General features: G+C 43.3%; 3 protein-coding genes and 1 long non-coding RNA gene across 5 annotated transcripts; 1 reads left to right on the top strand and 3 right to left on the bottom strand.

Annotated features, from left to right (window-relative positions):
• Positions 1-3716: 3716 nt before the first annotated feature.
• On the bottom strand, positions 3717-5363 carry LOC128501457 (uncharacterized). The gene is made up of 2 exons (XR_008355041.1): positions 5048-5363; positions 3717-4689 (listed from the first exon to the last, which is right to left on the bottom strand). It is a non-coding gene; the product is annotated as an uncharacterized LOC128501457 (long non-coding RNA).
• Positions 5364-5672: 309 nt separating this feature from the next.
• Positions 5673-24216, bottom strand: MBD5 (methyl-CpG binding domain protein 5). Its single transcript, XM_053471564.1, has 12 exons — positions 23859-24216; positions 18835-18930; positions 15432-16049; positions 14162-14264; positions 13877-14057; positions 11242-13323; positions 10038-10355; positions 9297-9523; positions 7800-8990; positions 7234-7307; positions 6694-6769; positions 5673-6225 (listed from the first exon to the last, which is right to left on the bottom strand). Exons 3-12 carry the CDS (start codon positions 15542-15544, stop codon positions 6154-6156), a joined length of 4437 nt encoding a protein of 1478 aa, XP_053327539.1. The 5' UTR covers positions 15545-16049; positions 18835-18930; positions 23859-24216; the 3' UTR covers positions 5673-6153.
• Positions 24217-24302: 86 nt separating this feature from the next.
• On the top strand, positions 24303-33964 carry ORC4 (origin recognition complex subunit 4). The gene is made up of 14 exons (XM_053470992.1): positions 24303-24441; positions 26909-26985; positions 27665-27741; positions 28087-28177; positions 29032-29107; positions 29490-29575; positions 29854-29902; positions 30446-30597; positions 30854-31027; positions 31119-31205; positions 31614-31722; positions 31922-32017; positions 32456-32523; positions 33669-33964. The coding sequence occupies exons 2-14, from the start codon at positions 26929-26931 to the stop codon at positions 33849-33851; spliced, it is 1305 nt and encodes a 434-aa protein (XP_053326967.1). The 5' UTR covers positions 24303-24441; positions 26909-26928; the 3' UTR covers positions 33852-33964.
• A 10002-nt stretch (positions 33965-43966) lies between these two features.
• Positions 43967-67476, bottom strand: ACVR2A (activin A receptor type 2A). Of its 2 annotated transcripts, XM_053471081.1 has the most exons (12): positions 67360-67476; positions 52201-52408; positions 51571-51680; positions 50689-50843; positions 48098-48121; positions 47253-47396; positions 46520-46663; positions 46201-46346; positions 45847-45961; positions 45424-45562; positions 44931-45061; positions 43967-44850 (listed from the first exon to the last, which is right to left on the bottom strand). In XM_053471081.1, exons 1-12 carry the CDS (start codon positions 67412-67414, stop codon positions 44659-44661), a joined length of 1563 nt encoding a protein of 520 aa, XP_053327056.1. In that variant the 5' UTR covers positions 67415-67476; the 3' UTR covers positions 43967-44658. The 2 variants fall into 2 exon arrangements, with proteins under 2 accessions (XP_053327056.1, XP_053327057.1); XM_053471082.1 differs by lacking the exon at positions 48098-48121.
• Between the last annotated feature and the right edge of the window lie 4613 nt (positions 67477-72089).

Genomic DNA, 72089 nt, shown 5'->3' with positions numbered 1-72089 from the left:
GTATATTATTAGTAAAAAAATGTTTTTAAGAAGGTGGTAGATAAGTGGAACAGCTTCCTGGCAGAAGTGGTAGAGGGTAATACAGTGAGGGTATTAAACATGCATGGGATAGACATACGGCTCCTGAATCTACGGCGAGACCGACGACTGATTGAGGTTTTAGTCATTACAGCTGGACTAGACGGGCTGAATTTTCTATGTAGTTTTTGACTTCATTTCCGAGTATTTAATACTTTCAGCAAACTGGCATTTCGTGAGTTAACGCGGCATTTTTACTATGCGGTCACGGTTTTTTCTTTAGTAATAATGCGTGATATGATTGTGTTTTGGCAGCGGACGGCGGGTGAACGAGGAGCTGGGCGAACCGGTTTTCCCGTGTAAAGGTTTTATCGGCAGATCGCTCTGTCCCTTTCCTGACGCGATCGTTTCATTCTCCGGATTCCAAACTATTTACATACCGCAGAAACGGACAAATATTCCGGGGTTTATTCGCCCAGCGGGCGTTTTGCCGAATTTATCCGTTACGTGAGGTTCTAACAATGGGAATTATCGATACATCATACAGAAGCAGCTCGGAGAGGGTAACGCCGAATAATCTTACCCCATATGGTAGATCGCAAATACATACCTCCCAGCCGTCTCAGTTTTCACAGGACAGTCCTGATTTTCCAGCACTGTGCTACGTAGCTGGCCCACTTCGTGGGATCACGGACCGGTAAGGTGAATGTCTGATGTCTAAGTGAACTCTGTTACAACACAAGCCTCTATCACAGCTCGCGCATGGCCACCATGCCACACATTGACGCTGAAGACAGCCAGGTGGCCAGATAGGTGGTCCTGCCCATCCTTATTGCCCCCTCAACAAAGGTGGCCCAGAAATAATGATTTATTAATATAAAAATGTGCCTCCTTTATCATTTTTTCCTGGGAATGCTTAATCGCCATGCAACGCAAAAGCAAGCACCAAAAAAAGTTTTTTTAAAACTCCTTTCTGCACAATTGTTTTTTCTGTTCGACTGTTTTTCTTGTTCCTTTTTTTTGTTCTTAATTCTTCCTCTTTATGTCCATCTCAATCTATGGCAAAGATGAGGATGACTAAAACATTCTAACGTGGAATTTTTTTTTGCCGTATGTCTAATGTAGATCTGTATTTATGTAAAATTTAAATGGAGAAAAAATTGAGTTTTTTCTTAAGTGGTCTATGTTGTTTTTTTGTGTGTTATCTATGCTTCAGAGGAAATAAAAAATAAAATGATGGATCTGTTAAAGTTTATTTGCTTAGAGTACTAGTGAGTGTAATCACTGCAGAGAGCAGCAGAGTTCCTCCTGATTGCATCTCCTTACACCAGTAGAAAAAAAAAGCTTTGAAAGCGAAAGAATGAGGAAATACAATTAAAACTACGAAAACTCCCCAACAGATTGTGATTTACATAAAACGAGGATGCTCTTTAGTGCATGTAAGTTTAAAAAGGCACTGCTGTCATTTTTTATGCCTGTAACAAAATGATCCAGAATTTATTCCACGTTAAATAAAAGGTCTCGGAATCATTCATGCACTTATGTTTTGTGAGTCCTTTCTGTCCTGTATTGTAGTCAGGGGTGTCATTCGGTTGGGCGCTGTCCCTGACCTTACCCAGGGCAGTGCCCCAGCCTCCCCTCTGACTTACCCCTGCGGCCCCCATCATCTACACAGAGCCCTAGTATACGACATCATATCCCGGCAAGGTGCATTTTAAGGAACCTCGGTAAATTTGGTATGGAGCACTACCATAGACACAGTCCTCCATGGTGTACGTTGGTCAGTAACAGAGGAGATCCAATTGGCCCATAGAGCTTGACGGCCCAATTGGCTAAATTCCCTAAGTTATGGGACGGAGGGGCTACATCCCCTAGAAATGAATGGTTTATATCAATCCCACAACACGATAGTAAATATAGTTTTTTCCTAATGTACTATGTCAGCTAAAAACCATGTGAGGACTCCATACGATGGCTTTGGATACGGCATGCGTTCCTTATATATGCTTCACGCTAGGTCCATAAACATCGCAATCTTGGGTTCATCTTTCATGAGTCTCCACTCATTTCAGTAGACGCTCTCATTAGACGCCATGTTCACTCTTGCAATCTCCAACTTCATATCATAAACATGTTGCTCCTGTGCGACTTACAATATCTCAGAAAACGGGCTAGAGGCACCAGAATAACAAAATGAAGAGAGAGAGACCTCACTCCTTGGCACACAAGGTTCTTGGTTCTATAATCACGGGAGGTTATTGGGAAGAATTCATGAGATGCACTTGAAAATATTACCTTAATGAGGCATTCAAGGCACGGGGACCGAAGACACCGAAAAGGGAACAGAAAATCGCAAAGCAGATCTTCCATATTATTATTTTGTGACTTGAAATGAGGAGTGGTGTTAACGTGTGCGGGTGCTCGTGCTGGTGTGCGGGTGTTTAGTATTATTCACATAACACTTTATATTTAGGGAAGACACTTTATAAACTGTTCTGTATACAGAACGTATCGATCATCCCTGAATTTAAGATGGATTGGTTCTTGAAATCAATAAATTTGTCAAAGACAGGACCCTATAGAAGATTACAAATAAATACAAAATGAACCAAAATCGTTAACATTTTAGACAAACGTAGGAATTGAAATGCATTCAGCACGCTAAGCGTTTCATAACACCGGTCTTCTTACGAGGCATGGACAGTGATTAGTAGTCATATGTTAATCACCCCCCACTCAGCTTGTGTGAAGGGGGGGGGTTGGGGTGAAAAAAAAACAAAAAACCACTGATGTGAATAGAAGCTTACTAAGGCCTGAAGGTTTCATTCAATCATCCGATGAGCCAAGGAAGGAGGCACTTTTAAATGATAAGAGGTTGCCATCTATGAAAGTTAGAAATAATCACACATGTAAGGGGAAAGCCCATTAACTAAAAATACTAAATAAATAAAAAAAAATTGGGGGCCAACCTCTGGGCCCCTGCCTCCTCCGACTTATCAAAGCGCTGTTTTTATATTTGTCTTCACATATACTATAATAAAAAAAAATTTAAAAAAAAAGACCAGCTCCGACTCAATTGAATAAAATAGATAATAAAACAGAAAATTAGAGAATTAGTTTGTTTTGATTTTTTTTTGTTCATATTGTATGTCAGATGTATAAGAAATGTAGTTTTTTTTAGCAATTCTAATAGAAAAGATAAACATTAATTTATTGAAGAAAAATACTTCCGTACTACTCGCCCGATAAAAACTTCCTTTTAAACACAGAAATAAATAGTTCTGCAGGTAGAATTTCATGTATGTGACCATTTTTTTGTTTTTTTTTTTAATCACAAAGTAGGTGCAACATTTTTTTTTTTTAAATGTCACAACACGGCATGACCTGTAATTCTCACAATATTTACATTAACCACGTACATAAATCCAAAAACTCTGAAAATTAAAGGAAAAAAACAAAAAAAAACCCCGAAAATGATACGACGTGAAAAACAAAACTACTCCTAGAGCACACGATATTATAATCCAAGGGAGCGCACATATACTTTACATAAGAGACTAATGTAAAGTATCAAGGGGGGGACAAATGCGGTTACTTTAAGGAAAAATGGCTGATCGGTACAAATTAAAACCAGAAATTATGAATAAAGAAAAGAAATGGAAAATATGAGAAAAAAATGAAAACAAACCAAAATGAAATCAAGTTCACATACATATCTTTATGGATAACATCGCTGTGGACAAAAACAGCATAAAAAGCAGGCTAGTACGAAATATGGGTAACATTAATAACGAGTTTAAAAGTAACACACGCACACACACACGGAAAAAAAGTGTATGCTGAACACGGGAATCGCTTGACAAAAAGGTTTTATGGGGAGACCGTGTTGAGATGTCCACATGCTTGATTTGGAAATGAACCGAAACAAAGACAACGGGTTTGTCGACTCCAGGCCACCGTAGCTCCGTGCCGCTTGACGCCATCCACCGGGTTTGGAAAGTCAGGATAGAACTACATCACGTCCGTGTATATACATATATATATATATACCCTCCTCTTATCAAATACATATATATATATACATACAGATCGGGAGATTTAATATTTTGCTGCAATTACAATGTTGTAGGCTCAATATTTATTTTTTAGTGTTTTTGTGGTTTTTTTTTTGTTTCACATTTTCACTTTACGTAACATAAATAATTTGGTTAATAAAATAACTAGCATGTTTCAGCCACATTAATATATAATCTGTTAACAGTATAAATATTTTTTTTTTTTCTTAAATAAAATAAATCTGTGATATGTTACATAATACTGATAAAAAAAAAAAAAGAAGAATTAAGCTTCTGGTAGTGAGTCCAGCCACCTCCGGGTTCTGATGGGTTAATACTGCGTGACGGCTCTTGTATTGGACATACATGCGCATTAGGCGAGTTATATTACGAGTACAGAGCTTTAGGTTTTTTTTTTTCCTTGTATGATAACACAAGTAGTGTAGAAATACAACAAAATATAAATTAGCAACAGAAACGACAGTCAGTCGATTGAAAGGGTGGGTTTTTTGGCCCTAACACAAGGAAAGAAGAGCACTTCTCCATTACAGGCGGTTTGTGGGTTCAAACGCAAAGCAGGGAGAAAGATTTAAAACGGGAAGCGTTTAATTCAGGGCTGGGGGTACTTTGGGTTCTACCGGACTAATATACCCCGTCTATTCTCCTGCCAAACTGCGGCAAAGCTGCGGTAATCAAAGTGCAGCCAGAACGCTCTACATTGGCTGGGGGAGAGCGGTATTTTAAGCCCCCAAAAACCAATTTATAGGAACCAGCTGGCTCCTTAAAAAAAACTAAATAAATATTTTTAAATTTAACGCTGTCCCTGTGCAATAGATTTTTAACGGGAATCTCCATGAAGGCCGACCATCCTACCGTGCAGAAGACTAGTGATTATTAGCATGGGTACACGCGGATACAATGAGAAGTGGTCTTATCACCATAGCAACCAGTGGACTGGTTCAAAAAGCAGCAACGTTCCCCCCTTTTTTTTTTTCTTTTTCTTTCTAAGGATTATTTCTGCTTCTCTTCTGTAATGAAAGTTTTTATTATCTCCTGTTTTGGGAACACGCTAAGCCCGCAAAGCCTGGAACTGAGAAACCTCACACGCCGTGGATACAATAAACTTCAAACTCAACTTCCTTAACGTTATCCGAGTCAATCGGGGGGTTTCCCTGCATTCAAATTGGCTTAGAATCAGTAAAATTGGCTACATTTTGGGCATACTTTTAAATCCAGGCTCTCACCTGCTGGGTCCGAAGGCTTACAGGAACTAAAGGGGAGGGGGGGCAACCCCCAAATTATTGCAATAATGAATTATCAATCAAAAATAAGTAAGTGACATGCAGACACATTTTCCTTTCGGATCCGGCAACGTCTCGCTCTCCCGCAGGGACCTGAATGAACATACAAACTTCCCAAGCAAGGCTCATTTTAAACGGAGAACGAAACGGGAAGGAGAATGACGTGAAACGCCGTAATTACGGTTCGACATAATCATGCCTGTCTTTTTGCTGTTAATTACAAAAACAGCTTTCTTTTACACTATCATAGAAAAAAAAGCAGTTAGGCTGTATCGTTATTTACGACTATACACTGGAAGGTGTACTCGATAGAAACCCAAATAAATGTGGTTTTTTTTTGTACACTATTATTGTACAGTAAAAGATAAAGTGTGCAGTCAGTAAGCTCGTACGCGACCGTATTGTACAATATTTACAATTCACTTATCAGCAAGAAACTCTGGATTTTCTATATACACATCGAAAACGTAAAATCGGAAACATTTGGACTATTCTCTCTTTTTTTATAATCACAACTGTAGCATCATAGAAAGAAAAGAAAAAAAAGAAAAAAACAATTGTCATTCAGTCACATGATAATTATTTGTTTTTTTTTCTCCAAAGACTTCGATGGGTTTAAACCCACCGGCCTAATGCAAAAATATTTACCACTGTTTCACTATACACCAGGTGGTGATATCTATCAGTCGTCATAGAAATATTGATATACATATATTAATATCAATGCCTATATACAGATAAATGTGCATGTTCTTAACCATTAGTGAAGACATTCAATGTTATCTAGATATCTTTCGCCTCTTGGGCTTTGGAGGCTTCAGTTGCCGGTCTCTCTGTGGGATCTGGTGCACCTAGAACAACAAATACAGTTCGTAGTTAGGAAGGAAACATGGACTGGTGTCCCAGCGTCTCCATGAACCCACGCAGGACCCACGGCCAGCTGCCCACCCAAGGAGTCACGGCTACTCGATATGGTGGACCAGGCTAAGACTGACCATGTATGATAGAATCGGTGAGACATGGCTTTCAGCAGCTAAGCCACCCCCGTTACTCAAAAAGCCCCTAAAAATGGGAATAAGGCAGTTGGCTTTATGAGGCTTCTGGTTGAGTGGCCACCATGATACTACGCCAAACACAGCTAGACTTCTATTACGATGAAATGTTGATAGACAACTTCTCAGCTGCATTTGTGTGTGTGATATCTATTACAAAAAAGCACAACAAAATTCTAGAACAAAAAAAACTAAAAACCCCATGGGACTATAACTAGACGTTGCAGTTACCGGTTACCCATGAAGAATGATGATTGCCGGACTTACATTGCCAGACATCTTGTCCAGCTCACTCATCGCTTCGTGTATAGCAGCTTCTAAATGGTTGTTTAGTGTTCCGCTTCTACCAAGAAACAAAGGAGACAATGAGAATCGACTAAAAAAACATACAAACAATATTTGTCAGTTCCCACCGTAAAGTCTTTACAATTCTTTCCGCTGTATTTTATGACAATTGGCCGGGACAGCACCGCACTCCCCAAAAGAAAAAGGTATACACAAAATGTGAATTAAAAAAGAACCCCAAGGAACTAGAAGTCCAACTCTTCCATTTGGCCGGGAAGAGAAACCATAAACCCATTTATATTCAAGTAAAAATACAAAAACAAATCATGTGACGCGTTAGCATGCGGGCAATGAATTAAAGGGATTGTAAATACACGGCTCTCTAGAGAGCGGAAGCTGATCGGACACAGATCTCCCGACGGTTACAGTCAAAAGATCAGAAATTTGAACGTAAAGCAAGAGCCGTCGAAACTAAAAACTTAAAAATAAAGGATATTTTATGGTCTGAATGGGTAGTCTTACTTCCTAATTCTCTTCTGCGCTCGACTGTAAGCCTCCAAACCTTCGGTTAGTGTCTTTAGCTTCTCAGACTCCACCTGAATGAAAGCACAACGAGAGTGACGTTACACAAATGAGATCTGAACGCACGGCTTCCCCCCCAACGTGTAACACATCCTGCACTAGGATACGTTTCGAGTTGACATACTGATTGGATAATTACAAGCTTTCTTCACTTGTGTATCTTAATGTGATCCGACAGGCTGACACAGAGTCCATAAAAGAGAGAAAAATTTGAATATGACATCATAAAGATGCTTTATATTCAATGTCAAAAATTTAAATTTCAGATAACCTCAACCATGTTTAATTTCATAGGAAAAAGATCAACAAGGCACCGTGTGGTACTGCTGCTGACCTTCAGGACACTTGTGAGGTCCACCTAGGTTCTTTCATGCAGTTTCTTACCGTCTACCCTAATCACGGTTAACTAAATACTCAACCTTAGCCTCAATGATCAGTTTCAGAGACAGAAAATTATGTCTAAAAATGTTTTAAAGTATTTATAATACAAGTAAAGCACATCATACCTTTCCTTCCTCTGAACTTTGTTGATATGAGTTGTGTAGATCTTCCCTTACTAACTTTCCAGGCCATGACGCTAGTCCTTTGATTTGGCCCCAGACCAAGTCCCCCATATTAAACGTCCTTGGTCTATAATGCATTAACTCGTTTGAAGAAGGCGAGTCCGGTATCCGAAGATCATCCTCACTACTGATACTTTTAGTGTCCGAAGGACTTGGGGCACAGCCATTCATGCCTTTGGCATGGAAGTCTCCGTTGTAGTGGACATAGTCTCTTGCTAAAGAGCTTTCCAAACTATTTGAAGAGCTCGGAGATTGCTCCTCTATAGGTAGTTCTTGTTTAGGAATGCTTAGCAGATCTCCAAACCCTCTTGGATGCGGAGTTCGATTCCCATTAATGTGAGCACATCTCTCTACAGTGTTCTCCAACCTTTCCTTAAAACTAATCATAGTTCTTTTGTAATGGTTAAATCTGAAATTATCATCTAGCGTTTTATCGTTCTGACAATGTCTCGGTGGCATCAAAATCTGGCACTGCTCGTCTTCGTAGGGGTGTAATACGGACATGTTGCCAGGTCTCGGTTGACAAGGATTATGGTGGATCTGCCCAGTGTGGTCCATAAACTCCTCGCATTTCCACCGGTTGGCTTCCCCAGGGCTTTGACCTCCGTTCCACTGCTTTTTAGGCGTATTGCATCCAGATGACTTAAAATACTCAAATCCTTCTCCTTCGTTCATGTTCTTGTGATCAAAGTTCTTCCTCATACGATTCCCTCTAGGGTTCCTGGCTCTGACTTCATGGTCAGAGTTTCCAATGTTCCTCCCATGAATTACTGCACTGACGGCGCTAGAGAGATATAACGGGTCACCAATCGATGCAGTGAAGGCACTCATGGCGCTTAGAGCTGGAATAGGACTCATCCGCGTTGTACTTGAAACAGCCGTGGTGATCACAACTTGCATGCCTTTGCTTGCAGCGTCCACCACAGCTTTATAAATTGCATCAACCGAGTTGTCGCCATCTCGTAAATTACCTTTCAACTGTTGCCCGAGCAATGGGTCAGTCCTTTGTTGGATGTTACAGGGTTTATCTGGAAATGGAGGAAGAGTTGTGTTTGGATTCTCCGGTAATGAAGACATTCCCATCTGAGCATTTATCTCCTTGTTTGACAACATTGAATTCTCTTGCATTCTCATCTACAACAGATACAGATTACATTTACAGAGCTAATTCCAGACACGATACACCCTAGAGCGGTATCACACCGGCATTACAGATATGACTGCGCGAGTCTACGTCTAAGATTTCCAGTAAAACCTTCCATCGCAAGTTATCTAATAAGGTCTTATCTGCTAAACTACCGAAGAAGAATCACAGGATGCAATTGGGTATAATTTAAGACAACAAAAAATAACCATTATTCTTTTAGAAAATGAGAGAAAAAAAAAAATTAAAAATCTACCAAAAAGAATAAATACAGTTGCAACATTTTATAGAATTACCTGGAAGTTTTGGAACAAACAGGCCATCGGGTTGAGATTGTTAGATGGCTGAGGAAGAGGGGTTTGCCCTTTCATTGCCTGTATATTTTGGTACCCCTGAATAAGCTGCTGCTGCTGCTGTTGTTGTTGTTGTTGATTTGATGGGAACATCTGAGTGTTATTTAGTAACGACTGAAGATGAGATAGCTGATGGTTGTTGAGGGTGCTGTTCATTGAAGACACGTCGCCTGAAACGCACAAAGAGCGATACGTCAATAAACCGTTTTATAAACTCTATTGTCTTCTGTTACTCTTATAGACGGGAACCAGCTGCATGGGTTGTTGTGTACAATAATCACTAGACATATCTTATTGCATATAAAACCTGATGCACAGAATGTATCTTCTTAACAGCTTATTACACATAAACATCTGGTTTTGGGGATGTTAATTGCAAAGCCTTTAAATAGTTCAAACTGTCTAAAACCCCCCCCCCCCCATTTGCCAAACTACCTAAAAATAAAACAAACAAAAGAAAAACAAAACTAGGGTGAGTAACGACTTAATGTAGGTAGGATAAAAGGTATTCACTGTAACCAAACAAATCATGGAAGGGGCGATTGAAAAATAATAAAATATATCGGGACCGAAATTTAGAAAATATTCACGTTAAATACCTTAAAGGACACCGGGTGTTATTAAAGAATTTGAAATATTCTAAAGTACAAAAAAAGGGATAATTGAGGTTGACCTCAGACTTGCCTTCTGCTGTCGAAGGCTGTAGCATATGCAATATGTTCTGATTTAGGAGATGTTGTTGGTTCATCTGTAAAGGCATGGGCATGCAACCGAGAAGGTTCGAGTTCATGGAGCGGGGCAGATTCGTAGTGTTCTGTGTAAAATGCGATGGGTGCTCGGGGCCGGCGAACGGGTAAGCCCCGGCCATAGGGACTTGGTTTTGCGGCGGGTTTCCAGAAGCAGTAGTGACTATTACACCGTCCTGAAGAACGGATGTGGTCTTCGTCATTGCCGGATGACCCGCGCCAGCGATTGCGACAGATGACAAAGGGACTGGAATCCCTACAACGTCAACAAAATTACCACAGCGTTAATTTTGACTTTAATTATGCTTAAACGAAAAATACAATTCATATAAAAGAACATTCAATGTAAACCTAAGCAGCCAAACATGCAGTCTGCGTGTAATGTTAAAGAACGGGCCAATCTATGGCTAGAACGTAACCGATCCAAAAATACGCTCTTCAATCCAAGGCTATTGTGCCTTTAAAAACCGGGAAAAGATTTTTTTTGAGACTAAAAAGGAAAATTTAACAAAGTTGGAATCGGGACAAAAATACACAGAAACGCACTGATGTTGGATGTTATCCATCCTGTGTAGTTTTTTTGTGTAACCGGACAACAAAGGGGGCCTTTAAACCACTGTTTGTTTTACAGGAACAAAAATAAGTATAGAAATAAAAAAAGTAATTAAAGATACACAGAATTGTGCATAAATACCAGTTGGAAACCTAGTAAAATAGGGCAGATCACAGTAGCTGCTGAAAGCTGCTATTTCATTTCGTAAAATATATAAAAAAAAACTATATACGGAATAAAGAAAGACGCGAACAGGGTGATGCTGAGAGGAGGATTAGTTAGAAAATAAGCGATGATAACATATTTCATTAACTGTACATTATAAAAAGGACCGACCCAGGCGAGTGTCTACTGTGAGAACGGCACAGATCTTGCATAACCTGAACTTAAATTGGTAGATGAAATAGGTCACCTGATCACGATTTACCATCAGGTTAAACACCGCTAACAAAAGAAAAGATAGGAAAAATACAGTCGGGTAAAATGGGATCAATGCCATGTTGACATTGCGTGACTTTTGGGGTTTAGCGGAGGATCTCGGTCTCCACCGCCCTCTAGCACAAACCCTTTATGCCGAATAAAATCCTACCTGCATCGGAACTCATTTGACTGCAGCTGTTAATGCTGTTGGCGATCATTGGCATGGATGACGTCTGCATTCGCGGCTGGGGTGGGTTCAGGTGTAAAGAGCCCCCTACGGCAACACCCGTGTGATTTGCCATCCCGTAGGCGCCGCCGCTGGGCACCGGATTCATTGGGCCAGGGAGGTGGTTGTTGGGAACGGGAGCGCCCCCGTGGACAAAGTTCGGATTCTGGCAGGGAACGCCATCACCTCGAAGAGGTAAATTGTGCGCCAGCGAACTATGAAGTGCAGAGGAGTTTATATTGTTTTCCGGAAAATTAAGCTGATTGGGAGGACAAGGCATGACTAAACTGGGGTTCTCGGAACCCGGGGTACTATTGCTGTTCATATGAGTGTTTTGACAACTCATGTTTTGGAGAAGCTGTGACATGGAGTTCACGGGGAATGAGTTTTGCCCTTGCTTTCTCATTAGATCTGGCCCAGACTTTTGGATTCCAGCATTGTCCGCTTGCGATTGTTTCAATAAATTCAACACCGCAGCAGCCGGCTGTTTCCGTTTCCTTAAGGGGTCTTTTTGCTGAGACATCAACTTATCTCTCAGGGCGGCTCGACCGCTTTGCCCGTCTCCCGTCGGCAGAAGCATATTGGTAGCAGGCGGAAACATGGGGTTTAAAGTGCTAGTCCCATCACCGTTGCCACAACCGACAACAGGTCCGGAGTTACCGCTATTGTTACCAGCGAGTTTATTTTGATTTGCTAGCTGTGCTTTGGCTGCTGCTGAAAGTAAACTACTCGCTGGAAAAGAGGCAGCATTGTGCTGGTTCAATATCTGGTTTAATGGCATTCCCAGCAGACCTGTCTGACTCTTCAATGGGGCATTGCCAACGGAGGAAGGGGCAAATACAGCACTGTTTGGGGGATTTAACACATTGTTCATTCCAGCTACCAATGGGTTGTGGATGTCTTTGAACTGATGATGTGCGTCGGGCTTAGTAGATGGACTCGATGGCATTGATGGCCTCGGAGAGCCCAGATTGGACCTTGGTGATTTTGCCGGAACTTTGATCCCACCACACGCAGGCTGCGCTCCTAGAGGAGGCATCATAAAGTTCCCATGATCCGAAGACGTGGAAGATGAGCGTGATCTTTGGGGGGACGCCTCGATCCTTCCCATAGCCGGTCCCATCATATTAACCGGGGAGGTCACCGGTGACGGTGAGAGGGAAGTCGAAGCCGGATGTTGAATTCTTTGAACATGATTACTATGGTTCACATGACCAGGTTTGATAGTTGGCAAAGGAAGATTGCTTGGCAAAGGAACGACGGCAGGTGGCATGTTTACATTCATCACAGGTACCTGAGCGTGAACATTTGAATGAAATGAGTTTGCGTTGATGACAGGATTCTGGATTACCGGCTTACTGGGAATGGGGTCGAGGATACCAAGGGGGTCTTTTTCTGAAGACGTCAATGGCTTTTTCTGAAGAGCACAAGGCGGTGGAGGCGGTGGCAATGGCGGAGGGTGAGCTTGTGTCGGTTTATGATGAAACATCGGCCGTGGCATATCCATGTTAGCTGAATAGTTACACATGGTCTTCTTTAATACTGGGCTAGTGAAAGTGGGGGACAAAGGGATATTAGTCCTTCCAGCCATCGCGCAAGACGACTGCATTGGTGAACCATGCAACATTAGGGACTGCGGAGATATTGGAGTCCGGTTAGCATGAATCGGACTAGAATTAGGCGGTAGATGAAAGTTGTTCCTTGCAAATGCATCAGGGCTTCCCAGCGGGTCTGTCCGTGGAGATATCGATCCATCACCATATATCTGCGATCCCGATGAAGCTGGACTTGGCATTCCACCATGACCCCCGCGGAATGGCGACTTTTGGCCATGTTCACTGCTACCTAATCGTGACCTTGGGTAAGCAGAATGCAGTTCATGTGGCTGACCTCCAACGTGCTCTTTGACCATAAGTTTATACGGGTTTTTACATTCGGGCAGAGAGGAATTCACAACTCCTTCATGCAGTTTATTCCTAATCGACCTTGGAGTTGCTGCACGAGTAGGCACCACAGGAGCAGAATCTGCAATTAACAGAAACAATGACTTCATGTAAATACGTAGATACGTAGGTATGCAGACATCTGCAGATAGGTACGCATGTATGTATAACATAACTATAAGGGTAACAAAATCCAACGGAAAAGGCCATGGCCTCCTTGAGGAGCATAACTGGAAGATGCCAAAGTTAAATAAGTTATATGGTATGCTAAACAATTATCTTAGCGTAAACTTGTTGCTTTCTCAAATCAAAGAATATACTTTGTAAAGGTTGTAAACTTTTGTGAGATGGTGTGGTCAAGATCAATGGACTATGAGGGCAGCTAACACAATAGGTTACATCCGCAGCTATTACCACTGACATCAAAGATTTAGAAGAACCAAAATCAAGTGCGGCAAAGTGAACCTCTCCAGTAACATCTGCCACCACTTACACTACTGTGCCGCCTGGGCTACGTATGGTTAATCCCCATTCTCAGCCATGCTTGAGTTATTAAAACAAAGGAAAATACGTAGTTCGCATCAGATTCCCAGGGCACCGGCAATGAAAGGAGTGTCTGCATGCCAAAAACGTACTTGTTCCACCGCCTGGACTTGTCAAGACCAGCGACGGGTGCGGTGCTTCCATGCTTTTATGAAGTGTAGCTACAGCGATGATCTTCCGCTTATGGATGCACAATTTCGTTACATCTTCATCAGCTTTAACATCTTCTGCTGTCCTCTGCTTCACAACAGCTCCGGGGTCAAAGTTAAACACCTAAAGCAAATTCAGACAGGGTGAAACAAGGCAAACGCGGCCATGGAAATCACTTGAATAGCATTATTGTAAGGGATCGCTTTCTGAAACTGGCCAACTAGTACCTTAGGAAGAATTAGTGGACACTCCAACCCACACTTGCAGGTTCCATCTGTAAGAAGGTAGGCTTTGACCTGCTCCAGGCATGACAGGGGGGAACCGCTGGGGCTGTGAACAAATTGAAATGTATATTAAATGATGTATGTATACCTTTCACTTCCCAGAATCCACATGGTGAGGAATACCCCACACTACACTCACAATTACTATTTTTTTTTCTTTCTTAATATTAACGGCATTGAACGGTAAAGTTAGTTTCTTGAGGCAGCCATTAAGATGCCGGCAATGGTTTTCCTCACCATGTACTTATCCTGTCTGATCTTATGGTACCTGCGACATTATGAGGAGTCAAAGATCTCTCTGCTCCGTGTAAAGAAATAGCAAAAAGAAAAGTTTGTCGGGGACATCAGAATTCCATAATCCTTTAGCGAGGATGATTGCGTTGTTATGATGTCTACATGGGACCGCAGGATAGCAAGACCGCCACGTCTCCACGAGACAAGAAAAAGCAACAAAAATTAAGGGTTGCTGAACAAGCAGAAAAGCTTAAGTCAAGTAAAATAAACTTAAAAACAGAAACCTAACAACAAAAGCGACTTCCCGGAGTAGCTGTAGACCTAAAAAACCCATCAACTCTCGTGCAGGTCAGACAGCGTCACGGCTCTGAATCGGCAGATTAAAGATCTATTTTTAGTGTTAAATGCTCTAAAAAAAAGTCTTAAGATTTCAATCCATCCAAGAACATTTTCATTTTTGTTGATCGTTTCTCCCCCAGATACAAAAACCATTTTCACTGGACACATACATTACTAAAATTAAATTAAAATTAAATTTTTGTTTAAAATAGATTTTAGAATACATTTTTGGCCCAATATATGTTTTTGCAGATTCTTTTTAAGGGTACTGTTCTGCATTCTATTTTAAACAAACCTTGGCAGATCTGTCATTTTGTTCTACCCTGTGAAGGAGTAATCACATAAGAAACACAAACTTTTCAGTAGCCTTTCCAGTTTCCATGGCAACCACCTATCGGTGCCCGGTTTTTGCATGACTTGACAATAAAGCGTTCCCAGCAAAAATGTAACTTGTTGAAAGAATCGTTTCCGGGAATGGCACTGGGTGGTCAACGGCACGAGGAACGTGGTTTCTAATTATGCATTTTGTTTCAAATATGTTAAAAATTAACCGAGCAGGTGGGACAGCACCTTAAATGACAGACAGCTCCACCACCTGTAGAAGACAAGCTCACATGTACCGGCTACTGGAATCGCTTACCTAACGTAAAGCACGCCATTTTGATCCACCCGCCGCTGCCAGCCAACGGGAACCTGCACCGCCGCCGCGACCCCATCGTTGTCTCCTCTATCACACGCCTTTCCTCCATTCATTTTTTTGCTTGCAAAGCTTCCGAGATATCAACAGAAAGAGGGTGCTGGCGTGCCGTATGTAAGCATGACTCCAAGTGGACCGACGCGGTACGGTTCTGCCAACTGTACAAAGGGCATTTGGTGGAAATACTGCTTTAGTCCGTTACCAGATCAATAGAATTTCTCTTCTTTTCCGCGATCCATTCTTGTCTCCAAGTGAAATACGGATGAAAAATATACACCTTTGATCTACGACGACAATCGGCTCAGGAAGCTATGAGTCCTTTTTGCTGTGGAATAGCACAGTCCACCAATACGCGGCCACCTGAATGAGAAACAGCTTTATAATTTACCATAACAGCCTCCAATGGGGGGGGCACCATTCCCAGTGAGAGTAACAGAAAGTAGATTACCATTTATATGCAACATTCTTTCTGCTTTACTGTAACCTTCTAATAATCTGTATCCAAGACGAAGAAAAGGTTCCTGGAGATTTCATGATGTCACAACTCCCAGTCTCGTTCCCCTGAAAATAAAGAAAAACAATGAGATGCTATACTTAAATATGAGAAGACCCCCCCCACCGCTTTGAGTATCTGCTCAGCATATGAAGAACATAGGATGTCCCATTTTGATAAACTCATACGTTGTACTGAAAACGTGTAGATTTAGAAAACAAGGGTTTAGAGGGTCATTATGATTATATAACCTCCATTACCCAACAAAGTGGCGGCTCATTGGGTACCTGGTCTGGACGCCTTTAGTCAAACAGGGTCAGATTTTGGAAACGCATTAGAGCCAAACGAGAAGACCTCCTGGGCCTGGAATTGGAAACATACGGATACAGTCTCAGAGACTGTAATAACGCACCACGGCTTCAATAGCAACCATCATGATCAAATGAGATAAAAACTGGATTTTCCACAAAAAACGAGATTATTTCGGTTGGCCTTCTGTCTCGCCGTTAGGGGGGGGCTTTATCTGGGGCCCGCCAGCATTTACTCGGGTCGTTCTTTTTTGCACAAATGCACGAGGAGCGGTTACAAGACGGGAATAATTCACTATGTAAAAAGCCAGACAGTAAGTGCAGTTGCTTGTTATCGCATAAATATTAACCCCCGCTCGGTAAATATTATCATTTTTCACAAACGCACGAGGAATAGGATAGTAAATGATTAATCGCAGCGGCTGCTACGGATCCGAATATTGCAGAGGGATTTGCGTGGAAAGAGAGGAGCGGAAAGGCTTCTCTTCCTCCGTGAATCCTCCTGAAATGTTTTGTACCCTTGGAGTACTTCCATTAAAAAGGAGGAGCCACGGTGCGCACCACGGGGACAGCCTCTCCCCCGTTCCTCCAATAGGAGGCGAGGTAGAGCGCGTAGGCCCACCCCTTTCGCGGAAGTACCTGGATAACGGAGAGAAGCGGACAAATAGAGAGGACAGAAGAGCGAAGAAGTGGAGCTGCGGAAAAGAAGACAGGGACACGGTCGGCGGAGAAGGTAGGGAGACATTGAGAGCGAGCGTGAGTGAGAACATGACGGCACCCAAAGCAAAAGGAGTTATTTAGTCCCCCCCCCCCCGGTAGCGTTGTCTTATATTCTGCCCTTTTTTTTTTTTATTAGGATACAAGGTTTGTAAACAAATTTAATAATTCATGTGCTAGATTCTGCTGCTCAAATTAGAATTTAACACAGATTTAGTCTTTGGAGGAGGGGGGAGGAGAAATTAAAGGGATACATACATACATTTTATTTATATAATATAGCTCCACCATATCCTGCAGTGCTGTACAATGGGTAAACATGACATGAGTATGAAACATAACAATCCGAGGTTGCTGCTCAAATGAGTTTACAATCTAGAAATTATATATTTAGGTATTTTTAAATGTATTCTTCAAAAGATACCCAAGCTTCAGAACATGATCTTATTTATCTTGTAAATATATTAATAAAATAATTTATTTTATTTTTCAAAGAAACAAAAATTCCCAGAAATCATAAGTCATTCTTGCAGAGGGTATCACTAGAGATCCACACAAATATACATAGGTTTAGACACAAAATGGTTACATTTTTTACTTCATTCAAGAACTTACTATAAATATCCTGCTTATTGCTATAGAAATTATGCTGGGAGGAAAATAGGTCACACAAATAGAGCTGATGACACGCTATTGAAAGAAAACACACGCATACACACACCGACGGCAGCTTTGCCCTTGTACACGTCACACGTGTGTGGAATTACAGTCATGTTGTCCTTCCTTGAAATAAATACAGAGGTTGATCCGTAATAAAAGAATACTCCGCAATGAGCGAAGGAAAAACAAACGTACAAACGAGGAAAAGGCAGAGAGCTTCGAAACGGAGAATCGATAAGCAAATCCACCGGTTAACCTTTTAAACCAAGGATCTCCAAAAACAATTAACCTGATCATACCAAGAAGCACGAGCCAGAAGAGTTTTCAGAAACGGGGTTAGTTATGCCAAACACCAACACAGTAACTCACCTTTCAAATCATTGCTGCTCAGCACATAGCTCCCAACAGTCCTGATTTTTGGGCGTCATACTGTTTATATGGGCAGTGGGGATCATAAGCCACTTGGGGAACCGCCATGACATCTCCAACAAACGCATCCCTATTTGGACACCTGAAAACGTTGGAGGCTCTGTCCCCATAAGTATTTATTTTTTTAATTCAGGAGACATCTCGGTACATTCAGGAATACTCATAATAGCATTTATCAAGAAAAAAAATTGACAAGTTTGTTTTCCCGAAGCGTGTGATTCAGCTCTACCAACTTCCAGAACCGAGTAACATTTGCAAAGGAGCTCAATTCCCCGCAATTATATTCAGAATACGAGATCATCGCTCCATCAGAATAAAAAAAAAATAGCCAATATCTGACAGTTTCCGTGTGGCTAAACGTCAGAATATGACCCAAATTTCAATGACTGCACGGTTCCTGGAAACATTCACTGAAAATGGAGTAAATGATTGATCTCGGTATGACGACGTCCAAATGAAATCACTTCTCAGAAGGGCTCCGTTGAATGAAAGAAAACCTGTTACCTAAAAGTGTTCCATCATCGCGATAATGTGATTGTTTCAGATGATTTTACGGTTATTACAGGAGCTTTCACGTGACTCGTTAGACCAGAGCGTTGGGGGAACTAATGTATTTCACCATGTACATCACCGGTTGGCAACAATCGGATCGCATATCCGAAAACATGCTACTAGAAGATTTCCCAATATGTATAAAAAAAAAAAATAATTAAAGTCTAAGAAAGCGGGTTTAACTCACCTTTTTCCATGAAAGTGGAATTTAAATATCTTGTTCTTCATCCGCGCCGATAACATTTATTTCACAAACACACAGGAAGATTTTATTCATGAACATCTGCAAAAATGATGAAAACTATATTAAGGTCTTTAGAGTTCTCACTTTAATCTGCAAAAGGTTTAACGGGATTGAGTTTAGAGAGAAGGAAACCAGTCCTCGAGACAGCGGCCCCCGGAATGGATACCGGCAATAGCAGTTTTACAGTTCTTGGAAGATTCAGAGGAAGGCCCAGGATGTTAGATTTTTTTGGATTGTTTATGAGCGCGGCCGAGCACCGCAAAATACGCTTTAGAAAAAAAAAAGCTGTTAAGTATATTTGGTATAGATGACAAAAAAAAGTGTTCAATATCTAATAATAATAATAAAAAAAACAAAAACGAAGTCATTACATTTATGTAAATATTGGAAAAATATCAGCAAAAAAAAAACACATTTATGATTTATCTAACAGAGCTCAATACCCATGTGTGAATGAGGGGAAAAATAAATAAATAATAAAAAATAATAATAAAAAATAAATATTAATTTTTATATATATATATATATATATATATATATATATATATATATATATATATATATATATATATATATATATAAATAAATAAATAAATGTTCCATGCATGGGATATGTTTATCCACAAACAGAACTTGGACCCAGTGATAAAGCTATGATTCTACTTCCTCGCACAGATAGAATCGAGCCCAGTAAGGGTAATTCACGTTCAAGCACTATGCATTATTATTATTATTATATATATATTCTCTATATAAAAAGGCGCCATCAATCTACGAGGCTGCCGGAGACAGACTGACGCGGGGCTGCAGGATTTTGTGCATTTGGCTCGACACCTAATGTGCAATTGAACGGTAATGATAAGCAAATTGTACGTTTACCATGGTAACCCCTGAACTACCGGCTCACCCCCGCTACACCCGAGATGCTCCGCAGAGCCGCACGTTCTATACGTCATCATCCAGATCTACGCATTTACACCAAACGTTTTTATGTGCCAGGTATCCCTGCCTGGGAAAACTCGCCGCCTCGAGCCTGTATTCTGGCCGAACGACCAAAAAAATAATAATAATAAAAAAATCTTGCTGAAAAGTTGCCTCTTAGTGAACCGAGAATTCATCATTTAGGCCATTTCCCACCCCAAAATACCCCTATAACGTATTCAGGTGAACAAGTTGAGACGTTATCGTATCCGTGCTCGCTAGCTTGGAAGAGGAGGTAACGGACAACACCTTCTAATGACCGAGCTCTCTCTCTCTCTCTCTCTCATTTGGGGTTTTTTCACTAAAGGGCGAGCGGACAGGACAGTTTGCAGAAGAGTTGTGGTTTCTACTTCCTGACGTTAATATACATTTATTAATCCAGAGTGTATATTTCAGCAGGAACGGGACATTCCGCTTATACCCGCCAAACATATAAGTGCCCCTTCGGGCTGTTTTGGGATAGAAGGACCTTGGGGTTTATTCACTAAAGCGAGAGTCACCCAGAGAATTGTGTTTCTATATATTCAGAAGGCCAACCCTGGTGAGGAGCTGCTGCTACTGGAGGAGCTTGGCTGGCCCTGCATAATGTATAGTTAAATCAGTGAGATTGTGTTCAAGCCTCTTTACTCATTGTGTTAATCAGGGCCAGCTCAGCCCTTGCAATTCTAGACAACCTGCCAGCGTCGGCCCTTCCTAACGGCTCACGAAGTAGAGGAACAAACCGGTTTATCTGGGTCATCTATTTGGTAGACATGGTCCTTGCACCGGAGAAAGACACACAGACACCGGACAGATCAACTCGCGTCACAGCGGAACCCAACACGGGTCGAAACCCCAAACGATCATGATGTCATCAAACAGCGCAGCCTTTACCGGATCCCATGTCAAGATCAGAGGAATAACACATACTATGTACTCCACGGGGTCTACAACGCATACGTTTCTTTATGGGGGGCATCATTTTGCATTTATTTAGTCGGATGAAGTCATTAAACCTGATCTGTTACAGCCAAAAAAGCGAATACACAAAAAATAACCAGGCTCCTGCAAAGCGTTAAACGGCTCGAGAGACAGAAACGCGCTCTATTGTATTATATCTCCATAATCGGGCGCGCAATTACTGGTTCGGGAACATTTAAAAGGCGAGCTGTCTGTCAGGCGCTCAACAAACCACAAGGAAGCGTTCGCGGGAGGCCTTGAAAACGTGTTTTATTCATCTAAATATAAAATAGACGTTGTCGGGGGCCGGAATGACTCAGATATAATTCCTGCGCGCTTTATAGAACCCGCCAGAACCCGTCTTATCCTAAAGGAAGCCCACCGAAGGCGGCAGCTCAGTGTACGGCGCGCTCGGGCGGGCGATAGACCGCTACGAGCAAAATGATGGGTTTCGTAACACGGAGATTTAATAAGCATTGTTATCCCGCCGAATCTGCAGCTCCAAATCGTTTGAAGAGTTTAAACGAAAAAAAGAAGGAAAAGGAAAATAAAAATCCAAAAAATGTAGCACTGGTACTCCGTGCCGTGAAGATTCCTCCTCCACACTTACAGCCACAAATATTTAGTGAATACGTTGATGTCACTGGTGGCCCCAAAAGGCTTACACCCAAGACGGCTATTTATATAGGATTTATATTACAAATAACCTCTGTATGGAAGACATAAATGCACCCGAATACCATGATCACGATGATGTCAGCTCATGTCTAAGCCAATCAGCTGAGAGCAGGGGCCGGCGGTGACATCATCTCTCTTGGCTCCAGCTGGGAAGGGTAGCTACAATCCCCTCAAGCAGTCTTGGTAAATACTTCACTACACGTGCATTAAGTGATGAGCAACCGCCGGCGAGCGGACCCCCTGCCGGCAGCCCTCAGAAAGCTTCTTTTACAAGGCTGGGGGTATTGAAAAAATATAAGTAATTTAAGTTGCCGGCTCCGTTACCGCACTCCCACTTTGAATCCTTACGTTCTGTGCTTTCCAAACTCTACCGGACTTCTATAACGAGCAGCGGATCAAGTGAGAGATGGGGGGGGGATAAATTAAAAACCGCTGGATCAGATACAGCGTCTCCGTCACACGCCTCGGTCTTTTAATCTTCCTCCACTCCAAGCCATTGTTTTTATGCCCCCCCCCGTTACCCCAACACATGCCTCCCCAGGGCCCGTGTCCAAGGCCTATGAACCCCTACAGACCGGTAGCCAGCAGCCGAATGATTTAAATAATCATATATTCCATTCCCATTCCCATAATGCACCTGTTCGCTTCCTATACGGTACTTCCTGAAGCGGTTTCTTTCACACATTGGGAATATTTAAGGGTTAATATCCACACGCCAAGCCATGTGTACAGAAAGTCACCGATGAGAATGTGATCACATGACCTCACACCGACCCTTCGCTTCCCTATTTATTATGACGGGCAGTCACTGGACAGCTTCTCCAGCTAGCAGGCTACGCTGGCCCTGTATAATGCATAATTCAATGGATGGAGAAATGTCACTGCTTTAATAATGCATTATACGGGGCACATCCAGATTTCCAAGCAGCAGCAGCAGCTCACTGGGGTATATAGTGAAGCGGGTTCTCCGGATGACTCTCCGCTTAGTGAATAGAGCCCAAGATTCTCCAATCACTAAACAGCCTGAAGGGGTCCTCCTGAAACATGCGCCCCGGATTAACAAATCAACAAGAACATCAGAAAGATCATCTAAGGCACCAAGTGAAGTATTACCAGCAGGGCTGGTCGGCACTTTTCATTCATACAATAACGACAAATCTATCGCTGCACACCTACAGCCTGATGAACGCTCCGGGGATACGCAACAAGAATCACAATCACGTTTACTACACATCACAGGAACAAAAACACGTGCTGCATCATACATGTAATAAACACGGGGACAGAAACATGCAATGCGTCATACATATTATTCTAGATTACATAAAACACGCGCTGCGTCATACATGTTATAATGACAGATTTTTAAAAAATTATCTCAAATTGCAATGAGATTAGAAACGAGCATTTCTGATTTGATAACAGATTGTGGCCACAAAAAACCCTGATTCCCCCCAAAAAGGTGACAGCGACGGTAATTTATGCCAAAAACGCCATGTAATTCAGGGATAATGCGATAAACTTCAAACCAGGGAAACTTTTCAGAAATACTATATCCAGAAAACTGTACAAAACACGCAACAAAAATACATCCCACCCCAAAAAATAATTTATAAATAAAAAAAAATTCCAGACCGCCCCCCCCCGAAAAAAAACAGTATAAAAAAAATGTCACAAAGATCTATGGGTCCTTCCTAATATAAACTCGCATCGTCATCAGAACCAAGCGGATCAAATCAACGTAATCATCAAATATCCGGCAAATGACAAAATATATTATCACCAAAAATACATATTAATAAAAAAAGAACACGTCACAAACACGGGCGGCAGGGATTCCCAGCCACAACATAACACGCATAACATACAACATACAGTATCTACACGCAGAGACTAACACTACAGAGTATTCACAGCTAGAAGACACAACGAGGGTCACTCCAGCGGAATAACGAGGGGATCTGGGATTAAGTGATGTGTCCTCACTCATCCCACGCGAGTGGAGGATCCCGAGCCCACAGCCCACCCGCACTCACATGTGTCACTCACATGTGCCTGATCTGACAGGTACCCTCACTCACCAGCTGAAAGTTGCCCCTGAACCAAAACTCTTCCAGCAACGGTTGCCTCTACACCCCAACTTACCCCTAAGGGGTATTTATATCCTAATTATCCTGATGGCTCCCCACGTACCCCCCACTCACTGTTGCCCTGGAGCCCCCTACATCCACTGATTAGTGCAAATACGCCCACCCACTCTGATAGCCCCCCAGACCCACTAATTGTTGCCCCTGCAGCCCACTAACCCAGTGATGCCGGCCTCTGCACCCCTATTGCCCCAGTGATAGTTCCCCTGACCCCCCACTCACCCTGTGGCTGCAGATCTGCCCCCTCTGCAGAGGGGCACTGTAATCCTGCCCCCGAGGAGGGCAGCACAGAGGGTCTTATAGCAGCTGCCGGGGTAGGGCGCCTGTCCCAGGCTCATGGGGGGGCCGCAGTTAATGCTTCGTGTCAGGCTGCGGCTCTTCTCCCTCTCAGTGTGCGGCCCAGGCCCGGTGAGCTAGCCCTCCCCCCCGGCCTCCTCACCTCGCCTGTCCGCCCCGCATCACGGTGGGAGCCGGAGGGAAGCGGGGATCGGCCTCTCTAACACCTGCAACCCGACACTGGGAATCGTGCCCCGCGGCGCCCCCACTCCGGCTCTCCCTCAGCTGCCCCTGGTTCTCTGGCTTGTTGGGAGAAAGATGGGAGTTTTCCGACTGCGCATGTCCCTGACAGGCCGGGGAGAGGCGGGGACCCACAATGCACCAGGGCGCAGGGCAACCCGGAAGTGACCGAAGGCTGGCAGAGTCTCTTCCAGGATCCTCTCTGGTCGCCAGGGAAACAGCCGGAGGGGGGCGGGATAACAGGAGGCACATGCTGGAGTCTGCATCTCCGGGAGCACAGAGCCCACAGGTGGGTGGGATGGGGGCTACTGTGGGGGGCAAGTAAATGCTGCTTACTTATAGTGATGGGAGTTGTAGTTCCTAGAAGCTTTAATAATGTTAGGTAAACAACATAGCTCCCAGGAGTCCCTCTTAATAAGAGACAGTCCCTCTTTCCTCCCTTGATGCTCCTTTGCTAGGGTGACTGCATTTTATACATTCTTCTCTCCAGCCATCGCTTTAACCCCTTCTTTACTTAGGGTGTTTTGTACCCAAAAACCTTTTTGAGCATTTTTACCCATGATTCATTTTCTTTTTAGTTTTCCATGCGCTGACACAAATTATAGATAGAGACAGATAGTTGCACTTTTACTTTAAAGTCCAATGTTTAGTATGAATAATACATTAAAACAATGAAAAACAATGTTTTTCTAATATTTTGCTCTAAAAATCGTCCCCAAACCAGTTCAGTGACCAAAATACCACAGAATATATTAATTCGTAACGCTCATTACCAACCTCTCCATGTCTCTTAGGATTGGTTGCAAAATGTATTTATAATACAAATGTTGGGGGGCTTTTATGATGGGATAAGAGAGGGAGAGACTGGATAGGACTTAAGGATGCGAGGGATTTTATTAAATTTGCAGACCAGAGGGGGTTAATGAGGGGACGGGGAGTTAATGATGGGAACTGTGGACCAGATCATATGAAGGGGGGGGTGCAGACAGGGAAGTCGGAAAGGGTTAATGATGGGATAAGAGAGAGATTGGGGACCTGATCAGACCGAAGGGTCGGAGGCAAATAATACATACCTTACAGGAATGGTACGTCTTCTCCACTAAGTATCCTCTGAAGTAAGATGAACTTTAACACAATAGTGCGTGCTGCACCCAGACCAACCAATCAATACTTAGTCACCGGCAACTATTTTCATTATTGATTTAGTGGATACGTTGTTTCAGCTCTCGCTGCATCCCCAGATTACACAAGCACCCCGTTTACATAGGTTTTTGTATATTATTTAAATACACAGCACACTACATACTACGTTTCACTGCACAACAGCACACATAATAGGGCAAGGTAGACACGCAGAAGGTAAGGGGTTAAACGATAATCCATTATGCAAAGACCGATAACAAAAGATACGTTTTCGGTATGCCAGCCTTTTGCTTTTCTATGGCACAACTCCCAGCACGCTTATCAGCTTGAGCTTCAGTAAGGCTGCAGATTGATCAGCCTACCCGCAGGGGTGTCCAACCTGTGGCCTTCCAGCTGAGGCAGGACTACATCTCCCATACTCCTCAGCCTGCCCCTTAGCTGAAAGAGCATTATGGGAGATGTAGTCCTACAGCAGCTGGAGGGTCGCAGGTTGGACACCCCTGGCTTACAGTGTTGGCTGAGCCAGCGCTAGAGCTGACTGGAGGTAAGTATATCGGGCGCCCGGCAACTTGCTGTCGGGGAGAGGAAATGGATAAATCCATTCGCTTAGGGGACACCAAGACACTAAATTTACATTACAGGGCAAACGATGGCTGGAGTGTCCTATAAGAAAACGAACCTTTGCAGATCTGTCATTTTATTGTTTCTTCTAAAGGTTTAGTTGCATAAAAACATTTAAGGAGATTTCTGCGTCAACGACCGTTTTTGTTACATGACAATTAAGTGTTTAAAACCGAATGTGTTCGTTTACACGACAACATCAAAATACAAATGGATCGTCCCCAAATATTTCCCTTTGCAAATATTAACATAAGTATCCAGGATGGGATTTACTGCCAATATATTTTTATCTCTACGGCAACTTCGTTGATTAAAAAAATGTAAGCTGGAGAAAACCTTTAAAGATGATGATTCTCCTTTAAATTGCGGGTGAATAAATAACCTTTTCTGTTCTGTTTATTGGACTAAAAAGCTCGTTTTTTTTTTTTGCTGTAAACCCCGAGATTATGTCAGATAAGAATTCTCCGCGGAGCTCCGCTTAAAAGAAACTTCTATTTTTCTGATAATCCCACCTGACATTTCCACTGGGAATTATTTGCAAATTCCAATATTCTTTCGAATTTTTTATCTTACTGGCTTTTTATTATCACAAAGCTGCCTGAACTCATACAGAAGGTGATCGCAAGCTTTCTTTCAAGCCGTGTTCATGCTAAAGACTTATCGGGGGTGTTCTAACTTTCTTTTAAGGAACAATCATGTTTTTATTCAAGAAATAATGAAGCCTCTTGGTGTCATAGCTACCAACAGTCCTGATTTGTTGGGACAGTACAGATTGCAGCTGTCCCAAAGCAGCGAGAGGATAGAACCGGACGGTTACCATACCTGGGAACTTTGTAAATGAGCTGATCCTGGAAATAGTAACCCATTAACCCATCATCATAGCCCATCACGGAGAGTCTATGCAGTGACTCCCCAAATGTGTTAATCAAATGGAATTGATGCCTGTCAAGGTCTGATTTAAGTACTAATATTCCTCTATTTCTCCTTAAAAGGTTGTGAAATCGTTCGCGTAATGAGTAAAAGGAAGAGTAAGGAGAAAGCGCTCCCTATCGGAGAATGTATTTCCCAGGTGAGGCTTTTCTGGATATATAATTTCTATCTCGTTTACCAAACCTACTATTGCCACGATCACAAAAAAAAAGTGTAATAAATATTAAGAAACATATTACACTTCAGCGTAAGTATACCAGCCTCATTTTATGAATTAATTAAGCTAAAAACTGATATAATGACCCTTCTATCAAAAATCTAATCAAACTTAATTAATAAAGTTTTGGGCCCACGTATCGCTGCTAGAAGATGATTTATTGATTTACAGCGGGCCAATCTGCCTGTTATATATTTATAAAAAAATATTTATTTTTTTATTTGAATTATTATAACCTGTTAACAATTATTGCCCAATGATGACAAAGTGAGCAGTTCCACCAATCTCTAGCCCTTTCTTCATAAACCAAAGGCGCCGTAAAAAATTTGACTCTTCTGCGTCTTCGACAACGGAATAGATCATCGATATGTTGTCGCTGCGCTGTCGCTTTATTTATATCAGAGCGCCCAGAACTCCGACATTTAATATCCGCAAATGACAGGGGTTTATCTTCCGTTAGAACAAATTGGGGGAGGCGGGTGATATCTTGGTAAACCCGATGAAATCTGGGATGGATTTGGAGTCCGGTTTGGAGTCCGGTCTGACGATATTTTCTCTTCTGTTAAATGTTTAGTGACGGACGGTTTTTCTTCCGTTTCAGGTTCATGCCGTTCTGCGACTGAGATTTCTTCAACAAAGCCACGACGGAAAGAAATTCGGGGTGGAATCTCAGCATAAGTGTGTATTCCGTTAACCTGATCCATAAAACCGTCCTAGGAAGCTCTCTGTGATATATATATATATATATATATATATATATATATATATGTGTGTGTGTGTGTGTGTATGTAACCCCCCCCCAAACACCTAGTAAAATTAACCACAGGTTTAGGTACTTTTCTTACATCTCACATATTTGACTCATTTCGCAGCTCCAGATGAACTGTCACTTTTTCTTAATCTCTCTGGAGATGATTAATCTCGGTTGGCTGTTTTTGTCTCGGATCAGTTTTTTTTTCTGTATTTTGTGCTATTTTGAGGCTTCAAGCTCAGGATCTGATCCCTTTGTTATTATAATTTTAGGCACTTAGTGGAGCTTCTGAAGAGAACAGTGATTCACGGGGAGAGTAACTCTGCTGTGATTATTGGTCCCGTGGGATCCGGCAAGAGCATGGTAAGAATTCATGATTGGTGTCTCTTGTTCTTTTGCTGCTTTCATTGTCGTTTGAAATAATTCAAACATAGAAACAAAAGTAATTGTCGGCGGATTAACCCCATCTGCCCATCTAGTCGCCCTACCACTTCTGATGGGAGGCAATTGCATGCATCTACCACCCTCCCCAGTTCTTTTTTTTCATCTTAAAGGACAGTCATTAACACCTTGTTTGGTTTTCAGGCATCAGTGAAGCAAACGATGTTCACTTCACTGGTGTCCTGATTGCTGTTGGTAGTCGGACCGCACATGCGTGCTTTATCTTGCTTTCACCCGCACATGTGTTTGGGACACGGGTGTCCCCAGCGTGTTTTCACCTCTCAGCAGGATTGAGAATGGAACCCACCAAGGGTCCGGACTGTGCCGTTGGCGCAATAGCCTGCTGTCTCTAATAATGGAGGAGATGGAGCCAGGCGGCTCTGCAGAGCATTGCATATTCCTCTACAGGGAAGGGCGAGTGCCTTTCAGTTTCTTTCTGAAAGCGGTTTATGTAGAGCTAACACCATAGTAAGGACATTATCAACCAGCCAAATAGAAAAAGGACTTAAACGAAATAAATATTAAAAAAAAAACAAAAAAAACACATAACACTCTCAACGTTTGCAGTAAATGTAGGGTATGTGGACAGCGGAGTAAAAGATCTCTGTCGATGTCTGTGTTTGCCTGGTGGATTGATCTCATGGAGTAGCTGAGCCGGCAGGACTCCGGTTCTCATACAGTCTGGGTCACTTTTGATAGCGTTCGGCCCCCCAGGCCACGGAGTGTGGCACCAGGCGACAGTGACTTGTAACACTTTGTTATAACATGTTTTCCAGTTATTAAAAGATGCCTTACAAGAGATCCTGAAGATCGGTCAAATAAAGGAGAACGCGCTGCAAGTTCATCTCAATGGTATGCCAGAAAAGCACAATATAAAAGTGTTACACGCGTGTTCCATTACCGGGGCTGTTTTACTTAAACAAACGTACACATTAACAGGCATTTAAGCACACACTAACACACACATAAGCACACACAAACACTAACACACACATTAACACACACACTCTAACACACACTTACTTACAGACACACACCCTCATGGTCCTCGCATGCTTACTATATCCGATTACTTATTACTTTCTTATACCATTTTTTGGGGGTATAATGAATGTTTTGATGTAGTTTCACTTTGATGTTGGCATAGTCATGATTTTAGTTTCTGAACAATGATGTTTCTCGGTTATATTCTTGTCTTATTTCTGAATTCTAACTTTTTGTCTTTGTTTTTCAGGTCTGTTACAAACGAACGATAAAATAGCTCTTAAGGAAATCACCAGACAGCTGAACTTAGAAAACGTAGTTGGGGACAGAGTATTTGTAAGTTGATTTATTTTTATTTACCTTCCCATTTTGATTTAAGTTTTTTGAGTGCAATGACCCAGAATGGTAGCTGCGGCACAAGTAGGTTATTAGAGAACTTTATACGCTACCATTCAAAAGTTTGGGGTCGCTTAGACATGTCATTGATTTTTGTCCTCCTTGCTTCAAGGTATAAAAATCTGATATATTTAGTTTGTTTCCAATTATAACAGGTTTTAATCCGTCACATAATACTTCATAATGCGTACATTTCTTTCTTATTTGTTTCTGGACAGGGAAGCTTTGCGGAAAACCTTGCGTTCCTTCTCGAAGCCTTAAAAAAAGGTAAACGTGATTTCGTTGAAGTAAAAGCAACTTTATTTAAAGTCCACCAGGAGGACCTAAGTTTACGGAGCATTTCCATCTTCCAAACACAAAGAACTAGAAACAAACTAGTGGACTAGATGGGCAAATTGGCGCATCTGGTCTGTCCTTATTGATCACTTTTACATATAGATATTTTAAAATAGCTTCTTGAATGCATTTACTGAAAGCAGAGGGCCAGATGTGGAGATCCTTGCAGTGGATCAGCCTGTATTTGGACTGGAAATCCTTGACTGGCTGGTCCGGCACTTTACAGACTTGCCACTGAAGGCAATCTTCTGTCTCGCTTTTCAATCTGGACCGGTGAGCCCCAATAAAGAACGCGCCTTTACACAACGTGAGCATCCAGAGCTTGCGGTCTTGTTTGAGACGATATAGTCCGTCGTCGTCGTTCGCTGGTGTAGTTTGTTGGGCGATTGTGAATCCTGTATTGTTATAAAATCCTAGCTTGTACCAGACTCCTCGTTGTGCGATCACATTCAGCATACAGCGCTCTCTTCGCAGGTGATCGTACGCGGAGCTGTCCGGTGCTGTTTATATTGGATGAGTTTGACCTATTTGCCAGTCACAAGAACCAGACTCTGCTTTATAACCTCTTTGATATTGCGCAATCGGCACAGACCCCCGTGGCCGTCATCGGACTCACCTGCCGACTGGTGAGTTGTCAGATAACTAAATAAGTGGTTATAAATAATAAAAAAAAAACCTTCCTGGAAATTTGATCACTTAGGGGCAGTTGTCCAAAACATTAATTGCACCGGATCAATCGGTAAGGGTAGAACAAAAAATGTGCCCTGAGCAGCGATGGAGTCTCTGTATTTAATGTCAGTAATTACCGTGTATCTTTAGATTTAACCAAATGAAGAATATTTTCAGAATGATGACATCAGTCCGTTTTGTTTGTCTTTGGAGGACGTCATGGAGCTGCTCGAGAAGAGAGTGAAGTCGAGGTTTTCTCACCGGCAGATCCACTTGCTGAACTCCTTCAAGTTTTCCCAATATTTAGAACTATTTCAGGATCAGCTTTCTCTGCCTTCCGATTTCCCCGACACGCAGTTTGCAGAGAGCTGGAATAAAAACATAGAGGTAACGTAGACCGACCTAGACCTTTCGTGGAAGGCAGGCATGTTGTATATTGTTGTCTTTATTTTTCTCCTTATTCTTTCTGGTCTTCTAGAGTCTACTAGAAAACAAAACCGTGGAAGAGGTCCTTCAAAAACAGTTCAACGCTACAAAAGATGTGCGATCGCTGCATATGCTCTTGGTTAGTAAAATAAGTTGAGTGTCCGTGCTTTTGTTACGCCAGCGATTGCCTTTACCCAGATATATAACATATATATATATATATATATATATATATATATATATATATATATATATATATATCTTCAGGCTTAAAAGAAACCATTTGAAATTCCAGAAAGCAATTAGAGCCGTTTTAACGACGTTTCTTGCAAGATCCCTGTGTTAGTTTTGCAAGCAAATACTTTAACATCTGATACAGTGAGAAGGAGCGGCGTTACGATTTACTGGGAATTCTGCATTCTATGTGATATGTGTATATTATTATTATTTGTCATATTATATTATTATTATTTTGGTTACTAGTTAAAAAGTGAAATTGCGTATTTTTCCCCCACAATCTATTAACAATTACGTCTTGTATTAATAGTTGCTCGCCTTGTGTCGTATAAACGTATCTCATCCTCATCTGAACGCGGCAGACTTTCTGGAGGCTTTTAGACTTCGAAGAATGGACTCCAAAGCAAATATTTTGCACGGTGAGTTCTAAGCGTCCCGTTGCTCTTTAGCGTATATTATTTCCGGCACATAAAGAAATTAAAAAATAAAAGTGTTTGTCAGCTTGGGATATTCATAACGTGGAAGGAGTACGGTCCTGGGATTATTTCTGTAGCATCAAAATATATCCGAACTGGTTCTGGATGAAAACACTTTAATTTCATTTTTTTCTTTCCCCAGGTCTGTCTGTTCTAGAACTGTGCCTAATCATAGCCATGAAACACTTGCAAGACATTTACGACGGAGAACCGTTTAATTTCCAGATGGTCCACAATGGTACATCGTTCGTTTGTTTGTTTTTTTTTTTTAACTGCTTTCCTTTGTTAGAAATTGCCTGCCAATCAGAAAATGCAAACAGATCCAACACCGAGGGACCCCAGCTCCACATCAAAAGCCACAAAGGAATATGTATCATCGTGCAGAAAGGGTAGTCGAGTCCTGAGATTACGTCAGCTAGAAGAGATGATTTATGAAGTAAAGAACTAACACAACTTGTTTGAGGGATCTCACGATAAATTCATATGAGACCCCCCACTGATTTTATTTTAGTTTTGGTGAATTTGCCGCGTGAGCGTGACGTTCCTCCTCTATACCGATTCCAATACTTGTTAGAAAAACATCCTCTACTTGAAATTTATAAAAGATACAGATAAACAAGTATATTGTGTTCAAGGTAATCCCTCTTATTTCTGATTGGCTGTTTTGTTGTTACAGAATTCCAGAAGTTCATCCAGAGGAAGGCTCATTCTGTCTATAACTTTGAGAAACCTGTTATACTGAAGGTAAGAATATGGTCTTGTAAAGTTTTGTATGTTTTTGTCGCCCCCCCCCCTTTAATAATCATCTTTGGAAATTGTAACTAAAAGCCAAACGAGCCAAGAAGTTTTGGAGAAATTGGATACCAGGGGTCCAAAGTTTTGAAAGGGTGAGAAAAGTGGTTATGAATCTCCTTCACAACCCCTATTTGGTTGACTTCTGGAGACCTCCATGATCCTCTTAACACGGTCTGCTTAAAACCGACCACAAAGAGCTCCAATCAGGACTTTTTCAGGATTTCTTTATGCTGTTGAATTTGTGGCTCTCGAGGACATAGTAAAACAGCTCTGAAATACAATAGTTTATGGGTCGTTAATGATCACAAGTGGCCAAGATTGCCTCATTTTGTCCAAATATTCGCCTGTTCCTTTGTCTTGAGTGCTACTCATTACCTCTCGTTATCTTGACCTTCAAGGACTTCGCTTTGGTTGTAAACAAACATCCCCGCCAGCTTTTCTCCTTCTTACATCTTGCAAAAGCTGAAGTGCCCTCCTGTCTGTCTTCTGCTTCTGTTGTGTTACGTAGATCAATGTTGTCAGATTACGGAGACGCCTGCGAATATTTAAGAAGCTGATGGGCTGGAGCATTCAGAACATATTAGAGAAACATTGTTGCTGAAGACTAGTGTTTGACACTTAATGGGGTGTAGAAAATGTACGGCTGCCCCTGTCCACTGTGTTAGGTCCTGACTTTTGGGTTAAGGCAAGTCTGATTCAGGGCAGACCCTGACTTATTGATTGATTGATATAGCGCCATCATGTAACTTAATTTATAGGAAGTCTCGTGCCAGATGTGACCAGTAAGGGTTCTTGCACATCACCCATAAAAACCCAAGAGCCATTATTGTTGGAAATTATGTTTTTTTTTTTTGATGACATCATAAAACAATTATCTACGCAGCCGAGTAATGCTCAGTTTATAGCAATCTAATTGGTCTTCTTTAAATCTTCAGAAGGTGCACAGCTCCCTCTGCTGGATATTGGTGGCATTACATTGCAGTCTTATCACGGTTTTTATCGCTGGCATTTGTCTGTTTCTTTTAAAAGCTGTTCGAAAACGATGACTCTGATGGGTGCCAAAAATCTGATGGGTGCTTGGTTTTCGTTTTCAGGCGTTTGAACATTTGCAGCAGCTGGAGTTGATAAAACCAATGGAGGGTTTGTCTGTGCGTTCCCAGAAAGAATACAGACTCATGAAGCTGCTTCTAGACAACAGCCAAGTCACTGAGGCGCTCCAGAGGTACCCCAATTGCCCCACAGATGTGAAGCAATGGGCAGTATCAGCACTAGAATGATGAAATCTTAATTTCCTAGAATAGTTTCATGATGAAAAATATACTTTCAGTGATAATGCTCTTTATATTTAAAGTATTTTTCTAAATAAAATGACCAAAGCCTTTTGTTACTATGTTTGCTCTTGATGTTGCTTTTAGGTCAGTTTGTTTGTTATTGGATAGTTTGGGGTGTTTGAACTGTTGCTTAATTGATGTTGGAACTTTCCATGGCTCGTTATTTGAGAAGGAAATTGCCATAAAACAGCGACTCCGATATTGGTCTGCACGGATCATACGGAAGACTTTGGTTCTGGACCGAAAGTCCAATTTTTGTGGAGTAACCAAACTTGGGGTTGCTTTAAAAGGGGCTGCCATTCCAACCAATACCTACGTACGGGGTCTGTGTTCCCTGATCTGCCGTCGTGGGAGCCGGGGCAGGGTGGTGGGACATGGTCTATAGGTTTGTACTGGGCCACAAGATTTCTGATGGTGGCCCTGATTTTAAGAAGCCAGGGATTGTGAAACTGCATCAGTGCTTTTTTTTTTTTTTTTTTAAAGCATGTAAGTAAGAAACGGAGATGAGGAATGGCAGGTGACGTTCAGTGTGAGGGGCAATTTAAAAACTAGTTAAACCCAGTTAACTTGATCAGTCCCCTTCCTGAAAACTTACATTTTAGGGTTTTATTCAGTAGACTAACCTTTATCAAATGATAAATACACACTGCCAGCCAAAAGTGCGAGGCCGCTTCGAAATGTCCTTGTTTTTAAAAGAAGAGCAAATGTTCCCCATTAAAACTACATGAAATGAATGAGAAAAAGGTTCTGGAGGGGTGTCGTCTCTTGAATATATGTATTGTATTAAACGCTGCGTATCTTGTTGGCGCTATATAAAACGGAAATTTTTTACTCACCGTAAATTCCTTTTTCCTTAGTCCAGTGGCAGTACAAGTGGGTAGTAATCTTCCTCGGGACAAGTAGAATCTAAAGTGAATAAATAGTTAAAATGTACGAAGCCCCTCCTCCTTACCCATAAAAACCGGCACCTCTCCAAAGATGGCAGTTAGTAACAAGAAACACAGAAATGGATGCAAAAATAAAGTTTATTATCAAGGAAGGGAGGGAAATCCGTACTGCCACTGGACTAAGGAAAAAGGAATTTACGGTGAGTAAAAAATTTCCGTTTTTCCTGTCATCCAGTGGCAGTACAAGTGGGATGTAACAAGATCCCGGAGAAGGGGGGGAAAAAAGCCTAGGAGACCACAGCTCGAAGCACCTTGCGCCCGAAATCCGCCGCAGAGGAGGAAAAGACGTCTAGCCGGTAATGTTGAATAAACGTATTAAACGAGGACCAGGAAGCCGCCTTGCAGATCTCTTCAGGAGAAGCCGAAGCCTTTTCAGCCCAAGAAGCAGACATGGCTCTAGTGGAGTGAGCCTTGACGGGACATCCAAGCAACTCGCCATTGGCCTGGTAGGCCATACGAATGGTGTCAACAAGCCATCGGGAAATGGTAGCCTTTGAAGCCGCCTTACCTGCCGAATGACCAAAATAATTGACAAAAAGGTGGTCGGTGGTACGGAAGGATGAAGTACGCTTGAGATATATGACCAAAGCCCTTTTAACATCCAAGGAATGCCATTTACATTCGTCCGGGGAGGAAGGAGACGGAAAAAACGAGGGAAGAACCAATGGTTGATTGATACTCGCCCTGGAGATGACTTTCGGAAGAAATGAGGGTTTTAAATGCAACACAACCTTGTCCTGATGGAAAACAGTGAAATCCGCCGAAGACGAGAGGGCTTGAAGTTCCCCCACTCTCTTGGCTGAAGTAATTGCCACCAAAAAAATCATCTTGAGGGACAGGATCTTCAATGAAACTTCCTCCAATGGTTCGAAAGGAGCCGAACAAAGAGCCTGCAGGACGAGAGTAAGATCCCAGGTAGGAAAAGGAGACCTTGACGGGGGACGCCGAATGGTTGCGGCTTTAAAGAAACGTCTCACCAGAAGGTGAGAGGCCAAGTCTGAAAGAAAAAAATGGTTAAGTGCCGAGACCTGACCCTTTAAGGTAGAAACGCTGAGACCTGAATCCAAACCATCTTGCAAGAACTGCAGAATAGAGCTGACATTCTGAGGGAAGACCGTCAAACCTCGAGCAGAGCACCACAGAAGAAATTTTTTCCAAACACGAAAATAGACCCTGGATGTAGAGCGTCTTACAGAATTCAACAGAAGATCAGAAAGGTCACCGTCAACACCTTGGTTCCGCAGAATCATCCTTGCAAAAGCCAGGCCGTCAACCGAAACATCCGAAGGAGGTCTGGAGGAAGCTCCCTGTCGTCCATCAAAGGCTCCGACGTCGGAAGTTCCCAGGATGCCAAGGTAAGTTGTCTGAGAAGGGCAAACCAACTTCGACTTGGCCAGCAAGGCATGATGGCCAAGACCCTGGCCCTGTCTGAGCAAATCTTTTGGAGAATTCTTGGGATCAAGGCCACCGGAGGAAATATGTAGGCCAAATGGAAATTCCATTGAATTGAAAGACCGTCCAGAACCTGAGGATAATCCAGCCTGTTGAGGGATGCAAAAACCGGCACTTTCCTGTTTTTTCTGGTAGCCATCAAGTCTATCTCTGGAAGGCCGAATCTTGCTACCAAGATGGAGAAGGTATGAGCGGTCAGGGACCATTCCGCCTGAGACCACTTTGCCCGGCTGAGGTCGTCTGCAATAAGATTGTAGCAGCCTCTGATGTGGGTTGCCGAGATGTCCTGCAGATGTTGTTGGGACCACTTCATTAAAACAGAGCACAGAACCTGAAGCTTTCGCGTTCGCGTCCCTCCTTGCTTGTTTATGTAAGCCACTGTCGTAGCGTTGTCCGACTGGATTCTTACAAAACGACCCTCCACATGGGGCCTGAAAGCCATGAGGGCCAGAAGGACCGCCTTTAATTCCCTGTAATTTGAAGACTGATGAGAATCTTCCGGAGACCAAATTCCCTGTCTGAAGAGGCAACCTAAATGCGCCCCCCAGCCGATTCTGGAGGCATCTGTGGTTAGAGTTATCCAATGTCGGGGTTGGAACGAGACACCCCCGGAAAGATGGGTTGATTTCTTCCACCAGTTCAGCTGAGATAGAACTTGGCGTGATATCGTGAAGTTTGCGTCTAAGTCTTCTTCCCTTCTTGACCAGTTGGAAAGGATCTGCCACTGTAAGGGACGCAGCTGAGACTTTGCCCAATGGACCGCAGGGATGGACGCTGTAAGAACACCCAGGACACTCATAGCCCTTCTGACAGAGCCGGTAGGATTCCTTTGAAGAAAGGAAATTTCCTGTCGTATCTTCCTGATCTTTGATTGCGGGAGGAAGATGCACTGGGAAACTGAGTCCACCATCAACCCCAGGAACTGGATCCTGGTGGAGGGAAGGAGATTGGATTTCTCCTTGTTGATGATCCAGCCATGTTGTTCTAGAAAACGAACCGTGGTGTCCAAGTCTGCCAGAAGTTTTTGTGTAGAGTTGGCCTTGATGAGCCAGTCGTCCAAGTATGGCACGAGAGCGACACCCCGGAGCCTTAGGCTTGCTGTCAAAGGGCACAGGATCTTGGTAAAAACTCTTGGAGCCGACGAAAGACCGAATGGGAGGGCTGTGAATTGAAAGTGATAAAGTCTCTTGTTTACTCGAACCGAGAACCTGAGGAACTTTTTGGACGCTTCGGCCATAGGCACATGAAGATAGGCGTCTTTTAAATCCAGTGTAACCATAAAGTCTCCTCTTTGAAGAATCTGAGTGACCGATTTGATGTTCTCCATACGGAAGTGTTGATAGCGTATACAACTGTTGACCCTCTTTAGATCCAAAACTGGACGGAAGGAACCGTCCGGCTTTGGAACCAGAAAGAGACGAGAGTAGACACCCTGGAATCTGTGATGAACTGGGACCTTCTCTATGACTCCTTTCCGTAGCAGCGTAAGGCATGCTGAAAACAGGGCTACATTCTTGCTTCTCGCAGGATAGGAGGAGATGAGAAAACGGCTCAAAGGAGGTCGAAAAAACTTGATTTTGTATCCCTCCGCAATGATCTTCCGAATCCAAAAATTTTGAGTGGTCTGCTCCCAGGCGTCTCTGAACCATAGCAATCTTCCTCCTACTCTGTCAGAACTTCCTCTTTTCTTGCTTACCAGGACGTTCTTGGAATTTCCTATCTCCGTAGGGATGACGAAAATTCTGAGAGCGGGAAGACTGGAACGGTCTGGCATTCCGATAAGGGTATTTACGATTCCATTTGAGCCTTCTATCTTGAGGGAGAGCTCGTTTGGTATCCGACATCTGTCTGATCAGGTCTTCTAGCGGAGCTCCAAACAGCTTCTTCCTCTCAAAAGGTAAATCACATAAAGAGGCCTTGGATGCCGAATCCGCTGTCCAGGATCGTAACCACAGGGCTCTTCGTGCCACTGAGGACAATCCCATAGTTCTGGCCGATAACTTAAGAGATTCTTGTGATGAATCCAACAAAAAACTATTGGAAAGCTTCAAACTATTAAGGAGTCTGGAAATCTCAGAATCTGAGTCATCGGAGAGACATTCTCCCAAGGCGTGAATCCAAATATTCTGGGCTCTAGCCACCGCCGCGCTGGCCATCGTAGCCTTGCACTGCGAACCTGCAGCCTGAAATATGCGCCTGCACGAAGTTTCTGCCCTTCTATCCATGGGGTCTTTAAGACCTGACACCCCTCCAATTGGAATGGTCGTCTTTTTGGAAAGTTGTGCAATTTGGAAGTCCACTTTAGGGGGATCATCCCACGTGTCTTCCCCTTGCAGTTTAAACAGTTGTCTGAACTGTTTTGAAATAAAGGCTCTTTTACCCGGGTGCTTCCATTCTCTTTCCATCAGCTCTGTTAATTTCGGAAGAACCGGAAAACCTTTAACCTTCTCTGAATCCTCCTCTAGCAACAGACGTGAAACCTCCTTAAAAAACTTACGAAGCTCCTGAGGAGGGAAAAAAACCTCATCTTCTGAACTGTCACTTGAAGTAGAAAGAGATGAGTGAGAGATTTCACCGGAGGAAAGGTCTGATCTAGATGATGATCTGGACCTCTTGCGCTTATGCGAACTTTCCTTCCTTTTTTCCTGGGAATGAGCAGCAGAAAGTTGAAAAGCTTCAAAGGTCTGGGCCAAGTTCTCCTGGAACCAACCCAGGAAGGAATGCAAATCTTTTTGCTTTTCAGTAGCAAGTTGTTCCGCCGAGCATGAATTACACAATTTCTTACGACAACCATCCGGGAGAGGAGTAGCACACTCTGAACAAGCCATATGCTTGGATTTAGAAGTAGCTTTCCTGGGAGCTGGTGGCCTTTTATCTTTCTCCGGAATGTCGGTAGGAACCGGGCTAGACATCTGATAAGAGAAAACAGAGGTTAAAAAAAATATATATATATATTTTTTTTTTTTTATATATCCGAGGGCAGAGAAAGTATAGAGCCAAGATAAAAAATCTTACCCTAAACTCCTCTGAACCGTGTGGGGGGGCTGGTGACACGGTAATCCTGTACTGGCAATGCCCCTGCAGTCAGACAGGAAAAAGCGCTTTTTATAGCATTCAAAAATGCCGCCCTCCGGAAGATCCGATTCGCGCATGCTCAGTAGCGCGATCGGATCTTCAGTGGAACGCAACGACACCCGGGCGTGCGTTCCACAGTAATGCGCATGCTCCCGCATCCAAATACAAAAGGATGCATCACAGTCATCTTCCGTAACGCGAACCGCTACGGAAGGAAAAGCCTCTCTCTGCTCACCACCCGGGGAGCAATCGGAGGAAGAGGGACCCCCAGGCAGCAACCCGTGCGCCTCACCAGCAAGTCCGTCCGGAACTGAAGATTCTACCGTCCGTCCCTGAAAGGGACAAGAAAAAAACTGCCATCTTTGGAGAGGTGCCGGTTTTTATGGGTAAGGAGGAGGGGCTTCGTACATTTTAACTATTTATTCACTTTAGATTCTACTTGTCCCGAGGAAGATTACTACCCACTTGTACTGCCACTGGATGACAGGAAAATAATGTATTTACCTATTCAAGCAGCCAATCAGTGGAGCAAAACACTAGATCATGGACCATATTCTCCCAAGATGAAGTAATTTAACAAATGTATATTAAAATATTTAAATCTTAGATAAGGAGGCTACATGGGGCACTGAAGTGTCATTATATATATATATATATATGTTATATGTACACAACAGCACATTGTGGGCAGAGGATACGATACATTTGAAATCATCAGATATTAAAATATTTTCTCACGTTCTGTCCTGTATATAAATTCTTCAGCAAACCTGTTTCAGAGAGAAATAAAAACGCTCACAACAATCAATCACATTTTATTTCTTACTTTTTTTATTTACTTTTTTGTTTTGGTGGGGATAGCATACAATTTATACAATATTTAACAATCACTTTATCCAGGGCATTTTTTTATTTATTGTAGATACTTGCAAAACTGAAACAAAAATAATAAAAAATAAAATTAAAAGAATTGCAAGTAAAACCAGACAGTAGTACAACCTGCGCCCGAACATCGACAAATACAGAGAGCAAAAAGCTAGATTTGCTTAGTAAATATCCGAGAGGTAACGTATTATATGGATCGAGACTGCATAAAAAACATACTTTGCTGGTTGAATATTTGAGGTAAATGATGTTTTAACAATGCTTCCTCGCATTGTTTTTTTGCAATTAAACCATAAATAAAATCTGCATATTTATACCAAAATGCATCGAATAAAAAATTCATAAAAAGTTTTCAAACAGATTGAAAAATGTCGGTAAATCGATAAAATCTGTACTCGGCAAACTGAAGTTGGCAGTTTGTATTCTTGAGATATAGTCACAGATAAAAACGAATATTATACCTTTTATTACATTCAGCACATGTCCCAAGGCATCAGAAAATAAGGATAAAAATCAGAAAAAAAAACAGCCGTATCGTTTACTGCCGGGTTACCGAGATCCGTAACGAGGTCCGGAGAGCCAGGTCTAGAAGAATTCCGGAGCAAAGAGATACATTCGGAGCGAGCCGCGCTTACGCGTCATTGGTTGCTTTAATGATTTCCCCAAATGTATACCCTTTACACCCAAAATTGCCTGGATTCCTACGGCCGCCCGGATTCAGTAAATAACAGGCCGAGGAGTAGGGGGGCACTTGATCTGGTTTTTAAAGTCCCTGTAAGGAAGTATTGGTTGTAGAGGTTTTGCGTGAACATAGAAGTTGCTCTTTTCTTTAACATGAACGACAAATAAGTTTAATGGAGTAAATTGGGAGAAAATATCGATTTATTGGTAGAGGGAGCTGAGAGTAGTGCGAGAGTACGAGGAGATCGGCGAGAAATAAAATGCCTTTGGGGTTAAGCGCAGCCCAGAAGCAATCGTTATATCAGCTCACTTGTTTGTCCCTTCTTGCTATCCTTACCGAAGGGAGAACGCCTCCCCTCAAACCCGCTTTTAATCCAATCTACTCGGTTCTGTTAAAGCCGCTCGACAGACTAACGTTACTAAGAATTAAATATCATCCGTGGCTTGAAAATAGTTGGGACAATCATCACGTTAATGAGGGGGCCGGATGGCGGAATAAAGAGGGGCCCTAAAAAAAAAAAAAAAAAAAAAAAATCGAATACACAGGGAGTAAATGTGTACATTAAGATACATTTTTACCATGCAATTTAAAAGCTATATAGAACTTTTAGAACCCAATATGTCATCGGATACAGAGCCTTTAGAACCACTTACATGTACAGACTTTTGTCATTAAGGGGTTAACAGACCGATACGTTTTCAAAACCTGCAGAGGGTTTCCAGGTGAATCCGGACAACTCCTATCATCCCTATAGACTTATCATACAGAAAGGGTCCCTAGTGGCCGTGGTGGGATTATATTTAAGGCTGCACAAATCTGACACTGAATCAGTAACATGCACCTGTGCTCAAGCAGGTATATTATTAAAACGTATAAACATGAATAAAACACCGAGCTACAGACAAGCTTTAAAAGAACGCTGTTACATTTCAATGCTAGTTTCGTAGGGTAAGAGTGTCTTGCACCGACGTTAATGCAGCCAAGCCGAGTATTTAAGTGAAAGTGAGGAGAAACAGCTTAAACTTTACAGAAATCTCCCGAAGATAAACGGCTTGTTTTCCCGCCGACGTTGGCTCATTTACAGTTCTACGGCAAACCGCCAAAGTTCACCGATCCCCCGCCGCTGCCTAACACTGGACGTGTTCCAAAACCTCGCTCCAAAAACACACGCTTTTCTAGAGGAGTCATCAAGCAGGACGGACGGGGAGGAACGCGGAGAACGGCCGAGCGGTTTATACGAGATAATAAGAGCTTCCTGAGAGTTCAGGGACCGTTCGCTTCATGTGACACAACTGCAAAGCCCGGTGAACAGATACAAGGAATCGTCACATAAATAAAGCTTTTTGAGAGAAAAATAGAGCATTTTCTGCAACCAAAATCTCTAAAACTCAGATTTATTAACCTTCTCCGTGGCTCGCCCCCCCTTCTTAAATACGCTCTCGGGATCCCTTAACCTAAAGACAGGCTATATATATATATATATATATATATTCCTATCATTCTAAGACATGTAGCTGGCTGAGTGTGATAGGAATTTCACTCCAATAATAAGCGTTAATGCAGCAGCGGCAACAGCCTGAGATTTAAGGGGGAAAAACAGTAAAAGGGCATTGAAAAAGAGCTGTTCCGACTGTTTTTCTCTGAGTTACAGAAAGTTAAGCATCTTAATTACCTGCTTAGCGTTTGGTGGTTCTGTGAATTGTTGCATATCGTAAGTAAAACATTGCGTACCGCGAGTTGGAATTACGGAAGCCGCTGTTATTTTAAGCTCCTGATTGACTAGAAATTGACTTAAAAAAAAAAAAAAAAAAAGTTTCCTGCATCAGAATTTACAAAGATAATAATAATACTGGCTGAAGAAGGTTCGCTGTAAAACAAGTAAAAAAAAAAAAAATAAAGGAAAAAAAAAACATTTACTTTGGCATTTACAAAATTAACAAATTGTTACTCCACTTTGAGACGGACTTTGGCACCTCCTCCCCAAATCCAATCCGTTTATGCCAATATGGTAAAAAAAAAAACAAAAAAAAAACTGTAAATTTCCCATTTTATTCCGTTTCTAGACGTAATTGTTACATCTCAATAATAATAATTGCATATTTTTGGGCAATACTTTTTTTTTTTTTTAAATACTTTTCCCTGATTTTATAACATTCTGAAAAGGAAAAAAAAAACAAAAAAACATAAGTCGTATCGGAGATCGATAAGGTAGATCGTAAGATCGCGAACGCTACATTGACCACGATGGCACTACGGTTGTGTATTGTGTATACGTCTCAAAGCATAGTAAGGGATTCTGGGTAACGAATCTTCCTGAGGATCCGGAAGCGGCCGCGCGAGGCCGCATCCCGACTACTGAACAGAACGCACAATTTAGCGGATGAGCCTCTTTGTCAACACGGACGAGAAAGTCGAAAGAATTGATGGTTCCAGTGTTCCAAGTTCACAAAAAAATAAGGAAAGAGAATAAAAAGCATGCTTTAGGGTTTCGCATTATTCCTCAGACACGGCAAACCTACGCGGCTTTTAAATAAAACGACAGGGATTTGTAGGTAAGAAGGCTTTAGATAAAGAAAAAAAAAAAAAGGTAATGGAAAGGAGTCTTAGAATCGGCACGTTTTGTTTTATGGGGGAAAAAAAAAAAAAAAAAAAAAAAGATCCAAAAGGAAGAAGAAAAAAAAGAACATTAAAAAATAACTGCTTTCGGAATGGCTATTTATTGTTATTTAACCTTTCCAGGGATTAAGGAGACAATGAGGCGTTACTTAACCCCCGCACCGCCAGGGCAATACCTTGGCAAGCAAAATGGTTAAAGCAAAACCGACTGCCTTCGGGCGCTCAACTGACGCTCATTACCCTCAACCAACACGGGCCGGCTGAGGATGATGAGGGTTGTGGTTCAGCAGCAATTACAGAGCAGTTTATCTGCTCCCGGTATAGCTTACCCCCCCCCCCATTTTTACTTTCTACTTACACAGTTGAAATTTTAATACATTATTTAAAACAAAAAAAAAAAAAAAAAAAAAAAAAAGGTAAAAGGAACGATTTATTAAAATCTTAGTGTTTTCAATTGTATAATTTAATTTAGAGTTGTGGAACTGAGGTATACCTTGGTTGAAGGAGGTTGAAAGTATGCTTGGAAGCCTCGTTTAAATGTTCCACCGAGTATTTAAGGGTTAATATATACATTTAACAGCAGCACACTAAACATTCACAAGCTGTGTCATATTGGCATTACAATAGTCATTTATAGAAACACAACAGCAAATGCAATAAAAACCGTTACCCTTTTTTTTTAAAATCTGAAATGAAATGCTTTGATTTAAAAAAAAAAATAATAACAGTAAGTAGTTCTCTTAAGATATTAGTCTTTTTTTTTTTTCTGACGCGTTTAGAAAACCGGTGTCAGTTTATTAGCCAGAAAGGTCCTTATTTCTTCATTATATATATATTTTGTTTCATTCCTTAAAACTTATTGCAAAGTCGTTGCAAGTCACACGGCCGCCCGGCCTTTCCGTGGAATGAAATAAGTCTTGTGGATCCGTGTCGTCGAGCGTCTCCGAGGAAAGACCAACCCATTCCCGGGTCCTTTTATATATATTTTTTTTCCCCCTCGCGTGAAAGACTCCGTGTTTGTCCAGAAGCGGATCCTTTAGCTTAGCGGCTCCGCGCGGGAGTCCGGTGAGTAGATGCGCACGTCCACGCGCGGCCATCATAGACTGGATTCCTTGGGGGGGAAGTCCACGTTCGTGACCATCGTGACCACCGTTACAATGTCCTCGGTCGTGATACTCGCGAGTCTCTGCATCTGAATGATTCGCTCCACCACGCAGCCGGCCGATAACCTGGCTTCGGCGTCGTGATCCCAGCACTCCTCTATAGTCTCACAAAGCATCGCCAGGCCCTGCGGGGGGAGAAGCCCAGTTAGGGAGCCGTCGCAAACAATAAAGACCCTCTTACACGTCTAAGAAACGTGGTACTCACCGCGTGTTTCTGCCAGCACTCCCTTAGAATGGGTCTCGTCTTTTTGTGCACCACTATTTCTTGCATGTCTTCAAGCGACGGATGCTGGCCGACTTCCTCTTCAAACGGCAACATGTATTCATCCACGGGACCTGCACACGTATGTTACAGAATTACTGAGACGGCCGGAACCGGATTATTGGGAAGGGAAGGACGGGAAGTTACAGCATTCACAGCACAGCATTCACAACACATACGGTCTGCTTTAATGGAAAGCTGCTCATTCACTCGCCGGCCGTCAGTCGAGTGCGCTATGTCTCCCCCAGTACCCGGGTTCACTACGGAGCCCCGCCACAACCCATTCGTGCCATCGACAGGCCAACGCCAAGAGGCAGCAGGAGATAGAAAGAAACCGTACGCCGCGGTGCGCTGCAACCCCAGATTGATACGGAGTCAGTTCTGTCATTTATTTCTTGGTTGGTGTAAACATCGGATAATAACCCGCAGGACTCACCATCTGAAGCCGTGCATCTGGAGGCGAGTTCCCAGAGAACTAATCCAAACGCATACATGTCTATCCTTAAGAACGCGTCTCTCTGGAAATTGATCGCGCCTTCTAATACTTCCGGGGCCATGTACCTCCGAGTCCCGACCTGAAAAGAGAGTTAGCGGAGTTTAAACCCCAGCAGTCGTCGGCTAGTAGCGGTTACCCCAGGATTAACGTATCGTGCCGTGGCTACTGCCGGGGCCCAATATATATGCGGCATGTTCCAGATCACGGAATAAATACACGCAGCCCCCCTTTTATCCCACGAGACATTTCAAGGACATCCGTGCAACGCGCTGCTTAGAGGGGGGACTTTGCACACTGGTCACGGACAGAAAATGTATTTACTTGTAAAGAATATGAAAAACTGAACGGATCGAGAGTCCTTACCTGTCCGTGCGTGTCCCCGGCGGACTTCCCAGCTTCAAACTTCAGAGCCAGACCGAAGTCTGCTATACAGGCGGTCAGGTTGTTTTTAAGGAGCACATTTTTGCTCTTGATATCCCTTTAAAAGGAGAAACAGTTTTGAAATAAAAACTAAATAAGATTTTGAATAATTTTTTAATTATTAATTATTTATATACATACAGTATATTATATATATATACACATATATACACACACACGACAGGGGCGCAAGGACAGCAATCTGTAGCAAATACACACACACATATAATGTATTTTGTATGTTTCCGTGTGGTCCAGCCTGGCACAGATGGGGAGAAAGCAGCAGATATAAATTACCTATGGGCTACTGCTGGTTTGTGTCCATCTTCCAGGCCCGGGATATCCTCGTGGAGGTACGCCAAGCCCCGGGCCATGGTTTCAACTATATGGTAAAGTTCATTCCAAGACACGACGTTCGCCTTCAGGAAATCGGTGAGCGAGCCCTGCGGACGAGGAGCACGAGGAGTTACAATAACGACCCGCGCCGCTAATCCTCGGCCAATAAAACACAGCAGAATATTTCACGGAAAAGTTTGCTTTTGACCCAAGGCCGGTTATTAACCCCTTCCAGTGTCGGCGCGCCGGGAATGTTAAGAGGCACATCGGGAATATTTACCTTTTCATGGAAAGCGGTTATCAGCCAAAGATCGGTGTCAAGATTCGTGCCTCGCTTTTCAGCGCCGAGAAAATGCAAGATGTTTTCGTGCTTCATGCCAGGAAGGCTGTAAATTTCATATTCGTTCTGCCAAGACAGCTTGTCCTGAAGAAAGACGACAAGAGTTCAGCCTTCAAAGGAATGCATGCACCGGGATGTCGGTACACAAACCGGTATACGCCGCGGCCAAGTCCTACAACTCCTCGGTACAGATGTTAGCTGTCAGCAGAAGATAAGTGGGGCCCCTAGGCCAGCCTCTGCATGTGGATCCCTACCTCCATGCCCCCCATACTTCACAGCGCCCCCTTCTTCCTGCACCTTCCCCTCCATGGCCCTCCAGGGGAGTAAAATAAAAATACAGGGGCTTTACAGACCCCTTTCCTGCTGTGGGCCCCTTAAAGAACGCACGGGCCCTAAACAGCGGCACCCCGGACAGCTGCCCCCCTCCCCTTAAAGAAGGGCCTGCATAACATTTCTAGTCAACGACTAACGCACCTTCTTTATTTAAAGAAACACGGACACTTAAAATATGCTATTTGGGGGGGTTATTATGATTTTTTTGTGAATTCTGACTCGAACGAACCCCCATGCGAGGCGGCGGCAGCAGCTGCGTGCTGCACCGAGTCGAGGCAACAAGTCTCAGCAGTGCGAGAAAAAAAATTGAAGTGCCGTGTCAGAACACGCCGGGACATACCTGCAGCGGGAATATCTTGACAGCCACGGTCTCGTGTAATAACTGAGCTTTCCACACGCAGCCGAACCTCCCTCTCGCTTTGACCTCCAGCAGCTGCAGAGGCTTCAGGCCCAGGAGAGGCGACGGCGGCGGCGGCCCCGGATCCTAGGAAAGAGTCGGAGAATTATGAGCTACGGGCCCCGTCGGTTTCTCCCCAGAAACACAGCGAGGAAGGGGTTAAACATTCAGATCCGGTCAGGAACGACATGCAGCAAAGCGTTCATGTATGATCCGTGCGGATCCAGTCACCCCCGACCTAGCATACAAAATAAACCTCTTCCCAACCCCTAAAGCAATCCCTGGAGCCACACGCTTATCCCATGCATGTTTAAATCCCATCACTGGATACCCTCTACCAGTTCTGCTGGGGGGCTGTTCCATTGATCCACAACCCTTTTAGAAAATAAAAACTCATTGTAGAGGAATTTTATTCTTTTGTCGGTTTTTCTGAAACCGACTATTATAAATTAGCAACCGGAACCCCAACCAAACTCATAAAATACGCTGTATAAAATTAAAAGGCTACATTAAATGTGATAGAAAAGAAAAATAATATAAATAAAACACTGGATTATAAACACAGATTCCGTCCATAAGCTGCTTTGAAAATAACGCGTGGTTAATAAAAGATGGCGTCGATGCTTCGCGGCCATTATTTGCGTCCTGCGACTAAAAGCTTTATTTCTATGGTTATTTACACAAGAAATACCGTGTCATGCAGGTTATTAGCAAAAAAATAATATAATAAAACGATGCAGAAAATTAGAAATCGAAATGCTCCGTAAACAGGCAATAAGGTCTCTTACCTCTATCATAATGTGAAAGGCGTGCTTGCGAGGAAAAACACAGGCAAAACTAATTACTATTTTATCCGCCAACAACCTCTACAGACGTAAAAGAACGCGTAGTAATAATAATAAGCCCGTTAACGCGAAACATTTAGAAGCTGCGGCGTGTGCGATCTGACACTCGGGCCGCGCGGACTGAGAGCAGAAAAATTACACGATGGTTTTAGGCTGAAAAGCTGCAGTTTTACTTTCTGGCAGCAGAGGGCGCTGGTGTGAAAACTAACCGCGTTCAATGGAGGAAAATAAGTGGATTCACTGGAAATTGTTTAAAAACTTCAGAAAGTTTATCAGTTATGGGTCACATTTTTTTCGTAGCCAAACTTATACGCAGAACCAAGAAAGATAATGGAGCCCTACAAACGGCATCATAGCAACAACGGGGGAAGAGAAACACGGGCGCACTGCCACTTGATTAAAAGGACTCGGGTGGAGGGGAAGGGGCCGAGGAGTAGGAGAGACCCGATAACCCGGTGAGATGTTCTGCAACATTCTGCACATAAAACAGTCCCAAACTCCAAAGCGGTGAAGAAGCTCATCAACTCAACAAAATCATAAAGAAAAGGCATTCCTGCCCAAAACCTGTTCTGTAAAGAAACATAATTAGACGGGCCGAGGGCTTCTTAGTCAGCCCGGTTTTCCTGATGTAAAGATCTAGATTCAGCGTTTGGATAGCATATGCCTATCCCATGCCCATCAAATAAAAAAAAAAAAAACTACTGCTGCTGGGAGGCTGCTCCGCTTATCTACCACCATCTCAGTAAAGTAAATCCTCCTCGCGTTACCTCTAAGACTCTGACCTTCTAATTATAGAATCTAAATCGGCGCTAGATTAATAATAAACGTTTAATCACGCTCTACATTTCCATCGTTTCAATATCATTGGAGTCAAGGCCAGGTTCTGTGCGCGCTGCCCCCCCCCCCCGACTCCGAACTCCAGCAGAAAGCCGTAAAATATGTCAAAAATTACGACTGTTCAGGCAACCTGCTAAAAACCCACAATCCCGGAAACACGTACGTGCGACCTTCTCAGTCACTTACTACTTTCACAGCAAAGCAATATCTCTGCAGTATTCTCCGCCGCGATCTCATTATCATATACACACACATTATATATATATATATATATATATATATATATATATACACACACACACACACACACACACACACATACATATATATATATATATACACATATATAATATATATATAGCGCCAACAGTTTCCGCAGAGCCTCTAACAGTCTATACGTTCAGAGGGTCTCACCCGCTACACTAAAATCCACGCTCCTGGCCCTTATCGCAGCCCAGAACACAGACGGAATAAAATGGCTTTCTGCGTTTTTTTGCGCGGTCTCGGCGTTAATCCGATGGAAGGAAGTCGTTGCGCATAAAAGGTCTCGCAAGCGCACAACAGGCCCACGAACAATGCCCGAAGCGGGAGTCGTGACCCGACGAGCCTCATTCTAGCACCTAGGACACGCCCCTTCATTCTTCGCTATACCCAGCAGCCCTTACGGCTTCTCCCTGCCTTGTCGATCTAATAATATTATTATTATTAATAATAATAATAATAATAATAATAATAATAATAAGAGCTGTTAATCCGTGCCGGCTTCAGGATCATTCAGCGCAGGAGACGGAGAAACCCGACGCAGCGATGAACGGCAGGAGTCAGATTTCAGTTTGGAGATCCCACAGCGTAAAGACGCCACCCCTCCCCCCACACACGCATTCTTCCGGCTATCGGTAATGTTGGGTTTTCTCTTAAAGTCTGACATCGAGGGCTACATTTCGGGCTAGCCAAGTGCAGCATAAAAGCGACTCCCGTCTCACACCGCTGGCAATCATTAGCCCAGGGAGAAGATCTCAACGATAGCGACGGACTACGCGGGGTTCGCCGTTTAGAAAGCACAGACCCTGCGGGGTTCACAACTATGATGGGGTTTGGAGAATAACCGCTAAGTGAAAAGGCAAGAAAGTAAATGCCCTTCCCTGCCGGATGCCCGCATGGGTCCGAGCACCGCCTGCAAGACGGGTGTCTGATTACAATACCTGTAAAGTAACGCGCGGCACGCGGATAACCGCATGTCAAGTACTACTGGGGGCCGGGCGTGGACAATGATTAATCTTATGTAAATACTTATCGCACTAAAAGATAAAATAAATAAAAACCAGCAAGAAAGTCAGTCCTGGATATACGTTTATAGATTCTTCCAACACCGTTTCCCATTGTTTTAATAAAAACAGCTAATTGACAGTATAAACTTTATTCTACCAAAAAAAGGGAAAGAAACGCAGCATTTCAGCTTGAAAACCCCCAAAATAAAACACTTCTCACTTGAAATAAGGAATAATCCAAGTCACTTAGGACAGCGGAAGGTTCTGCCGACTATACGCGCAGTAATGAGCGTGACATGACTCTTATCAACGTTAAAATATTTCATCCTTATGTTTGGTGTGAAAGGACCCGGATTGTAACGCTTTGTAAGACGCTCAGGTAGAGGAGGCATTTGAAGTCTGAAGCAAGCGTACGGCAGAGCCACTTACCTGCGTAGGAACCAAGACGGGTGGATATGCGAGCTTGTGATGTCTATACATCCAAAACGAAAAAAGGATTATGACCGCGAACCCCATGATAGGCACCAGCGAGTACAGCAAAGTGTTGAATAAAGGCGGTTTGGGTGTAACGGGATTTGAGGTGGCTGTAAGAGGAGAAAATGATCCGTTACAAAGGTTGTGAGAGGCGACAACAGAGCAAAATATAAAACCAAAATCATTCCCCCCAATACTATTCTACACACAAGAGGCTGACCGCCGGAATTCCGGGCAGATTGGAAATAGAGTTCAATGGTTAATCTTTGCACAGCGATAGTAACGCCTGTTCATATCTGTAACGTAACATTCTATTATTCCTGGGAAAAACATTCATGGATTTCTCGATAAGCAGGAGTTCCGTATTTGTTTTTGGGGAGAACAATGAGGCGCTGCCCGTCTTACAGGGTCAGCGAGACCTTAGAGAGCGGCAGCGCCAACCTTAAAGCCCGTCTCGTAAACTACAATCATTAAGATCATCACACAATTCACATCCCCGTTTTGCTGCCAGGAGCTCCTCCACATCCTACAGTACATGGGGGGGGGGGCTGGTGACGCTGGGCAACACGGCACCTAAAATCTAGGGCACGAAATGCACAATATATACTTTTCTCTCTCGTATACCCTTATCCTCTCGCCCAAACCGTCCTCCAGTCAGATTAGATAATTGGCAACATACGGGTGGCAGTCGTTTCACCAGCTGTGGTGCTGGATGTATAGGTAAGCACGTATTGGTGTGCGTTTATGTATAAATATACATTAGAATCCAAGATGTACTGCTGTAAACGAACGCCTTTCCGCCATCGGTTTAGAACATAAAAGGAAAGGAATACTCACGTTGTGTGACTTCCATCTCGGGTACATGAATGAAGCGCTCATTGCAGATATTGCCTTCACAGCAGCAAAAAAACACATCCGGGTTCTCCTTCTTCTCAACGCAATCATTCCTGAACAGAACAAAAGCGTCGGTGACAATCTCCACGCGTCTTACGTTTTACATCCAAAGTCTGCAAACCTTTAACGGTCGCATCGGCTATTTTTTCCTTTAGAACTAGTTACCCCACGCCTGTGAACCCCCACATTCTGGATGCAGATGACATCCCTGTGACATCATTAGTCATTACTGCCTATCATAAAAAAATAAAGAAAGTGTCGCAACACAGGACCCCCAGGAATGAGTGAGGATTTTCTGTATACTTAATGTGTAACTTATCCTTGTTCTTATGTTTGGGGTTTCTCTTTTTAATAACGGGCAAGTGGCTTTCAAGACACACGTCGATAAGAGCTACTCATTTTTTACTTTATCGAGAGGGTGGTAGATAAGTAAAACAGCCTCCCAGCAGAAGTGGTAGAGGCTAATACTGTAAGGGAATTTAAAAACGCATGGGTAGGTATTATAATGAATCCGAGATGAGCCCAACGAACGATTGCTTGGGGATTGTACGGGTGCCATGTTCCTCTTATTACCTGTCGTAACAGTTGATGTCATCCAACCAGCACCCTTGTTTGAGAATTTCGATAGATCCAGACACATTCTTCCACGTGGCGAAGCAATGCCTCCTCTTGTCATTGTCACTGTAGCAGGTCTCTATTCCGCTGCGATTCGTCTTATCCTTTTCCCAACTCGCATTGTAGAAGATGCATTTTTGGGTTTCAGATCTTCCAAGTATGGCTCCTATATTTAAGAAATAAACGCCGGGCTTTTAAAAAAAAAACTTAACTCATTACATCACGTTCAGCGCATTCATTTGTCAGCTTGAACTCGGTAAGAAATGAAATGAGCTTCTAGCGGCAGCACCCGCTATTAGTGAGAAAAAGGCATGCAGTACATAGTGTTCTAGAATGGATGGAAATACTGTGATAATGATCTCTACGATACACTCACTCATTTGAGAGCAGAAGGGGTTAATAACACTCACACTCCCATAGCCGGAGCACTTACAGCCAGGTAGTAGAGTTTCGGTGGAAGGCATGCAGTGTTTAAATATTGGGTTGTGACCCTCTTATTCTGAAACGGAGGGCACTCGAAGCAGTATCGCTAATGACATCAGATTACAATCAAACATAATCCTTGGGAAAATGCATTTTATGCACAATAAGAAAATACAATGATCTATAAGAATGTTATTTAATGCACCATTCAGCAGGCCGGCTCATCCCGAATATGAAAAGCATGTATCGTGACATTATACATACACACACCTCCCCCATTACAGCACCAGCTTCTCCTCCACCCCAGCTACTTTATAATAATAATTTCAAATTCACTATCGTTCTTGCAGGCAGAAATATATTTGGGTTCCGTGGCAAACGTGCGATACATCGACATGTGTCTATCAATGAATGTAGTCAGATACAGCGAGGTCACTGGGTCTTTAGCAAGGACTCAAAGACTCAAGCCCACGAGCTGCATTGGGCTACGGGATAAAAATGTTCCGAAGTGTTTCAGAAAATAAGCAAATATACGCAAACACACACACATTAAAAAGTGGGGTCACAAACAGAAAACGAAAATCATATTTTATCCATTAAAATAACATGAAATGGATCGGAAATCCAGCACAGACAGGGTTAATGCTGTAAATGACTATTGTAGCGGGATTTTTAATTGATATATCTTTATAGGCATACAGAGGCCCTTCATCACTCCCGTGTTCCAATGGCCCTTTATCACTCCCATCACTCCTGTGTTCCAATGGCCCTTTATCACTCCCATCACTCCCGTGTTCCAATGGCCCTTTATCACTCCCATCACTCCCGTGTTCCAATGGCCCTTTATCACTCCCATCACTCCCGTGTTCCAATGGCCCTTTATCACTCCCATCACTCCCGTGTTCCAATGGCCCTTTATCGCTCCCATCACTCCTGTGTTCCAATGGCCCTTTATCACTCCCATCACTCCCGTGTTCCAATGGGTCTTTATCACTCCCATCATTCCCGTGTTCCAATGGCACGTTGTGTTCGCTGATTCAAGTTTAAGTTTAAAAGGCTAATTGATCGTTATGAACCCTTTTGCAATTATGTTACAGCTAGAGTTGTCCTTGTGTTTTAAAGAAACAATGAATTCTCGCATATCTTTAAGCACATTAAACGTTACAATGCAGTTTCAGACTAATCTGTGGGGCGGTTTAGGTCACTCGGGGCTCGTCTTTAGAAAGAGTCTATGTTTAGGTCTCAGGCACTCTCTATGCACGATTTCCCGCATTGTAAGTAGCGGAATTCACTATAAAGATGACGTATATTTTCTGTTCCCTCCCAGCTATTGACATCTATAAAGAAAACCATAAAATCAAACCGAAAGAGGAAAGTCTGCGGCATCTGCGGGATATTTATATGATCAGTGGGGTAACTGGAACGCGTGGGACGTAGGCTTGTGTGTAAGTGTTCAGTGTTTTGGACGGGCGGCCATGTGATTTACAGACTCTACATACAGGGTTTGCTACAGTCGAAGGTACCTCTTCACGGCCAGACGCCGAGGGCCGGTAGTAGTCGGAGCCGACTTCCGAAGCTCTTTATGTGAAGCCAGAGACGCCTTTCACTGTTTTCCCCCCCAACAATACGTGGTTTCAGTAAGGCCGTCTAACACCATTACCTGTGCCATGTAACCGGGACACGCAAACTACCATAAAGTTACTATATGTGACACACACATTCCAGCCCCACAGCAACAAGACCGTAACACGGCCGGACTTACCCCTGGAGTTAGTAAAAGCTACGTGAATACAGAATATTTATGTTGACGAGTTTATGGGGAAGAAGCTTTGTGAACTTGGGAGAAATGATTAAAAAAAACCCTGCTTCCTGTAAACAGAATAGAAGCGAGTCGTACGAACCCGAGAACCGGCCGGACGCGTTCTTCCACCGGGATCAAGTATTTTTAATAAAGTGATAGACGTTTCAGATACACCCAGAAGTGACTTCTGTTAATTATCCTGAAACCTGCAGATCCAGAACGTGGCGTTTTCCGGGCTCCCTGGAGCTTTTTGGTTTTTCTCCTATCACATTCATGAAGCATCAGAGACGTCGGGGGATAGAGGGGGAGGAGAGGTTACCGCGAGGATCCGGTGGGGCGTTTGTGGTGGAGACGGGGCGCTCATTGTATTCACTAGCGAATAAACCTTGTGCACAAAACCCTAAAGGGAGGTATTCGGAACACAGAGTGTCTGTTAACCATCTGAGTGCCATAGCGGCGATGAACAAAAGCACGGCTTCTATTGGATTTTGATTAAAACAAATCTTTAATTAATATGGGTTTGTGGGACTCTTGAACTCGGACGATACGTTTTTTAAAACCTAATTATGTAACTATTTTAGGATTATCCTCCAAAGAACGGACGCCTCCTGTCCCTCCTAATAAAAGTCAACCTAACCCACAGCCTTCGACGTGTCGATATCTGAGAACAATTTCCATCCCGCTAGGAGCGAGGAGCCGGATGAGCTTTTTGGACACAGTCGGCTCCCTTAGCGACCGGCTCGTGTGGATAATACCAGGGACCCGATGAAATTGGGCGCCGGCGTGTAAACGGGCGACCGTTTTAAAGCTATACTCTCGGGGGCTAAACTATTCCGCAGACCTTGCTTTTAATGGAAGATCCGCTGAATCATTTAATAGTACAAAAAAAGTTTAATGCCACTTCCAAAATGTAAAAAACAGGTAAAAAAAATAACCTAAATATTAACACAATAAATATCAGCGGGGGGATTGTTGGCCCGGTAAAGGGGAAATCCCACTAACTTAATAAAAAGGTATAGTTTTGTGTAATATATAATGTTTACAGGCAGCTGCATATTAACCATTTGTATGATTTCTCTACAAATTCCCTATTATCTCAGCCCGATCTACTAGACAAACCCCCGGCTCCTTATCATACTCTAGTAAACAATAATGATTCAGACACCGACACTCTATTTATGAATTTGGTTTATTCACTAAAGGGGGCGTTATCAGGAGAGTTTTGGTTTCAACATCTTTACTTCACTATACATTGTTAGGGGCCAATCAGATATCTTCTACTGCGGACACCTGTATAATGCATTGTAAACTCAGACTACTTCAAAACCTTCTTACACGTTGAATTATGCATTCTACAGGGCCAGCTTAACCTTTCTTGCTGGAGAAACCTGCATGTATAGAGAAGGGAGGGAGTTAAAACCCACAGCTCTCCTGTAATCTCTCTACATTTAGTGAATGAACCCCTCTGACTATGAAATGAAAGCCTATGGAGGAACGGACTTCATTAGCATTGCCATAAAGCATCAGCTCAGTGTGGTGTTTAAGCCGGGAAAGTCATCCCAAATATCACATGACTGACAGCAAATATTTTCAAGCAGTGGATAAACAGGCCAGAAAAACAAAATAAAACAAAGAGGCACACGAAGATCCAACCTTACGACGTTACATCAAAGATCAAAGCTGGAGAAGATCGCAGACATGCAGTCTAGACTTCGGTCTACTTCAGAAAGACTCTGAAGCGTATAAAACCACATCTGCATATCACATTAAACACACTCAGGGCAACTCTTATCACCTCGAACACGAACGCAACTTTCACCTGAAGCCTCGAGCGCGCATTACACTTAAAGACCATCTGAAAGAACGCGACAGTTAACCTAAAAACGTGTTAAATTTCCCCATAATGCCCTCAAATCAACACGTATGAACAGATTGTTCGAATGAAGCTCTAGATGTGGATATGATCCATCGATTGAACATTAAAAGCTTTTTTTTTCTTCTCTTTCTTTCCGAGGCAGACATGAAGGAGCCGTTAGTGAAGCAGCAGACAGGCAGGAAACTCGGGGACGGAAGGGACGATGAGCGTCTCCAAGAAGGTAGAGGAGGTGGTACGGAAATCACGCAAAGCTCTTCAGGCTCCAGGTACATCAATTTCCTAGAGTTATAGAAAGACAATACAACGTTCTTCATCGGCCTGCTATGAAAGCTCATCTATATTTAATGACTCCATGACCATCACGCTCACTAGATTGCCCTTGAGACTCAAAAGACATAAATAAGAGGTTAGCCGACTCTTCTGTGATGTCCCACCGTGCCGAGAGACGTTTTAATGCAGAAGCGATCACTCAGCTTCCCTGTCCCGGGGTTCTCAGTCTTCTCCAAACGCACCCACAGCAAACGGGTCTATCACCTAAAGACGGGGTTTGCAGAACATTTCAGTTACCAAAATCACTGAATTACCAAGGGGAAACCCAAGAACCCTTCACTTGCAGGAGGCTGATTTATGATTTAATTAACGTTTGTTTTTTTTTGGTTTTTTTTGGGGGGGGTTGCTAACATAAATCACTTTACGAGTGTCCTGAACTTATTTTTAAGGAATATATTCACTTAATGATGAATTGTGTCAAAATGCTGAATTCCTTACAGCACTAATTGTTTAATAGTAAGGACTAAACCTTATGGTTTCTCATCTATTAAGGGCCAAGCTGCATAGGTATAAGCAGCAAGCTGAAGTAGTCATCTCACGGCTTAGTGAATACAGCCCATTATCCAATGTAGGGATCTACAACCAGCAATCAAATCTGTTTGCATTTGCTGAATTCCTGTGGCCTGCTGTAAATGTTAGCGTTCTGCTCCTGCCTCTGTGTAATTAAATGAATGAGCGTAATAGCGAAAGAATGGTCAGGACTGTTACACACCCAGCTTGGCTCAAAACCACACACAAATTTTATAATATATCTATATATATACACACACATACACTTACAAATGCCTATACGGGTAAATATTGCATCATCACACCTAGGGTACGGCAGTTTTACTTAACATGATGTCATTCTGTTTACAAAAGGGCCAAATGCTCAAGCTGTAACATTTAACAGGACAATATCTTTTTCTAACCAGCCCTCCCCAATAAAACATCTCCTCGGCAGGCTTCTTTTACGGCTCTGGGCTTTGATCACCCAACTGATATCAGCGCATCAAACACTTAGACACACACTTACACCAACCGTAACCAGCAGGCAAGTGGCAGGAGTCTGACAGATGCCAACAATACGATATTAAGGGTTCAAAAACCTGGCAGCTTATTGGAGAGAAAAGAATTCCCCACACTGTCCGCTTGTCTTTCTGTATCCGTTACAGGTGATGCGGAAACACTCTGCTGTCTATTCACTAAAGCGATAGGTGGCGGGAGAATTTGCTAAAGAGTCTCTATACGTTATGAAGGGCCAACCCCAGCAAGCTGATGCTACATGAAGACCTCGACTGGCCCTGTATAATGTACAGTAAATACGTGGCAGATGCTCGCCCATTAAATTATGCATTATGTAGGGCCAGCTTAGCCTTTCTTGCTGGAAAAGCCTTACAGGCCCTGAAAACTCTCCCTTTAGTGAATAAGCCACTCTTTGCAGACATCAGCTCAGTAACACACAGCTCAGAAACATACAGCTCGGCAGGCAGAACATCAGAAACCGATTACCGGCCGTACCCCTGAAATTAGGGATGAAATGGGGGTGAGGTATTTATTCTTAAAATTAAACTGGGTGGGGGGGGTATTCACTGGGGCTTATTCACTAAATGGGTAGTTGGAGGGGAGGCCATGCGTCACATAATCGAGCCCTTTCTTGTGCTAGCAGTTTGCTGGCACATCATGGGCTTTCTTGGTACCAGACATTCCGAGCCAAGTGACACCCAATGGCTTGGGGGAGCTGCCAACTCAATTAGCCAGAGAATCGGGTCAAGCTGGACGCACGTTAAAAGTTAGTTAAAAAAATAAATAAATAAATTAAAAAAAAAGAAGGAGGAATACTTTTAAGGCTGTAAATGGACAGCTAGTCCAGGATCGCTCGAGCCACGTCTGTCACGGCAGAATAATCGAATTGAGGTTTTATTGGGGTGTCTGGGACTCTCATCTGACCTGTCGCTGCAAGGGTCGCTGAAACTAACCTGCATCCGTCTCCCAGTTAAATTTTTAAGTTATTCTTACATTTTTGCATCTGACATCACACCACAGCCAGGGTAGCTCATGATGACCCCCCCCAGAAGGGTTAACACCCCCATTTCAGTACGAGCCCAAAACTACCTCCAGACAAGCGAACGCTCGATGACAGGGAAAGTAAGTTACATAAATTTACATAAAAATTAGTTTCCTGATGTGAAGTCCCTTCCAGCCGTCCACAGCCAAAAGAAACGACTTCTGAAACAGTATGCGACAGCGAACCGATGACTTCCCCCTACATCCGGTGGGTTTTAATACATATATATTGCTCATTTTAAACAAAAATCACCATATAGGTTTATGAAGTATACTGAACTGTGAAATAGTCTCATGGAAATGGACGGATCCACACTAAAAAAAAAGCACATTCAAGAAAAATAAACGCGATTAACATCTGCTTCAGACCCAGAGATTGTGCGAATGAATGGGAAATGGCTCGGAGATATTGCAAAATGCTCATTCTTCTTATAAAATCGGCTTCAGCGGAGGTCCGCGTGGCCCATTAGATTGCACAACACGCGCTCGCCCACAGAAAGGGCCGAGCCGCTTAACCTCTCATTTCCCTTTAAGTTTGGAAGAGAATTTCGCTTACACCCAAAGAACATGAAAGGCTTTCCTGCGAATAATTACACGCGAGCAAAATTAAAGTTATAAATAGGTTATGCGTAATCTCACTATACTGCTAACTATAGGCGGACCTAGAAAAAGGACCCCGGGCAGCAGAAATATACCGCGATCTTACTTAAACTATCCAGATTCCGGCTCGGACCGCCACCAAACATTTCATACAAATTCCACCGGCTCTCTCTTAATTCCCAGCCAGTTGTAAGACATTGGGGTTTATTCACTAAGTGGTGAGAGCTTGCAGGAGAGTTCATCACGAAGGGCCAGCACAAGCAAGTTTGCAAGTATGATGAGACGAGCCAGCCCCGTATAATGCATAATTCAATGAGAAAGGAGGCTTTGAAGTAATCTTGCAGATTTAAGGATAGATTATAAGGGTATGCTGGGGGCTGCTCTTCATAATGTATCGTGAAGTCAAGGAGATAAAACACTCTGGTTACCCTAGCGAAAAGACCCCCATTATGTAGACTCTGCCACCATTGTGCTAGCAGACCATGCAATAATAATAATAATTATTTAGCGTATTATATAGCGCCAACATATACCACGGTGCTGTAAATCCCTTGTAAAAGATGGACAGCGGTTTAACACATGTGACGCGGCAGCAAGTTTCTCATACGGCGTGCAGAAAATGACAGGTGCTTTTTATGTTAACATTTTCGACAATATGTATGGGTGGAAGAATGGAGACCGGGGGACAGTATGGAAAGCGACAGCGAGTCCGACCCGCTACCGAAAAAGCAGGAAAGTTACTTCGCGCCTTTGTGGCTTTCACAAGAATAAACAGAGACTACAAAAGGGAAGTATAAACCGAAAAGGGATTTGTTACCCAACAAAAGCTTTTGTTTATGGAGGAACTCATGAGAATTCCGGAGGAAGGTAATCTAGAAACAACAAGAACTTCTAGAAAGGCAACAAACGAGCTAAAAGGGGGAACGCGCTGAAAAACATACAGTCCCTTTAAATAGAGCGCATTCATATACATATACAGATATATATATATATACAGATATATATATATATATATATATATATATATATATATATATATATATATATATTATATTTCTGGTTAAGGGCTGGCTAGTACAGCGGCCATTAGCCCTAAAAGGACCCAAATATCGTATATAGCGGATATAGAGGCACTATAACCTTGCTTGGTTGTGCCTACCCAGAATCCCCTGCAGAGGTGGCAGGAAAAAGGGGAAAGCCACCAAAAAAACCTGGACTTATTAAAGATGCACTTAACCAAGTTACCTGCATTTAAGCAGGGATATCGACCATAACATACTGGGAGCCTTATCACAGCTTGGGGGAATAGGAAGGAGTCGGCTTTATACCATGTGGCCCCCCCCCGAGGAAAAAACTCAAACTAAGGGGCAAATCCGAGAGTTCCCAGGTACGCTTCAACCCGAAAGAAAAATAACGACCCCCGGGTCCTGAGCAGAATATAATCCGGAAGTCTTCTAAAAGTCCGCATTTTAAACAAACTCACTTATGAAGCCAGTTTGCTGCCGCTCGTTGGAAAACCCTTCAAATCGGATAAAACGAATGAAAATAACACACACATCGCCCCCGTAAGCAGCGTAACAGCCCCGGGTTTACCAAAACCCCCAAGCGCCGACCACAAGACAGACAGCAGCCGGCTGCCACCCACATCAGACGAGAACGACCGTTCCCGATATCCTGCTCAACGAAATAACACAAGTCGTTTGCAGAAAAACGTTACTGTCCGTGGACAGAGTCACTCGGCTTCTCCAGTCAGGAAAGGGTGCGTGCAAACAATAGATTGTAAGCTCACAGGAACAAAACCACGTTCTCCTTCTATACCAATATGCTCCGACGCGTGTTAAAGTTATCGCCAATCTAGTATAAAGTTTAATGATATCGTAACGTAAAGCCGGCACTCTATACATTACACAGCGCTGCGGCCCTTACATCACGGGGGCCGCATCTCGAAAACCAATTCCCATCTCGGTCACCAACATACAGATTTCACTGTACATGTACAGGCTCACAATGCATTGTTTTTAACGGGTTAATGATCTCACATTTCGCTTTTCATCCTCCTGCTTTACTACAAAACCATCGAATGCGTTCCAGCGGCTCCAGAAGGAACGAACGTAAAAATCACATCCATTAAAGCGGATATCAGGACCGGGGTCCGACAGTTAGCCGGGGCAAAGAGAGCAGCGCCTGCGCGTAAACCGCCACCGGCCGGCAGCAAGCGCAGCCGCGTCAGAAAGTTAACTAACCGGCAAACCCACAGAACGCAGAATCAGGAGGAAGTTGACTTAAGAAAGTGGAAGCGCTGGTTGCAATTCTAAAACCACTAAATCACAGCAAACTGACTCAAATTAGCAAATACACCCAGCAGCCCCCCCCCCCCTCCCCTCTGCGGGACAAACCCAAGCAGGGCTTCCTCTATAGACTCTCTGCTTGTTCCTTCTCCAATAACTCCACGAGACACTCCGAACTTTAACCCTTCTATAGCCAGTTGTGAAGTTCCTATGTTAACCAATTGGAATCCTCGACTTGTCATTAGAGATATACCTGTCACCTGAATTCAAGCAGGGATCTCAGCCATAACATACAAGGAGCCTTAAATATGATCACGGCCATCTGTCTTGTACTTTATCGCGCAGCAGCGAAGGTTACAAGGTAGCAATGCCGACAGGAGGTCACTTAGGGAAGCCGGCTTCGTATTTTTACAGGTATATCCTAACAAGCAATTGCTTGCATGACAGGCAGGTAGGTAGGAAGACACGTCGCGTTAGTCAGGGTTGTTTATGTAGTAATCACCGGATGGAACAAAACGTTTTGCCGCGAGTTTAGGTTTTATTGGCCGTAGAGCTGCAGCACAGTTTTAGTAAATAAGGGCGCTTTATTTCCAGTAAGCCACGCGAGAAGCAGGAACGGGAAAGGCGCGAAACGCGTTGGCCCTAAAAAGGTGGCGTTTTACTTTGCATTAGAAAGCGCAGCTAATGTTTTATCAAAGCAAATAACTCCTAGCGGATCTGTCCTTTTACGTTTCTCTATGAAAGTTTAACAAACATAAAATAATTATGTAAAATTTGGCCTCAGCAATATTTTTTTGCTGGGAGCACCAAAGTGTCACGTGACTCAAAAGATGGCACCAACAGGTTGTTGCCATAGAAAGTGAAAAGGGTTCTTAAAAACGGATATATTCCGGGTCATTAGATAGTAACAGGCGGGACACTTCTAGTTCTGCATTTAGTTACAGAAGCGCTAAGGCAGCGGAACATCGCCTTTAATCCCTTTAAAAATATATTTACTGCGATTCCAAAATAAGCAGAGGGTCATTCGCTTAACCCAACTTATTTATTAAAGGGACAACTCAACCCAGCCAATCAGTGGGAAGGAAGCCCCCGCGTTGGAATTTACGTTGTCCACACGGGGGTCTTGCCAGATACGCTGCCCCGTAACGTTTGCGGAGCCATCGCTGGAGCGGACTTGTGGTAAGTATCCGCAGCGTCAGACCAAATATCTCATGCGCAGCAAATAGACGGGGGCAAATGTATAGAGGAGATTCTACAGGGGGTCACGAGGCTTGAGATGGACCACTCAGCTTTCATACGCACTAAAGTGCATTCGGAGCATCTCTTCTAATTATAGAACAAACCTTTAGATTGTCAATCAAGGCAATTGTTTACTTTAAATTTACTTTAAAGGTTAACATCATGGAACCTGAGACCGTAGGCAGCTTGTGGCAGGATCAGAATCATCTAACTCCCCCCCCACCCTTCCAAAGACCGCCTGAACCCACCCAGAACAATCAGAAACTAAATAGGCGAGAGAACGTCCTCTGCGGCGTCCACGTTACCGGTTTCCAGCGTCTTCGCATTGATTACGCAAATCCATACACAGCATTTCATGGGTTAATTAAGTGACCAGAAAATTTAAATATTTGGGAAAGCGAGGGACTGCTTATAGAAAATGCGAGCTTTAATCCGTAAAGCAAAGCATGATGGGATTTTGATTTCACTTAGAAACAGAATTTGGTCCCATAGCTAAGATACCTTTATGTCTGTCCCATGCATGTCTACATTCCCTCACTGTATTAGCCTCCACCACCCCTGACGGGAGGCTGTTCCATTTATTTAGCCCCCTCGGGTGATACTGGTGGCTGAACATGTTCCCCATGAAGAACCCAGGCGCAAAGAACACAATAAAACACCAAGAAAGCAACAAAAGTCAACTTTATTCCCGGCCCCTCCACGGCCCCCATCTCAGTCTATATAAACCTGCCAGCATCACGTAAATAAAAGGTAATTAATCACACATGAAAGTTAGCAAAGAAAATATACCAGCCATTCCTCCTCGAATTCTTAAACACAGACGGCGCGTCCTGCGGCTTTAAAGCCCGTCCTCTTATACACGGAATATCGATTGGGATTCAGGATGAGATTTAAACAGGAAAATAAAGCAATCCGGGCAATAAATATGTATGAGCGTGGTGCAATGCAGGCTTTTAGGACCAGTTCTGTAGGGTCTGCAGCCCTTCACATAGCGGGACTGATTGACCGGTATCTGGGTGCTCTGCCGGACCGCTGCCCGGATTGGTATAGGCCCTTACTAGCTTCAAAAATAGGTTCTATGATGTCAGAGCAGCGGAATGACTTCACCTTTAACCTTTTTAGGTTGTCTGCTCCCCTTTCTGTATATTTACAGGTTCCGGCCAAACTTGAGGGTTAACCCCCCCACCTGCCACACAGGCGCCTCGTTAATGGTGTCGAGAGGTGGCTTTATATTGTCTCTTTTTGGGTTAAGATGCAGTCCCACTTATTCAGCTCCCTGGTAACCAATATAGCCATTAACTACTAGACAGGACTCGCCAAACTTGGGGTATTGTGATGTAGTGGCCGGCGACATATGGCCCTATAGTGCAACGGAACCCCCGATACTTATGATTTTAAATGGCATTTGCTGGCTGCGCGCTGATCTCTTGCTTTGTGGGTACATGTTGGTCACCCCGGTAGCACCCCGGAATCTGAATGTATATGCTTTTCAGGGTGTGTTTTTTCCTTTTTTGTGCAAAACGAGCTATTGAAACTTGTTAAACATGACAAAGCCCCAAAAGGTTTGCTTCTTGCTCGTCTAAACAGCTCGCAATGCGTCTCCCGACGACACAAAGTAGTTGGAACCAATAAATAAACACATTCATTCATAGATTCGTGTATATCTTCATTAGCCACATCGTGCAAAAGAAAAAACATTTTTACATAACAAACATCAAAGCCAAAACAAAAAACAGTTTCCAAACCGCGTGTAACATTATTGGAAAGTAACGATTCTAAGATCCCGGGATAAGGACCACTAACCTCTCGGGGGGGACTGATAACAAGGAGGACTCGTATTACAGCGCTGGGTGAAGCGCACGCAGGGTTAACGCGGATCACGTGATCAGCGTAAGAAAAGGTGCTGAAACGTACGAAAGCGATCAGTTCGTTAAAAACACGGACCCCGCTCGACAGCCTCGAGAACATCAACGACTTCGAGGACTCTGATCTCCAAATACAGGGAACGGGACAAAAAGGAGTGTTTCTGGAAACCACGCGCCGATGACCTCCAGCCGCCGAGGTTTAGAACCTTAAGAAACCAAACGGCGTGGGATGAAAGCTCCGCTTAAACAAGAGTGTTAAAAATACACGGCTCCATTTACCTGTCGGGGGGGGGGTCACGCGCCATAATCCCTTTTTAGTTAAGAGCAATGTGAAAATACTGGAAGCCCAACTTTCTGCTACACCATCTTACGCAATGACAGGGTTTTTTTTTGTTCCTACAAGAATTTAATGTGGTTTTCTTATTTATTTTTTGAATGTTCCAAACTTCAAGCCCTTTAACCCATCTTTACCCGACCTCCACCTCCACACGCTAACCCTAAGGACGGAAGAAAAATGTCATATAACCGAGATTTTAGTTTCCAATTTATGTTTTGGTCTTGATTTTTTTTTTCTTCGCAGCCCCCGGCAGAAAACTGCAATTTCACAGCACAATCTACCCGCGATTAATCGATGGCACTACAGACACCGGACTAGACTCTGCAGCATTTAGTAACCACAAGAAAACTGATCTATCCAGCAGAGCCCTTTAAAGCTTTGTGAATACGGCTGAATGTCTGCCTTTGGAACAAAATGCGACCCACTCACGAGCAACAGAGGAGTAAAAAGAAACATGAACGGAACGGAGAAAAGGATCGACGCCTGTGAACCTGAACATTCACCAGGGCGGCGAGGAACGGAAAAAATCAGAGCTCCTCTGTACGCAAAACACATGCTTTTAGTCACACGCTGTCCCAAACCGCGGCTCGTTCCATTAACTTACACTAAGACATGCGTGAAGAATACAAAGAGGTGCACGGAATCCAATTCACTCAGTCTATCCACGATCCGAAGAGAACCCAACGCGCGAGCGACTGAATTACCAACCCAAATGGCTTTGATAGCAATGAATGGGGGTTTGGAATTATGGATCCTCACCAAGAGAACGCTTTGTAAATGACAGCTATTAAGAAAAAGCGAACTGTCGGGATTAGGTCAACCTAGTAGGCAGAACACACACACGCACATCATTACACCAAGAGATCAGGCCTAGACTGCAAACGTGCCAACAGTCCGCAGTACAGTCCGATTGGAAGAACACCGATGCGCCATAGTTCATATATTAAAATACAACAAATAATCGGCAGGTGTGCGATCCACCAGACACATCAACACAACGTTTATGTACTACACAAAAACCGAAAAAAAAACCCGGATTCAGGGATGGGAGTGATAAAGGGCCATTGGAACACCGGAGTGATGGGAGTGATAAAGGGCCATTGGAACACGGGAGTGATGGGAGTGATAAAGGGCCATTGGAACACGGGAGTGATGGGAGTGATAAAGGGCCATTGGAACACGGGAGTGATGGGAGTGATAAAGGGCCTCTGTCCGCCTGTGAAGAGATTCCATTAAAAAATAAAAAACTAAAAAAAAAAAAAAAAAAAAATCAGCCTTTTCCAGTTACAATAGTCATTTACAGCATTAACCCCGCCTGCGCTGGGTTTCTGATCCCTTTCATGTTATTTTTATGGACAAAATTTGCTTGACTTTCAAAAACATGGCAATGTCTGTGACCCCAAACTTTTGAACAGCGCCGTACACACATGAAGCATGCCGCAGACTTCTATGTTGGTAACTCCATCAGAGTATTCGTAGTGTATGTCTGCCTATAGCCCGGCACCTGCTTCAACGCTTTTGGACAGGATGCTAAATATAATTCTATGTATACGGCAAATCCTTACAGCTGCTTTTAGTATATCTGTACGGGGTATGCCAGGCACCCCCCCCCAGCTGCATGATATGTGCACATTAGTTATGTAATCCAAATAGTTCATGGGGGGGGGACTTAAAATGACAGTGAAATCCAGGGCCTTTTGTCCTTGCAAGGTAAGCAAATCATTATGTATTTTAGGATGATTTATTAAACCGGTAAGAAGAATAAAAGAAAAAAAAAATTGTAAACTTTTGACTCTGGATCACCAAGTGCACTAAAACATGACGTATCCACCGCTTAACCCCGTGTTATCTGAACAGAGCACAAGGGGTTAATGCGGCCAGTGGCCACATTGGCACATCTGGGTTACTGGCAGCCTTCAGAATCTGCACCTCCCTCCCAACAAACCAGCGAAACGGACCCCACACCCTAAGAAACAAACAAAATAAGGGTTATTTTACCCAATTCTGGGATACCTTATAAAAGAAGAGATAGCGCATACTGAAAAAACCATAAGGCATGATTACAAGACAGACATGGAAACCTTATCTATGTTCACATACATGTGCGCTAGCAACACGTTTAACACACAGCGGCACCGATCTCTTAAGAAAAAAAGAATAGAATAAAAACTGTGTTTTGGAAGAAAAATGTTTTGCCAATAAAAATGCAGTTTCCAGATATTAAGCGTCGCTGTCACTTTAAGGGGGTATTTAAATTTTTTTCACCCCTGCTTTTTTAGCAGAGGTACCAACATATCTTACATTCTTACCTGAAGAACAGGAGATAAGGAACACAGCAAAGGCCAGCTTAGTAGCAGCTCCCATGTTTACAGCCAGGAGAAAGGGAGGGGGGCTTTAGATCCACTCCTGGTGCCCCCAAAATATGCGTCCCCCAAAAGCAAGAAAAAAAAAAAGCAGAGAGGAATAATATACAGATACCCCACGGGGAAGTCTTTTTCTCCCCAGGACCGGAACAAATATTGTGAAGCACGTGTGCCAGCTGTACGATCACTCCGATGCCAGGGCTTGATCCCCATCCATGAGCCCTGGAATCACAGGTATCCCGCTGCTGCCACCATGTGAGTGCGATATGAGGGCGCCCCTGCCCCGGGAGAAGGGGGTGTCCTGCTATTCCGGGTCCTTACTAAGTCACCAGGCAGAGGGCAGGATCAGAGGCAACGGCCGGGGCTACAGGCAGAGCTAATAAACTTCCCATGTCCGAGCGATGGCGAACACCCAGCAAATCCTTACAGCAAATTCCGCTTCTTGAAGCGCAGGGGCAGCGGGTAGGTGAGTGGGCACTGAGGCGAGTGTCGGAGAAGGAGCCGGGGCCCTCAGCCCCTCGCACACCAGGGAGTCATGCCCCCCGACTCCCGGAGGGGGGTTACACAGCACACGGCCCTCACAGGGAAGAGGAGGAGGCGGCTGGCGCGACTGCCTCTCACTCGTGCCCGGGGAGCTGTAACCAGTCACAGCTTGGGAAAGCAGCGAGTCCGGTGCCTTCAAGCCCTCGCTGCAGTGAGCCACGCGTTTCCGAACTCGGCCCGGCCTCTCCGGGGTCTCGGTAAATGTGTGTGAACGCCCGCGGCTTCCCTGCCAATCTCATATCTCCCCATTCAGCCGCAGAGTCCCAGCCAAGATGGCGGCTCCGGACGATTGTTTTTGTTTTCTCACCTCCCTCCTCCGCCGCTACAGGGACATCAGGGATGGGCGGAGCTTGGCGCCGATCCCTGACTGGCACTAGTAAGAGCCAGTCAAAATAGGCACTGGGCGGTGTTTGCGCCCGCTATCCAATAATCATCCAATGATTTGAGGGTGGGTTTCCGGAAAAGGTGGGGATTCTGCCCAGAGTGACGTAGATATAGGAGGCGTAGCTTCAACATGAAGGCGGTGAGCTGCTGGTACATGAAATGTGCCAGACAGTTAAAGGGAGAGACGGAGTCAGGGCGCTCGGTGTGGACGATCCTGACCGAGGGAGCATTTAAAAAAAGACAGACGTGGTATTAGGGTGACGAGTGGATTGCAAATGCTCCTAAATACATGACCGGGTGCTGCACCCAAAGGGCAGCTCAGTAGATTGTTATAGAAAGTTTGAGGAGGGTGCTGGGTGGCTCCAGAGCCTAGAAGAGGTCATGCCTTATCATTATGGACAACTATGAATATATATATATATATATGTATATATATTTATATATGTGATGTACTTGCATTGTTTTGTGTTCCTGTCATGAAGACAATTAAAACGTGTAACAATATGTACATTTTGTTTATATGGCAGCAGCATGGATCATGTTCGTTGTGGAAAGTTCTAATGTAACAGTGAAATGAGAATCGCTATAACCACTCCAGGTTGGAGTCCAGTGCATCTTATTGAATGTATATTAATGCAGGCATGCTTTAGTTATTGGAGTCCTTCCCATTTAACTCCTCCCCCAGCTGCTGTTATTGAAACTGTGGAGCGTACTTCTGTATGCTCCTCACACGTGCTCAGTAGAATTCTCATTCTAGTCAATTGGACTAGTCAAAGCTCCTGGCAGCAGCTAATTAACGGTAAAAAGGGGGTTCCGAACTCATGCAGGAAAAGACACCAGGGTGATTGTCTGTCCTTTAGGGTATTCCTGCTTGGGAGTACCCCATATTTTAACTTATTTCAGTTTTGACTGAGGACATGTAACTCTAAGCCAGTTGCAATTCCAAAACTCAAGACAAATTCTCCTTTTTTGTATGAAAACCAACAACTCTAAATTATGACCCCAATGGTCCTTGTGCTCACATGAGCCAGGAGTTCCACATCTTGACTCACCTTTTCACTTGGGGTGAACCCCAAGAGATCTCCCAAAGGGAGAAACTGTAACGGTGGGTCTAGACGTGGACCTCCTTGCTCACTTGTGCCTAAAGTGATACCAACCGTATCCTGCTGATGAGGCTCATGAAGCCCAAAATGAACATCTGGGGTTGTTGGTCCCTCATGTATATTAGTTCTGGACTGCTCTTATGTCAATGGAGTGTAAAGGTGAGTCTCACATATGGATTGAGTGTACTCTGCTGGTGTAGGTTGAGCTGGACAGCTAGGGCTTGTCCACCACAAGTATTATGGTTGAGGGTTATAGTGACATACACTGTAGTGATGCAGGTAAGTATATTATTGACTCCCGGATGCCTTTTTATTTCTCATCTTGGCTGGGCTATGGTTGGTCCGTGGTGGATTTTTTTTTAATCCCCCCCCCCCGGTGTCCCGCTGCTCAATGGACCGTTTACATGGGAGATCTTTGATCTTCCCAACCTTGCACTATGGAGGCTGTGCCTTAGCAGCATGGTCTCTATAGGCTCCAGGCCGGATATATCAATGGAAATATTTCCTCTAATGGCACGAGCGAGCCAAAACCTGCGATGCTTCTAAGCAGGAATGCATTGTAGGGCCGGCTCTTAAGTTGCTACTGCCTGTCCCCAGTTGAGCTGTTCTTATATATCTCTTTATGCATTATAAAGAGCCATAGCTGGCATTTGTTTGGTAAAAAGGGTTGTATAATACAACTTTCAGGAAACCTTACTGGGATCAATATGCTTTTGTATAGAAACATGCTTTTGTTGGCCATTCCAAATGTTACGGGAAAACCCCAATTTGAAAGGCCAACCCTAGTAAACATTTCCTGTAAAGAAAGTGTTCAGCCTGCATAATGTATGATTGAACCTCTAAAATGTCATGAAACTCACTGATGTAACTATGCATCATGCAGGGCTGAGTCCTAACCAAACCTACACTGAACAAACACTCGATAAAAGATGGGAATAATCCAAAAGGTTCAATGTTAGAATGAGGCGACCTCTAATGTCCTCCAAATTGTCTAGTGCGTTTCTAAGGAAAATAAATTAATTTGCCACTAGTATCATTTAGCAATATTACATATTACATGGGTTAGCGTGTGTGTGTGAGTTAGAATGTGTGTGTAAAAATAATTAATATGTTATTAGTGTTACCTTTTGACATACTCTGGGGAACCGATTAGCATGAGCTTTCAGAGGACCAAAATACAGCTAGAACACTTTTGTAGAGTCTCTAAGATCGTACGTTTAATTTTATCATTAGATAAACGTTTCAATATTTTTCAGACTTGTCATAGTAGAAGACTATCAATGTTGTCCCCATAAATTGTGGGTTATGGGGAAGGAAATGGCGATGCATAGGGGTTCCTAACGTGTTAGCTTGCTAAGGCCATCATGGAACTTTGCTCTATCTCTTGGTGTATTGATCCGTGGGTTTTTATTTACACTTCTTAAGGCTTCACAGGGTCCTTCAGTCTGCCCATTACATCTTCTGCCTTTTGTTACCAACAAACCCAGTCATCACTAGTCTTCATATTGATTTATAGGGGCGTTCAGATCCACTTCTAAAAGTCTTTGTATCTATACGTTCTTACTGAGTGGAAGGTCAGCATAAGCTAGAGGATCCTGTTTCAGATTACATGTGGTAGCCAAAGAAGCCCTGTGGAATGTAGGATTTTAGACAAGGTCACCCTTCAGTTCGTCAATCAGCGAGGATAGTATTTATTTGGTTTGTAGAAGAAATCTAGGATTTGATGACAAATGAGACCCAATTTTTAATGACTCAGACCTTGATCAGTCGTTGGTCTCGTCTTAGGTTCAGGAGCCATATGCCTATCCCATGCACGTTTAAATTCCCCCACTGTATTAACTCTGCCACTTCTACTGCCAGTCTGTTCCATTTATCTACCACCCTCTCAGTAAAGTAGAATTTACATTACATCTAAGCCCTTCAGACTGAATTTAAACTTTGTCCCATTACAGGAATTTTTCTGAAGTCCTACATAAAAAAAGACCGCATTTTCTCTTACAATACAGCTGTACTAAAAAAAAAATCCTAAATTGAGTAAAAAGGTAAGGGATCAGTACGCAAATATTTAAAAGTATTTCCTCTCTGGATTCTGGGAATTGGCAGAGCTCCTTAGAACGTAATCTATGCCAAACGGAACTTCCTATTTTTATTACTTTTCCCCACAGGGCCTGTTTTCGCACCAGGCTTTCCAGTGGTGCTTGAATCATGGAGGTGCCAGGCAAAGGAGTGTTCCTCACAGGGATGCCTGGGAACTCTCCGGGTTTTGCCTGGAGCCTCTGGGTCTCCGGGTCACTGAGGCGGTGTTTAGACGTGCCCACTACCTGCCATAACTGGGAACTTTATGGCTTTGGCCACCCATAGCCCCTCGTTGTGCGATGCAGGCAGGAAGTCCATCTGCAGTTGGTGGGCTGTCCTGCTAGCGTCGGTGGGCAGTCCAGCAGACGTTTTGGGCATTCCAGCTGACGTTGGTGGACACTTTGCCATGGGAAATGGGTAGGGAGTGGGCTTCTCCCACAACCCGGAGTCTTTTGGTGGGGACAATACCCCACTGCCACCCCCCCCATGATGACCCTGTTTTCTAGGAGATCAGAATGTTTGCTGGGCATGAGGGTATCACAGGGTTCTACAGCCCTAAAAGTTACACTA

Source organism: Spea bombifrons, chromosome 7, assembly GCF_027358695.1.
Source record: "Spea bombifrons isolate aSpeBom1 chromosome 7, aSpeBom1.2.pri, whole genome shotgun sequence".
Taxonomy (NCBI): Eukaryota; Metazoa; Chordata; class Amphibia; order Anura; family Pelobatidae; genus Spea; species Spea bombifrons.
This window is presented reverse-complemented; position numbering and strand designations above follow the sequence as displayed.

Bases quoted from the DNA above. Each gene is read 5' to 3' on its own strand.
- MBD5 (XM_053471564.1), bottom strand. From the start codon at position 15,544: ATGAATGGAGGAAAGGCGTGTGATAGAGGAGACAACGATGGGGTCGCG. The intron at 14,058-14,161 runs GTACTAGTTGGC...AATTTGCTTTAG, and splicing joins GTCCACTAATTCTTCCTAAG to GTGTTTAACTTTGACCCCGG. The intron at 9,524-10,037 runs GCAAGTCTGAGG...TGTGCGTTTCAG, and splicing joins ACAGCCTTCGACAGCAGAAG to GCGACGTGTCTTCAATGAAC.
- ACVR2A (XM_053471081.1), bottom strand. From the start codon at position 67,414: ATGGGAGCTGCTACTAAGCTGGCCTTTGCTGTGTTCCTTATCTCCTGT. The intron at 51,681-52,200 runs GTAATAAGAGGA...TGTTCTGTTCAG, and splicing joins GACATCAACTGTTACGACAG to GAATGATTGCGTTGAGAAGA. The intron at 45,062-45,423 runs GTGAGTCCTGCG...ATACGTGTGCAG, and splicing joins CAGATGCACGGCTTCAGATG to GTCCCGTGGATGAATACATG.
- ORC4 (XM_053470992.1), top strand. From the start codon at position 26,929: ATGAGTAAAAGGAAGAGTAAGGAGAAAGCGCTCCCTATCGGAGAATGT. The intron at 29,903-30,445 runs GTAAACGTGATT...CTCTCTTCGCAG, and splicing joins TCTCGAAGCCTTAAAAAAAG to GTGATCGTACGCGGAGCTGT. The intron at 31,723-31,921 runs GTGAGTTCTAAG...TTCTTTCCCCAG, and splicing joins CAAAGCAAATATTTTGCACG to GTCTGTCTGTTCTAGAACTG.